The sequence below is a fragment of the Salvia miltiorrhiza genome, chromosome 4, assembly GCF_028751815.1.
Source record: "Salvia miltiorrhiza cultivar Shanhuang (shh) chromosome 4, IMPLAD_Smil_shh, whole genome shotgun sequence".
NCBI classification, from domain to species: domain Eukaryota; kingdom Viridiplantae; phylum Streptophyta; class Magnoliopsida; order Lamiales; family Lamiaceae; genus Salvia; species Salvia miltiorrhiza.
The window spans coordinates 10592770-10664858 of record NC_080390.1 but is presented as its reverse complement, the minus strand read 5'-3'; the positions used below and the strand labels follow the sequence as shown (position 1 = coordinate 10664858).

The 72089-nt window shown below is 40.5% G+C and overlaps 4 protein-coding genes, 2 long non-coding RNA genes and 1 pseudogene across 6 annotated transcripts; 3 read left to right on the top strand and 4 right to left on the bottom strand.

The window, feature by feature from the left end:
• Positions 1 to 3149: 3149 nt before the first annotated feature.
• Positions 3150 to 6629, bottom strand: LOC131022985 (uncharacterized). Its single transcript, XM_057952524.1, has one exon. The coding sequence runs from the start codon at positions 6627 to 6629 to the stop codon at positions 3150 to 3152; it is 3480 nt and encodes a 1159-aa protein (XP_057808507.1).
• Positions 6630 to 31639: 25010 nt separating this feature from the next.
• LOC131022983 (receptor-like protein 6) lies at positions 31640 to 37559 on the bottom strand. Its single transcript, XM_057952523.1, has 2 exons — positions 35249 to 37559; positions 31640 to 31923 (listed from the first exon to the last, which is right to left on the bottom strand). The coding sequence occupies exons 1-2, from the start codon at positions 37557 to 37559 to the stop codon at positions 31640 to 31642; spliced, it is 2595 nt and encodes an 864-aa protein (XP_057808506.1).
• A 422-nt stretch (positions 37560 to 37981) lies between these two features.
• On the bottom strand, positions 37982 to 46614 carry LOC131022678 (receptor-like protein 7; annotated as a pseudogene).
• A 357-nt stretch (positions 46615 to 46971) lies between these two features.
• Positions 46972 to 49936, bottom strand: LOC131022982 (receptor-like protein 6). Its single transcript, XM_057952522.1, has 2 exons — positions 47081 to 49936; positions 46972 to 46986 (listed from the first exon to the last, which is right to left on the bottom strand). The coding sequence occupies exons 1-2, from the start codon at positions 49934 to 49936 to the stop codon at positions 46972 to 46974; spliced, it is 2871 nt and encodes a 956-aa protein (XP_057808505.1).
• Positions 49937 to 51692: 1756 nt separating this feature from the next.
• LOC131022677 (uncharacterized) lies at positions 51693 to 52237 on the top strand. Its single transcript, XM_057952193.1, has 2 exons — positions 51693 to 51861; positions 51953 to 52237. Exons 1-2 carry the CDS (start codon positions 51804 to 51806, stop codon positions 52204 to 52206), a joined length of 312 nt encoding a protein of 103 aa, XP_057808176.1. The 5' UTR covers positions 51693 to 51803; the 3' UTR covers positions 52207 to 52237.
• A 9367-nt stretch (positions 52238 to 61604) lies between these two features.
• On the top strand, positions 61605 to 65295 carry LOC131022676 (uncharacterized). The gene is made up of 3 exons (XR_009101384.1): positions 61605 to 62191; positions 64392 to 64454; positions 65075 to 65295. It is a non-coding gene; the product is annotated as an uncharacterized LOC131022676 (long non-coding RNA).
• A 2281-nt stretch (positions 65296 to 67576) lies between these two features.
• Positions 67577 to 71268, top strand: LOC131022675 (uncharacterized). Its single transcript, XR_009101383.1, has 3 exons — positions 67577 to 68164; positions 70365 to 70427; positions 71048 to 71268. It is a non-coding gene; the product is annotated as an uncharacterized LOC131022675 (long non-coding RNA).
• The last annotated feature ends 821 nt before the right edge of the window (positions 71269 to 72089 follow it).

Here is a 72089-nt window from a genome sequence, read left to right as displayed (position 1 = left end):
GAACATTCGGATCTTTTTACCCATAGCAGCTCACTTAAACCATCAAGGTTACGTGAGGGAGGGAGAGAAACATCTCGTGTCAATCGCTCTCGTGTCATCGGTGATGTGGTTAATCTTGCATTTTATGTAAACAATATCCTCCTAATTGGCGACAATATGGAGCTATTGTTAAGACATAAAGTAATGGTTATCCGAACAATCTCATATGAAAGACTAAGGAGGTACAGTATACATCTTTGTGATCAAAGTAATAAGGGATCACTAGAAAAGGATGTTGGGCTTATCTCGAGTGTCTTACATTGATACTGAGAATACTCGTTTTAGTATGAATACCGCCAAGAAGGGATTGCTACCTTTTAGATATGGCGTTCCTTAATCTAAAGACTATGTCTTAAGATGCCTTTTAAGGTTGAGGAAATGAAGGCAGTATTCTACGTTTCCGCAGTAGATAGCTTCATGTATGGATTACTATGTACGAGATCTTATATTTGCTATGCAGTTAGCATGATTGTAAGATATCTGTATATTCCTAGTTAAGGATTGTATGATTTCGGATTTCCAGGCTGACCGGAACAAAGAATAATTACCTCGAGCTATGTGTTTTCCTTGGGAGGTAAAACCTTTTGGTTTGACCACTACCTCCAGGGTCTAAGAGTGATTCCTAGTTTGCGTGAGAGCATCACCTTCGTGGTACCTCAAGTGCAGTTGCAAACTCTAAGGAATTCAAGAACCACAAGGGGTCAAACACATGGAGAGTAAGTACCAAGTTATACGATTATTCGTAAATCGAGGTTATGTGCTCAAAGAATAAATTCTCACATTTTGGAGAAACCTACTGATCTTTTCACAAAAGGCTTATCGCAAATGGTCATTGAAAGATGGGAATGCGATTGATGCCAGATTGATGCCACCCACTTAGGAAACTTTAAGTATAAGTGGGAGAAGTGTTAGGTGATTGGTAAATAGACGCATTGTATACTAAAAGTTTGCTTTAGTATAAGTGGGAGATTGTTGGATTTGTATACTGAAAGCAAGAACGTTTTATGCTTGTATACAATGTTTCCTAAGTTCACTATCTAATCTCCTATCTGATTGTGTTCATGATTGCATATGTATGTTCTTTATCTCTATATAAGTAGATTATATGGTGTGTTGTAGATCACAGAAGACCATATAATTGGAATAACCTTAAGAGATATAATATGATCACAGCCGAAATAACTCTAGGACAAGTTATTGGTTTAGGCTGCAGTATAAATGGAAGTAGTTTGTCTTGGCTACTTGTCTATACTGGTACGTCATTACGTATTGATAGGACCACAGTTGAGATGTATTCTTCTATCTGACTTAAGTGAAGAATCAAGATCTCGGTGACTTATAAGATCTTAATACTAATAAGTATTCAGATATATACGTTAATTCGTATATCACTTTGACTTACTATGGGTGAAAGTTATATACTAACTCGAGTACTCTGTATCTTGGGTGATAGCGGTTAATATATGATATTTGATTATCTGTATTAGTACCCGTATCCGGTATAGGATAATGACATCCCCTTAAGGAGCTCAATAAGGTTTATTACGCTAAACCCTGCAGGTTGATTGAGTTCAGGCGTAATAATAAAGTTTGAGTGGTACTGCTTAAGGATTTATAAAGAGATTAATTAATTTAAGCTGTCAGAGCTCTAATTAATTAATGGATGTCGGATATTTTAAATACGGAGATTTAATAAGTCTAAATACAAGCCCCCGACTCATCACCGGCAATAAAGGGGTAAGTCAGTATCGGTTCTCTAGTGGAATGAACTGATATTTATAAATTAATTATGGTCTGGGCTGACCATAGATAAATTAATTTATTTGAGGCCCATCTTTATTCCTTGTATCTGGTCCCTGGACTGGCCCAAAGACTCCTAGCCCTAGTATAGAGAGAACACGCCTCCTACATTATTTCTGGCGCCTCCTACGTATTTAATTCTATTAAATACAGCTGTCAGCTCTCAGGAAAACACACTGATAAAATATTAGGGTTTTGAGAACTGTGGGGCGCAGGGAAGAAAAACGTGTGGGGCTTATTTCTCTCTTGGGACTTTCATAGATCGTTGTCCATCCAACGGTGAAAGCTGAGCGGGATACAGTCGAGAAGATCAGAGCTGGAGTCAGATTTTCGCAGGAAACCAAGTTCTGGCAGTCTCCGTAACACGGCCATAACTTCCTCCACAGAACTCCGATTCAGACGAAGCAGGCGGCCACGGAAAGCTCTTTCGAAGACGAAGAAGTCGTATTTCTGCACAAAATACGATTGGAGGTCGTTTGAGGGGTCAAACGGAGCGTTGAAGTTGGCTGACCTGTTCAGCGACAGATTGACGAATTCTTCTGAATTCTTCAGGTATTTCTGAACTCCAACGTGCAACTGTTAAATTCATATGAGCATATTAGGATTTAATCGTTGTATGGTAAATTAATAATAACCAAGAAACGATCATCGGGCAAACGGAACGTTAATTCAATTTAATATTCCTTCACGGTAGGCCCAAAGGAAAGTGTCCAACTCCTCAACCCACTTCCCTCTGCTCTGATTCAGCCGTTTTTTGATCCCCTCACAGATTGATCTGTTTGCTAGCTCCACTTGCCCATTTGCTTGAGGATGAGCCACGGACACGAAATGCTGAGTGATATCCATTCGGTCACAAAAGTCAACAATTCTCTGCCCTGTGAATTGGGTTCCATTGTCTGATACAATGATCCTAGGGACACCAAATCTGCAGCATATGTTTCGCCAGATGAACCGCTCCACTGTTACTTCATCGATCTTTGCAACCGCTTTGGCTTCGACCCATTTGGAGAAGTAGTCCACCGCCACAATGAGAAAGCACTTGCCTCCTGGTGCGGTAGGCAATTTCCCGATGATATCTATACCCCACTTATCAATGGGCATGCGGCATACATGACTCCCATGGTTTCCCCCGGGACGTTGATTCTTCCCGCATGTCTCTGGCAAGCCTCGCATTTGCGGACGAATTCCCTGGCGTCCTTGTTGACGTTAGGCCAATAAAACCCTGCACGAATTATTTTCCGTACGAGATCCCTGAATCCCGTATGCCCACCACAGCAACCTGCATGAATTTCTTTTAAAGCAAAGTTAGCTTATTCAGGGGATAAGCATTTTAATAAGGGCTGGGTAAAAGATCGCTTGTACAGTTGATCGTTAATCAAACAATAATTCTCGTATCGAGCCCTCTGATTAGATTCTTTGCTCAGCTGTTCCCCTGTCTTAAGAAAGTGTATAATTGGGGCCCGCCAATCATCCCGAATTTCCACTGAGAAAACTTGTGAAGTCCCCATTTCTCTGGTATCACAGAGTAGCGTGATCTCGTCATTCCAAGTCTGTTCCACGGCGCTGGCCATTCGTATTAGTAAATCTGCCTTTGTATTCTCTTCTCTGGAAATCTGTTCGATTTTAAACTCCATAAACTTTTGCTTCATTTCATTGATCTTGCAGCGATATGCTTTCATCTTGTGGTCCTTAATGTGATAACTCCCTGAAAATTGCTGAGCTACCAACTGAGAGTCGGTTCTGATTATAACACATTCAGCCTGTAATTCTAACAAGATATGTGCTCCTCTGACCACGGCCTCATACTCGGCCTCATTGTTGGACATCCTGCAAGTGAATTTGATGGCGAATTGATATACTTCCGAGCTTGGAGAGATGATGTATACTCCAATTCCGCACCCTTCCTTGGTGACTGATCCATCCACAAAAGCGATCCAGAACTCCTGCACGGGGCGATGAGTAGTCTCCTGGATAAAGTCTGCCAGAGCTTGTGCCTTGATAGCCGTTCTTGGCTCGTACTCCACGTCATATTCCCCCAATTCCACGGCCCACTTGACCATTCTCCCAGATAGATCCGGTCTCCCTAGCACCTGTCTAAAGGGCAAAGCAGTGCGCACCACAACCCGATGTGATAAAAAGTATGGCCTCAATTTCCGCGCTGTGACCATGACCGCCAGAGCAGCCTTTTCGATTTCCGTGTAATTTAATTCGGGGCCCTGGATGATCCTGCTGACAAAGTAGATTGGCCTTTGGTGATTCCCCTCTTCTCTGATGAGCACAGAGCTGACAGATTCCTCCCCCACTGCTATGTACAAGTATAATACCTCCCCCGGGACTAGCTTAGTCAGAGTCGGGAGTTCCGCTAGGTAAACCTTGAGATCCTCAAATACCATCCGGCATTCCGCTGTCCACTGAAATTTGGTTCCCTTCCTCAGAATTTTAAAGAATGGCATGCTGCGTTTCGCTGTTCGCGAGATGAACCTACTCAGAGCAGTGATTCGCCCGTTCAGAGTCTGCACTTCCTTGATTCCTCTGGGTGGGGTCATATCCATGATAGCCTTGACCTTATCTGTATTGACTTCGATTCCCGCAGGAGTAACTTTGTATCCCAAGAACCTTCCCGTGGTGACTCCAAAGGTACACTTTGCTGGGTTGAGCATGAGCCGGTGTTTTTTGATCACCGTGAAAACCTCCTCCAGGTCAGAGACATGGTCCTCCGCTCTGACGCTGCGTACAAGCATATCATCCACATAAACTGATATATTCTTTGCAAGCTGTTCTTTAAAATTTTTTTCCATCATTCGCTGGTACGTAGCCCCCGCATTTTTCAAGCCGAATGGCATACTTTTCCAACCGTAAACCCCATAGCAGACGGCGAAAGCCGTTTTAGCGATGTCCCCTCTGTTCATTTTTACTTGGTGGTATCCCTGGTATGCGTCCATCATGGACAATAGCGCGCAGACCGATGTGGAATCTACTAATTGATCAATCCTCAGCAGAGGATAATGGTCTTTGGGGCAGGCGGCATTGAGATCCCTGTAATCCACGCACATACGCCAACTATTCGTCTTTTTTGCCACCATCACAGCATTTGATATCCACTCTGGATATTGGACTTCTTCAATATGGCCCGCATCCAACAACCCCTGAACCTGCTCCCTGATCGCGGCATCTTTCTCGGCATCGAAATACCTTGTTCGCTGTTTCACTGGTTTAACCTTCGGATCCACATTAAGGCAATGTTCCGCCAATCCTCTATCTATTCCCTTCAGATCAGCCGTGCTGAAGGTAAATACATCCGTATTTCTCCGCAGGCAGCTAATTAGCTCCTCTCTGGCTTGGTTGTTCATAGAAGATCCAATCTTGGTCTGGAAACCCTCTCGCCCAGGAAATAATTCTATCATATTACATACATCGCTGGTGGAGACCAGCGCGGATTTCTCTGTACTATCCCGGTCATTTAACAATTCCGCCAACTCCTGACGCTCCTCTACTGGAGCGGTGATTTCGCCCACCTTTCCCTTTTTCCGGGTATCTGGTCCCTCTGTTATTCTTTCCCTTTTCTGCCCCGAGGAGTGTGTAAGCATCTGTACATGGCATGCTTTCGACATTTTTTGGTCACCCCATACTTCTCCCACTCTTCCCCCTCCGATGGGGAATTTCATCTTCAGGTGGAACATGGAGATGATTGCCCTGAACGTCGTCAGGGCAGGTCGGCCAAGTATCACATTGTAGGATGGTTTTGGCATATCCACTACCAGGAATTGTATTACCTTGGTCTTGCTGGCATCCGCATTGCCGAGGCTTAACGACAACTCCACAAAACCTATTGACATGACCATTTCTCTCCCGAACCCGAATAACGGGGCGTTTGTTGGTTCAATGTGGGCTTCAACTCCCATGTTCTGGAGGCACTCCAGATATAAAATATTCACTGCACTGCCCGAGTCTACGAAGACGCGATGAACAATGCAACCGGCTATGTCTGCCGTAATAACCAGCGCATCGTCATGTGGATACATAAGCGTTCGCAGGTCCTCTGCCCCGAAACTGATGATCGGCTCTTCTGCGGCGCCCGTAATCTCCATAACTTGCTTGGGATAATACTCGGAATTTACTGCACGTGAAACCTGTTTCTTGGCCCTGTTGGATGTAGGTGTCCCATTTTCCCCAAAGATCATGTGTACTTCTCTTCGGTATGGGAAGGGAGGTACCCGACCCTCTGCTCCTCCTCTGCGGTTATCCCGATTTTCCTCTTGTCTACGATCCCTGTTATTCCCCTGATCCTGTCGGGGCTCATTTCTCTGCTCTGGTCTCTGAACCTGATCCTCGTTTCTTTTGGCTATGAACTGATCTAAGTTACCCTGGCGCACCAGAAACTCCAACTGATGTTTGAGATGTCCGCAGTGCTTGGTGTAATGCCCATAAGCATTATGGTATTCACACAATTTATTATTAGGGCCCTGTTGTGGCTGCCCATCCCGATAAGTGCCGGGTGCCCGGAAAAACAGCTGATTTTTGATTAAATGAAATATCTCCTCCGGAGATTTGTTCAAGGGGGTATACTCATCAAAACGATTGACCTCATTCACAGTGCGCTGCTGGCGAGGTGGTCCTTCTGACTGGTGAGGAGGCACCCTCGGGGGCAACCCTCTGAAAGGGGCCCGATCCTGGTTTCTGTTGTACCGCTCTGTTGTATCCTCGGCCTTCTTAGCCTTGTGTTTGTCGTTTTCTGCCTTCCTTGCTATCCTGGCATCCTCCAATTGTAAATACCCTGGCAGCCTAGCCATGATATCATCGAAGTCCCTGGCCGGTCTAATTTGCAGCTCCCCGACCTGAGCCCTCTGACGTAGGCGCAATTCTTGATCTGAGATTCCACCTCCGGCACCTCCAGGGCGGCGAGGTTAAACCTAGCAGTATACTCCCGCAGTGTTTCATTCTGATCTTGCTTAATATCCATCAGGGAAAGGGCTGACTTTCCCACCCTTCGCGAGCTCGCGAACTGTCTTAGAAAACGTGTTTGTAAGTCTTCAAATGAATGAATAGAGTTTGGGGCAAGCGTCCCAAACCACAACTGGGCAGGTCCAGTTAGCGTGGTAGAAAATATCTGGCACTTGATGCCCTCAGTGTACATGTGGAGTGTGACTAATCCCTCAATCCGGTTGAGGTGTACCTCCGGGTCGGTGGTACCATCATAGTCCAGAGAAATAGGCTTGTAGCTTCGTGGCAGAGTATCCGCTAAAATGTCCGCAGAAAAGGGGCTCCGGCTGGCAGTGGTGGGGACCCTTGAAATTCTGGCCCGCTTATCTTCCTTATATTTCCCATGCTCCCTTCTTTCTTTCGGTGCGTCGTGGGCATGATGACACTTGTGGGCCCTGTGTTCCTGCCTCCCAGAGGAGTACTCCTGGTCCCGTCCTTCTGACCCTCAAAACTGATGCAATTTCTCTGACCGGTGTGATTTCTCTGCCCGGTATGACCTCTCTGACCTGTGAGATCTCTCTGATCTCTGCACCCTCTCGTCCCTCTGAGATTTCTCCCTCAGACTGTCCTCCAGATCTTTGAGTTGATTTTTTAATTGCGACACTTGGTTTTTGAGCTTTGCAGTTTCCCTTGGCCTTTTCTCTTCAAACATAGGAGTGATAGAGTGGCTGTCGGATTCGTCCATCCCCTCCCTTCTGACAATGCTCCCTAGACGGGCGCGACTCCCTTCTGGGCGTCTCTCCAGTTCCCTCTCAGCAGGGAACCTCTGTGTCTCCTTAGGCAGCGGGGCTTGTTTAGCGGCGAGTTGATTGTTCACCTCCAGAGCAGCGGGAGGTGGGGCTTCAGTGCCCTGGGGGTTGAGCCCTCCCAGCAGGGGAGTCATGGCGGGGACGGTGGACAACAGGGGAGTTCCCATTGCCTGTCGCACAGCGGCGTAATTGAGCAGAGCCATCATCTGCTCTAACAGCATAAAATTCAGCGGTACACCACCAGATGTGGGGACCAAGCTTGGCATATCGGAGCCCGGGGTCACCAGAGCATATCTCTGGGTGTTAGCGTTCAGACCCGTCAGCGGGGTGGCAGAGATGGTGTGAAAGCCCGGTGGTGCAGTGAAGACGGTGCTAGCCGGCAGACCGTTAATCAGTGAAGCGGGAACCTCAGTGGTGTGGGCAACAGAGCTGAGCCCTGCGTTGTCAAACTCCTTCTCAAGAGTACGGCGAGCATCGGAAGAGTCCATAGTACCTACACAGAAAAAATGTGAGAAAGTATTTCAAGCAAAAAATAGGTCGAAGCGTCCGCTTATCAGAGAAATACGAAATGTAGAACATCCCGCACAGTGGCACGAAAGCCATTAAGAGATCCCAAGAGAAATACCCCCGTGCACTGGGAAATAAACCCAGGACACGGTTTAAAACGTGAGCAGAGAGAACGATGGATATTTCCCATAGATTCGGAGTCAAACTCGTGAGAGAGAGCGTTTTATCCGGTAAAATAACCGTGAAAACCCAAAAAACACAAAAACAGAGCACCAATCAACAGATCGTTAGTGAAATACGTTAGATTCATGAGAAAAATGTAAATTATGCGAGAGGACATTACAACCACACACAATTATCATGATTACGTAAAAATAAACACAGATTAACACCCGATTCTCCGCGCCTATCACCTTCCCAACATGCACATGCAGGGAAAAATGTAAAAAGTCACAGATCTCAAAGGCTCGTAGCTAGATTAGAAGAAACAACATGAATATTGGTCCAGATTCGCTTGGGTAATCAGATCATCGGCTCAATCGGTGCCTGCGCACGCAAATCCGACCGTAATTACGGATTTGCATGTGCCGACGATTAAAACTCACGTCCTAGCCCAGATTTCCCACAGACGGCGCCAGCTGGTGAAGTATGATTGAACGGGTATAGATTTAATCGGTGTATTATCATTGAATTTCAAATTATACCTAGTGTTGCTTGGGAAACAAGAGAGAAAAGTAAGGTTGAAAGCACAAAAATCCGATTGCTGCTGTATTGCAAGTGAAGATAGCGTGTCAATACAAGGTACAAGCTCATGGCTATTTATAGATTACACGTTAAGGGTAAAAAGGTAATTTCATTGCTGGAGCATGCGTCTTGCGTGGTCGGGGGCAAAATAGTAAATTTACCCTCAAGCGGGAGACTTTCCCGCTCTTTTGGTGATTCCTCTGGCGAAGACCATTTCTCTGGCAAGAATGGCTTCTCTTGTGCAGACCGTTTCTCTGACAAGGCCCATCCCTCTGACTTCTCTGCGGAAGCCCGTTTCTCTGATGAAGCTCGTTCATCTGGCTTATACCACTTCTCTGCTCTGCATCTATTACTCCTCATCACAATCATCTCAGAAATTTCAAAATTACACTCTATCTATTTCTATTGAGCTACACAATTTGAAAATATTTAGAACAACGTGTTCTCAAGTAAAAAATGAAGCTAGCCTTATTAAATTCATCACTCCCAAGCTTAGCAAGCCTGCAATTTATAGCACTTTCATTCTTCCTAGGGCTGCAAATATGTTGAGAACTGTCATCAAAGCTATTAAAATGGTTGTTTCGCTGCTCTCTATCCAGCCGATGAATAGTGTTACGGGCTTGTAGTTGCGAGTTCAACAATCGCCCACTAAAGCTTCAATTAACTCATGTTGAAGTTGAATTTCTCCCTAACTTGCACATCACTTTCTTTCCCTTCCTTCTTCACTCTTTCTCATTTTTGTTTACCTGCAAATCAACCACAATACTTATCAACAAAACATATAAACTCAAACTTAGCTTGCAAGGTTTCTAATTAACAATTTAGAACAATGATAATCTTATAATCCACAACTATTCACGAATTCATCACTTTACTAAGTGGGTCCAGAGAGACTTTTGATTTGATATATAAGCTGACAAAACCATTTATATGAGAATAGAAAATTGATTCGAAACTAGACATATACCATTTATACGAGAATAGAAAATTGATTCAAAACTAGATATATACATATGACCTCTAATTGATCACCTAATATATGATCTCCCATCAAAGACTTCAGCAAAATGTCCATTACCTAATAAATAGGCTGATGTCATGTCTAGCAATCCAATCTGGGAAGAATGAAGAAAATTCTCCTACTGCGGCCTGAAGAAAATTGATAAAGGCAGATAATAACCTGTTATTACTCATTATCCCATTTACATTTTTATAGGTAAGTGAAAAAATTTAGTGCCCCAAATTACCACAAGTAAAAACTGTGAATTCGTAAGAGTAATGTTAGCAGGAATGTTGATAACAGAATGTTAATAACATTCAAGCTAACATGCAGCGGAAATTAAAGAACACACAGGAATACTTTTTCACGGATTATAAATAACCCGTGAGTGCCTCAAGGCTAAATTCACTACGTTGAACCAACAATAGAAAGTCCAGATTTGGATCTCTAGGAGATCTATCTTTACAGTTTTCCTGCCTAAGATAAACCAAACTATCTACTTTATGTACTACGATGTTGATACAACACAAAACCCAAAATAGCCGAATAACAAAAGTTAATCGGACAAAGCAAACAACCTGCTACGCTCCAATGGCCTTGCACTTCAAATCTTGCCCTTGACGTCCCGTCGATACAAAGATAGACTTTACAGATTGGCTGCCTAAGTCTACTTCGTCAAAGCAATCCTTGAAGAATCGGTGTCACGTTTGCAGCAGGAAAATGACGAGTTAGTTGTGAGTGAATGTTAAGTCGCTGATTTTGCACTACCAAAAACGTAAGGATGATTGAAGCTTCTTGCTGCATTTATAGGCCTTCATGTCGTGGTTGGTTTCATCCACTTCCCACTTCCAGAACCTTCCTATAACTGCTGCAATCCGTCTTCAATAACTGCTAGTTGACCAGCCTTGGAATGTTGGTTACGAGATCATGGTCCCTGAAAAATAGCAACAACCTGCCCACTACTTTGAACCATGCATAACCGCCTATCCACTTATTAGAAACATGGTCAACGAGCATAGAACTGTTATTTCACAACCAAAGAATAAGAAAACGTGAAAGGAAGGTAAAGATTAAATATATACAATTACCAATGGAGAGTCAAAGTATGGAGTCAAGGCAGACTCCGGAATGTTGGTTGCAGCCCAGAAATGTTGACACCAACATTCCACCCAACATTGAAAACACGTATGTTATCAACATTGGTCCCCACATTGACTCTAACAATCTCCCCCTTAATCTTTTCCTTCTTGCAACAAAAACACAAACAAAGAAAAAAACCATATACAGAAAAGAATTCTATGTTACAGGATTTCAGATCAAGAGATAGTTAGAAAAACTCCCCCTTAATCAACCAAGAGGTGAACCTCAAAAGTGGTCCAGAAGAGATGTCGGAACAACACTCCCCCCTGAAACAAACAAGAGGTAAAAACCTCAACACAGTCCAGAGAGAATGTTGGAACAACAATCCCTTTGAAACAAATTACGAGATATTTTGGAACTATCCCTAAATTCAGCTACACTGAAACCTGCAAAACAAATGTCAGTGAAACACAATAAGTATTGAACTTCGAATCTCCCCCTCAACCTTATGAAGGTCGGCCGAAGACTAAGACCTTTATTTGCGATGTTGGGATCTGGGAATTCAGAAGCTCAACACAAAACACAATATACTAATAGTATATCAAAAACAAGGAAATGTTGGAACGACAACATAACCAAAAAACAAGATAACATTTAACAATGTTACCAAAAAGGTGCTCATGCACCACAAACATCCAAGGGTGTGAAAACACCAGAAAAATAGATAACTATGCATCAAAAACACCACCAAAGAAACATTGTTTTGAAACAAAGACTGCCAACAATCTCAGTCAACACCACACCCAGCAATCTACTCCCCCTTTTTTGTTGAAGAATGAAAAGGTAGGAGTTTGGAAAAGACATTTTCGCAGCAATCAATCCTCGCGAACATAGCCTGCCCCATCTTGATCGTCCGATCCACCATTGATTGCACTTGGCTTTTGAGCTTGTGAAGATCCTCCATTGCCTTAATGAGCTCCGATTCTCCAACTGGCTCATTGCCTTTACGAGATGTTGATATTTTTTTAGTGAAATGGGCTTTGACAGAGCGGATGTTGGCAACATCAGGAACAGTTGTCCGTTCAACAGCATCGTCCCCACCATACTTGTCGATCTCAGCTTCATAGCCAAAAATATTTATAACAGTACCCCACATACCCCTATCTTGTAATAAGATATCAAGCTTAAACTTTGAAAAGAAATCCTCATCTGCACATTTATCATTATGAAACTTCCTGGCAGCCAACACTTTATGCACATTCTTTGCTTCACGAGTGTAAAAACGAGTAGAATATGACTAACTAACCTCAACCTCTGATTCAGAGGAGCTTCCAGAATAGCTTATACGAGGAGAGGTAGTGTGAGAGGCCGAAGAAACCTTCCCGCTCTTCGAGGTGGGAGAGTGTTCAACCTTTGGCTTGAGCACTGTTGGCTTTGATGTTGGACCAACATCATTGTCTTCTCGGCTAGGAAGGTTGAGAGTTGATGGAATCACCCATGTGGATTTGGATCTTGAGGATCACCTAAGAGAAGCTATACCAGCTTTTCGTTTTTGGCTTTTCTTGTCAGGGACTAAAGTTTCAACATCAATCACATTTGTGCTCTCTTCTGGATCAACATCCTGATCAACATCAGGAATCCTTTCAGTTTCATCAACATCCATGGATGTGGGTTTGTTGCCAACATCTGCAAAATCTTCTTCAGCAACAACAAATGCTTTATCAACATCTGATCCAGGTTGTGAGGCAAGATCAAGAAGAGCCTCTTTGGCAATTTTCCCAATTCTCTCCAAGGAAATATCTTGAGATGCATGCACTGATTCCTCTTTGGAAGAAGAAATTGACTCTTAGCTTGGAGTGGTAAGGGGAGTTTGATGTTGATCCGCAGCAAGAGATGAAGGCACTGTGGATTTTTCTGGGGCCGCTCGAACAGTAGGGTTTTTGAGAAGAGATTTCCCCTTTTTGAGTTCTTCGTCAACCTTAAGAGTAGAACTAGGTTGAGACGCCATCATTGGTGAGTGGAAAATCTCAAGTGGAGTAACAGTGGAGATCGGCTCAGGATTGATGGGAGTCTCCACCATTTGTAGAGAAATATGAGCAACATCAGTCCCAACAGAGGACTCGGTAGTACTCCTCTTCGGAGAACCTTTTGGAGATGGAGCCGGAGGAATGGTTTCACCTGGGACTTCCGCCGGTGCTTGGGAAGACGAGGGTTTTTTGGTGGTTTCGGCCATCTGTGGGAGAGCGGAGAGATGTTTGACAGCACTTTCCGGTGATCCGAAGTGTTGGATCAAACTCTTGATAAGTGAAGAGAGATCTGTGTTTTAGTCCATGACTTTTGAGCTTCAAATGGAAACACTGCACAAAGCTCGATTGGGGGTTTGTGAAAAGAAAGGTAATAATGATGAACAAGAACAACCCCCTTAAATAATAAAGAAGACTCCGGCCAACATCAACCACTAAGCCATGAGATAAAATCAAATCCCATAAAAATCTCCCTCACAAAAGCAAATCAAAATTCAAAAAACCATATCATAAGAGACAAGGAAAGGCGGACCAAGTATTAGAAGAACAAACCCTAGAAACACAATCAAACTGATAAGATCACCAAGGAAAAGATAAAGAGAGAGAAACAGAAAACAAGAAGGGTATGCCAAACGAAACAGAACAGTAGAGCCAAAGTTACTTCAAATGTTAGTCCAACATTAGATATTAATGTTATTCAACATCCGGAAAAACAGACTATGTTTCTTTTAGCAGAAGAAGGATTTTTTTTAAACAAAATGAGATCTTAAGAACTCAACATCCATTTTCCCTGAGTGCATCGTCGTAGCGAACGCCGTGCCCCGAGTACTTAGATGAGAGAATAGATGATCTCATTTATTTGAAGATGTTTTATGACCATCAAGCCTCACTCTTGTGCTACCGGCCTTATAACATCAAAAACATTTTTATTTTATCAACATCTACTAAAATAACACAGCATGTACCAGATAGTACGAACAACATCAGAAACCCAACATAAAAACTGCACTGTCAGTAACATAGGCTCCAACATGCATATGCCTAAACAAAAAGGAAAAACAAACACAAGAAACAGAAATAGATGTTAGGATCCAAACAAAACAACCTAAGTCCTAACATCTCACATGCAAGAAAACTTAAATGCAGCACAAACCGAGAGACTTCCTAAGATGGGAGAATCTCTCAAAATCTAAATCCTTGGTAAAAATATCAGCAAGTTGTTTTTCAGTAGGAATGTATTCTAACACAATGAGTTTTTTCTCAACAAGATCTCTTATGAAGTGGTGACGAATATCAATGTGCTTTGTGCGAGAGTGTTGAACAGGATTCTTAGAAATCTCTATGGCACTAGTGTTGTCACACATAACAGTCAAGATATCACTTTCCATACCATAATCATCCAACATTTGTCTGAGCCAAAGAAGTTGAGCACAACAACTACCAGCAGCAATGTATTCGACTTCAGCAGTAGAAAGAGAAACACAATTTTGTTTCTTGCTTGACCATAACACAACATGGTTTTCCAAAAGATAGCATCCTCCACTCGTGCATTTTCTATCGTCAGCATCACCTGCCCAATCAGCATCTAAATCCAACAATGTTAGAGTTAGTATCTTTGGAATCCCATATTCCAAGTTCGGATGTTCCAGCAACATAACGTATGATGCGCTTAACAGCCTTCAAGTGTGACTCTTTTGGCTGAGCTTGGTACCTAGCACATACTCCCACATTATACAAAATATCAGGTCTACTCGCAGTTAAATAAAGTAGGCTGCCAATCATTCCTCGGTATAATGTTGGATCAACATCACGTCTAACATCGTACCTGCATAATCTGTCAGTGGAGCCCATGGGAGTTCTCATGTGTTTAGCAGATTCAAGACCAAACCTCTGGACAAGACCTTTGGAGTACTTGCTTTGTGAAAAGAAAATGCCTTCAGGAGTTTGTGTTACTTGTAAACCTAGGAAAAAATTCAATTGCCCCACCATACTCATCTCAAATGTGGTGGACATAGCCTGAACAAACTCCTTAACAAGCTTATCATTAGTAGCACCAAACACAATGTCATCAACATATATCTGTGCAATGATAGTGTTGCCAGCATGTTTTTTGATGAACATAGTTTTATCAACTTGACCACGAGAAAAACCATAATCAAGGAGAAATACAGTTAACCTTTCATACCACGCACGTGGTGCTTGTTTCAAACCATACAAAGCCTTTTTTAGTTTAAACACATGATCAGGTTTACTCACATTCTCAAAACCCTTAGGTTGTTCAACATAGGCTTCTTCAGACAAAACTCCATTTAAAAACGCACTCTTAACATCCATTTGTAACAAAGAGATTCCAAACTGACAAGCAATGACAAACAATAGCCTAATCGACTCAATTCTAGCAACAGGAGCAAATGTTTCATCAAAATCAATCTCCTCAACTTGAGTGTATCCCTGTGCAACCAATCTAACCTTGTTTCTTACAATGTTGCTTCATCAGTTTTGTTTTTAAAAATCCACTTAGTACCAATAACATTCTTGTTATGTGGTCTAGGGACAAGATCCCACACATCATTTCTAACAAACTGATTTAATTCCTCATGCATAGCATTAACCCACATGATATCCTTAAGAGCATCAACAACATTTTTTGGTTCAACATGAGACAGATAACATTTAAACTCTACAAGATCACAAACAGAAGTCATGCATGCAATTCTTACCATCTCCTTGTAGTTGACATCTTTCTTCTGTCGAGTGACAACTTTCCCAGCAACATCTCCAATGATTTGAGAGCTTGGATGATCCCTCCTAACATGACACGGAGGATCACGTCTGACATAATCATGAAGAAATTGAGCTTCCAGTTCTTCTTCAGAATCTGACACATAATCACCAGTTTCTCCTTCTGATGTTGATTCAGCATACGTAACTTCAGATGTTGATACGGATGTTGTACCCACATTGTCACTCCTCTGTTGATCATATGCTTGACTTGTATTGTTAGGCTCCTCAAGTAGCTCAGTAACATCTTCATCCTCTGTTCTATCAACAAGGCTAAGAGAGTCATCAAACACAACATTAACAGTCTCTTGAATAGTCTTTGTTCTTAGGTTATATACCCGATAAGCATGACTATTCACAGAATACCCAAGAAAAGTCTCTTGTCACTTTTGGAATCAAGTTTGCTAAGTTGATCACGATCATTCAAGATGTAGCAAACGCAACCAAAAATGTGAAAGTACTTGAGGTTAGGTCTCTTACCTTTGAGTATCTCATACGGTGTTAACATAGTACCTGGTCTCATGTACACCCTATTGATGATGTGACATACTGTACTAACTGCCTCAACCCACAATCGTTTGGAAAGACCTTTTGCTTGCAACATTGCTCTCACCATTTCCTGTATGGTTCTATTATTTCTTTCTGCAACACCATTTTGCTAAGGGGTTTTGGGTGCAGAAAACTCATGGAAAATTCCATTGTTAGTACAGAAATCATCAAAAGAAAAATTCTCAAACTCCCTGCCATGATCAGTCCTAATTCTGCCAACATTCTTACCATATTGCACTCTGAATCTTTTGTAGAGTTTTTTGAATTGAGCAAATGTTTTAGATTTAGTTTTCAAGAATTTAACCCAAGTGTATCTTGAGAAATCATCGACACACACAAGAACATACCATTTACCTCCTAAACTCTCAACTTCAATGGGTCCCATTAGATCCACGTGCAGAAGCTCAAAACATCTTGAGGTACAGCATGTTGATAACATTGGATGAGCCGTCTTGTGTTGCTTCCCCTTCTGGCATGGTTGACAAACAACATCTTTCTTGAAATTCAGATTAGAAAGCCCACGAACAACTTCATGTGTGAGCAGCTTTTGAAGATTCTTGAAGTTGACATGTCCAAGTCGTTGATGCCATAGCTCAACATCATCAAGTTTGGCCGTATTACAGCTGGTTTCTTCTTGAGACTTGTAACAGTTGTCAGACGACCTTTTTCCCATCATTACACACTTATTGGTGTCATCAAACACTTCACAAAGATGTTTGTCAAACTTCACAGTCATTCCTGCATCACACAACTGACTAATACTAATCAGATTAGCTTTAAGCCCTTCAACAAGATACATATGTTTCAATTTAGGGAAATTAGTAACATTGAGAACTCATTTCCCCAAAATTATTCATTTTGCACCTCCTCCGAAAGTGACTTTTCCTCCTGATGTTGGAACGAAGTCAGAGAGTAAAGTCTTTGTTCCTGTCATATGCCTAGAACACCCACTGTCAAAATACCAATTTTCAGAAATATTAGCATTCAAAGAGGTGTAGACAACAACATTGCAAGTTTCATTTTTTTCTCTCTTGTTCAATAATCTGCTGAAGTCAAATTTGCCAGTGTTACCAACATTCTTCTGGTAGCAATCAAACATCTGTGTTGCAGACTTTAAAGCACAATCACTTATATATTTAACACAATGAGGTTTGATATGACCAGGAGCAGAACAATAATGACACACATAAGATTTTTTCTTTTTGATTTTCTTATGAGAATCCTTAATGTTGTCAACATTCACACTGACATTTCTTTCTTTAACAAAGACAGTAGTATCACGAAGTTCCTTACCTTATTTCTCAGGACAAAAACCAATACCAAAGTTACTACGTTGACCTTGAGACATGACTTCATTTAAGCATGAGGTGCATTTGTTAAAACGTTCAAACACCCTTTCAGAATCACAAACTTTACCTCTGAGCATACCTAGTTCAACATCACGTTGAGAAAGCAGTCTTTCAAGTCTTGAAATTTGGCCTTTGAGATTCTGGTTTTCATCAACCAACATACAGATGTCACTTCTCATCTCCCGACATTGTGAATCAACAATCTCATAAAGATTCTTAAAATTCTCCATCTCTTTTAGTGGATCACTCTCCTGTTCTTCCAAAGCTGCAACACCACAAAAATTTGGTACACTAGAATTGAAATCATCAAGAATAGTCATTTCATACCAGTTAGTCGTGTTAATGGGAATTTTCATCCCATCAATATCAATCTCCTGAACATTAGTATCCATGTCAAAAACATTATTATCAATAATCAAATCAAACTGATCATATTCAGAAGAGATGTTCACATCAGTGTTAGTAACATCAACATCAACGTTCATGTTTTCAGACTCATTAATCAGATCAACATCACTGTCAATCCTAGAAATATTGTCATCAACACTCAGAGTTTCAGATTCAGATAGAATATCTGAAAAACTGATCTCATCATCAAGATTTTCAAGGGCTCCAATCATGTCTTCTTCCTGCATATCCTCTTCATCAATCGTAGCAATAAGAAGAACCTTTTCTTCCTCAGAATCTGAGTCATCACTCAGAGTTGCAGTAAGACCAGAATGTCTTTTCCTTGCAACTGTGGGATACTCATTTGCATAGTGACTCATCCCTTGACAGCCCCTTCATTGAATGTGATCAATACTTCTTACCTCTGATGTTATTCCAACATTCTTCTTAACATTGGTGATGTTGGATGAGGATCCAGCAGACATCCCAGAAGGTTTTCTGTAACCACTTTTGAACTTTCCTTTCTTAAAAGATTTCAACATGTTATTAAAAATTTTAACCAACATGGCAAGATAAGCATCATCTTCTTCCTCGGGATCAACATCTGTACACTCAGACATGTTAGTAACATCAGTATTTTCAGAGGTCTTTTCAACACGAAAAGCCACACTTTTGGAAACATGATCAGCCTTTTGTTGTTCAAGATTCATCTCAAAAGTTACCAACTTGCTGACCAGATCACCAACTCGCATGGTAGCAACATCAACAGTTTCTTCAATGGAAGAAATCTTCATGTTATACCTTTCTGGAAGTGATCTCAACATTTTACTTACGAGTCTCTCGTTGCTGATTGGTTCTCCAAGACCAACTGCCTCATTTGAGATCTCACACAACTTCTCATAATATGCTGGAATAGTCTCATCTTCACGCATACTCAATATTTCAAACTTTGTAGTCAACATTCGCAATTTTGTTGCTCTAACACTTGCTGATCCTTCACATTGTTCCTGTAAAATAAACCAAGCATCGTGAGCTTCAACACAATTAGAGATCAGGCGAAAACAAGGAACATCAACTGAAATGAAAATAGCCTTTAAAGCTCTGGAGTTGTGACTAGAAATAAGTCATTCATCTGCACTCCATTGACTTTCTGGTTTAGGAGTAATGTTTCCAACATCATCAGTAACACGCGGTGGAGTCCATCCATCCAACACAGCAACCCAGGCACGTTCATCAATGGATTTGATATAGATTTCCATCCTTGTTTTCCACAAGTTGTAGTTCTTTCCACTACTATCAAGAGTAGGAGGCCGAACCGACACACTTGACAAATCCATTGGTGGTAATTTTGCACACAGGAATCGATTCTTAGTTCGTCAAGAACCCGCTCTTGATGCCAATTGAAAGAATTTAGTGCCCCAAATTACCACAAGTAAAAACTGTGAATTCGTAAGAGTAATGTTAGCAGGAATGTTGATAACAGGATGTTAATAACATTCAAGCTAACATGCTGTGGAAATTAAAGAACACACAGGAATACTTTTATACGGATTATAAATAACCCGTGAGTGCCTCAAGCTAAATTCACTACGTTGAACCAACAATACAAAGTCCAGATTTGGATCTCTAGGAGATCTATCTTTACAGTTTTCCTGCCTAAGATAAACCAAACTATCTACTTTATGTACTACGATGTTGATACAACACAGAACCCAAAATAGCCGAATAACAAAAGTTAATCGGACAAAGCAAACAACCTGCTACGCTCCAATGGCCTTGCACTTCAAATCTTTCCCTTGACGTCCTGTCGATACAAAGCAATCCTTGAAGAACCGGTGTCACGTTTGCAGCAGGAAAATGATAAGTTGGCTGTGAGTGAATGTTAAGTCGCTGATTTTGCACTACAAAAAATGTAAGAATGATTGAAGCTTCTTGCTGCATTTATAGGCCTTCATGTCGTGGTTGGTTTAATCCACTTCCCACTTCCAGAACCTTCCTATAACTGCTGCAATCCGTCTTCAATAACTGCTAGTTGACCAGCCTTGGAATGTTGGTTACGAGATCATGGTCCCTGAAAAATAGCAACAACCTGCCCACTACTTTGAACCATGCATAACCGCCTATCCACTTATTAGAAACGTGGTCAACGAGCATAGAACTGTTATTTCACAACCAAAGAATAAGAAAACGTGAAAGGAAGGTAAAGATTAAATATATACAATTACCAATGGAGAGTCAAAGTATGGAGTCAAGGCAGACTCCGGAATGTTGGTTGCAACCCAGAAATATTGACACAATGAATGTTATCAACATTCCACCCAATATTGAAAACACGTATGTTATCAACATTGGTCCCAACATAGTCGGAGTCAACATTGGCTCTAACAGTAAGTGTGTAATACAAAGAAAATAAAAGAAACACGACAAGATGTTCAACCACTTACTTCAGGATATACCCTATTGCAAGAAATACCAAAAAGAGATCCTCGCAACCAAGTATGCCACAAACAAGCTCCAATCCTAAGAAATAAGAGTCATATATAAAAAATGTAAATAACCACAAAGTTATGATTCAAATATTTACCATGTAAGCTACAAAATGCACATGATTGGCAGATATTGACACACCCAAGATACAAATACAAAAAAACAAATGAATGAACAAACGTATTTGTATGTGAAGGTTAATAAAAGCTACCCCAGGAAGCTAGCCAGCAAGAATACCAAAAATCCAATTGTGCGAACTGCAATAAAGAGAAAAGTTGCCAGCATCCCTAAACAGAATCAACTCAATCATCCCAAGTTTTGAAACATAAACATCATAAGTAGTTATACTGCAAGAAACAGAAATAGACTTAAGTTCCACTGAACCTTACATGACATGAAATATTTCCTAGCTTACCTTTTACTTCCCGTGCATTCCATCTGCAATCTCCATGTATTGAAATGAGTCACGAAGAAGCTTCTCATCACTCAAAAACCAACTATATAAATTTTACATGTGTTAGCTAATAAGAAAATTACTAAGAATATATATTTAGCAGATGGATTCAAAAGAAAGTGGTTTAGAAAGTGCAATGCATGCATTAAAAAATAAACTTAATCTTTTCCATTGAAAGAGACATAAGATACACATAACCAATTCCTAGATTTAAAAGCCCAAACCTTAGAGTGTGTTCTTTAAACAGTGAAGTCTTCTCATTAAAGATGTCTAACAATTGCAGTAATTGAGTAATTTTAGAAGTCATTTCCTCAAATTAGTAACCCCATGATAAATATATACTTTCATTTTAATTATGAAATAGCTTCGTAGTTAAGTATGAAACTAGACAAACACCTCTAATTGTATATGTATAACACCTCTAAAGAACATGAGCACTAAAATCAGAGTATAAAATGCCATGAGAACGAAAAATAAGAACATGAGAACTCATTGAAAATCTTTAATTTATCTAGACTATAAATTCACAAAATTGAATAACTAAAATAATCAAATTCTAATAGAAAAAGATATGTTACAAGGTGCATAGGAAAAACTTGAAACTCGAAATAAATTACAAGTAATATTAGAAGCCAAAATAAAGATTCAACCCTACAAAAACTCTCTATGACTACCTGGTGCAGATGCAGATATTTACAAAGAGATTCGGTGGATGGGTCGGCTGCTAAGAACAATAAAGACGTCGGGCTGAACTAACATCGACTCCTCGTCGTTGTCGATGTCAAGATCCAAGGTCGTCTTTGATTTTCCCTGTCACCAACTGAAATCGAAATCAATTTTCAGAGGGAATTATAGGATGGGAAGGAAATTCAAGCAGTTTTTCTCCTTCTCATTCTCTTCACAGGTGAGGATAGGGTATGAGAATGAAAATTTCCCTTTCTTTACTTGCTTTGCTTTTTTTATAAAAAAAAATAGAATAAAAGATTTCGCTATTTAGTGAAAAATTGGAGAAATTTACCGCTTTCAAATTTTAGAACTTAAAATTTTATTTAATTAGTGGGAAGCTTGCCGCCAGTTAATTGCACGAGTATTTAAGTGTTTGACCTTTCCTTTAATTACATCTTTGATTAATTTAAAAAGATAAAAAAATATATCTTTGTTTGAGATTGCAGTGTGGCACTTGATAGTGTTGTAATTGACGCACTATTACGACCCCAATAATTCTATGTCTTAATAGTGTCTAGCAGTTTTGTATTAATGAATATATAAACATAACATGTCGTAATAGAGGTACTATATAGACATAAACATTATGGTGTCGTAAAAGTTATATGGTAATAGGCCTTTTTTTTGTAGTGTCAAAGCCATTCCAAAGTTTGAATCGAAGAAGAGAATCACAAAGCCAAAAATCAGTCATTGCTGATTACATACATTCTCTTAGAACTTAGGCAAATATTGTATATCCAAAGCCTATGTATAACTGATTACAGAGAACCTATTCTTTGTAATCTAGTTGGCAAGTTTTTGAACCACTTTTCAACCGACCGAATCGAGAGTTTGAGCCAAGAGGAGTTCAGACCAGTGTTATGACTCCAAGAGATCTTAGCCTTTGCGGAAAGACATAGTTTTGTCTCAGTGAAGCTAAGAGTGAGAAATCCAACCCAGTGTGTTGGTACTGAAGATTGGATCTTCGGTTGTTTAGGTTTAACAATATCGAAATATCCCTCTCAACTGTTATTATTATTATTGTTATTGTTATTATTATTATTATTATTATTATTATTATTATTATTATTATTATTATTATTATTATTATTATTATTATTATTATTATTATTTAAGTAAAGCTAACCAGCGCAGGTTTGATTGAAGATTTGGGATAATAAAATGAATCTGAAGCATCTGCGCAGCCTAGGGAATACGAAACACCTGCGCAGTCAAGGGAACCTGAAGTGCTCGAGAAATAATAGAGCTTATGACGCAGCCAAGCCAGCACAGGCGACTCAGACCAAGGTCAATGTAAGGGGCTTAAGCCCAATTATCTTAGTGAATGGGCTTGAGGCCCTAGGGCTTATTTGCATGCCTATAAATAGAAGCTTAGTAGTAAGTTAAGGGGGGATTGATTATTAGTTCACTTGTAATATGAAAATACTCTCGATATAGTGAAAACACTCGAAGATCTCCTATGGACGTAGGTCTTAATGACCGAACCACGTAAATTTTGTTGTCTCGTTTATCGTTTTATAATTAGGGTAAAGTTTCTTGTTTCAGTGTTTTTCAAACCACGTAAAAATCCCTTAGTTGTTTCTCGCTTTCAGTATTTACTTTCCTTATCTGTGCACAAACGTTTTATCAACTGAAACTGATTAATAGCAAAGTGAAACACAAACCTTGACAGCTTGCTTAATCACAAAGGTCATTTTGAAAGAAAAGCTTTCCACTGACAGTAATATTAATCTAACTGATAAATCTCCGAATAGTCAGTAAGATTCATATTACTCCTTTGTTTTACAAACTCGATTGAAGCCTAACGTGGATCAGTTAAAGTCTTTAACTTAACTGATATCTCTTTACTGAAGAGTGTTCAGTATCAGTCGCCAACCAAAGTTTCACTAATCTCTTTTAACTGAAAAAGGTTGTGTCAGTTTGTTTTAGTTTGAAAAATAGCATATAGGTGTATTTCTCCCTCCTCCATACACCTATTCGAGACCCCAATGGACCTAACAGATGTGATCGACCCAATGGCCCAGATGAGCCATATTGCAGAACTTGTGATGAGTCTCTTTACTCCCCGCAATCTTGTTGCACCAAAGTGTTTGCCTTTTCTTTTCAAAGGCATTCTCGGCAAAGCTTGTAGTTGTTCCTGTCATGGTGTTCAACAAGAATGATCCAAGTCCTGAATTATGAGAGAACTTGAACCTATACTTGACTTTGTCCATCTCCGTGAGACAGACCCATAATCCCCATGCACGCCTTGTGGAGATCTGATCCTCCGGGAAAGTGGCGACAATAGAGACTTGATGATCGGGTGCCTTGATCCGGTTTAAGGCCTCCGTGTCGGGTCTCCGAAGCTTAATGAAATGAAAAGCTTTGTAGTTACTCTTTCCTGCTGGTTTCGGTGCCGCTGAGAAAATACAGTTCCAGAACGTCTCCCCTGTTAAGGGACGGGTTATTTGACCAGGCATCATAAACGGTCTCTTGGATCCACCTTGGTAGACCCTTGATTTCGCTGAAGGTTGGCGACATAGTATAAACTGAGGCTAGCGCCCCAAATTCATACCACTCTTTGACCTCCTAAGGATTGGCTCCGATGGTCATCCAAACACAAGGATATTTTCCTCCAATATCAATTCGGCTGTATCCCGGATTAATGCCCCTCCTGGTATTGAGTTTCTCCCATCTGGACCGGTATATCTGCCAAACAGGAGATATTTCCATAACGTTAGTATCAATCTTAGATTTGCCTGTCAGTGGCCTAAGATTGACCTCTCCCTCTTTTATCCTAGAGGTGGAGGGTTGACATGTTGGTTCGGGCGGTGAAGCCTTAGCAACATCATTTTCTTGATGATCCGATTTTGACACCTTAACCTCAGAACTTGTGCTAGGGGTACTTGAATCCCCTGCTACCGGTAATCCCGCCGGTACGACAAAGCTTGCTTCGATCAGGGGAGCCCTGATCCCGCGCAAGAGTGGCTTGTGGATTGCTTCATGAAGATTTGGCATCTCCTTAAAACATACTTGTATTCGGTTAAACACTTTGGCCTCATCAGCCATTTGTATCCGACCAGCTTGTTTGGCATGGAGTAAACACTCATGCCATTCCTGAAGTAGCAATTCCATATTATCAGAGAGTTCCTTCTGGTACTTGATGATGGCGTCAACTTCAGTTGGCTTCATCCCTTGTTAAGAAATCTGCAAGAACATTGTCATCAGATTTCAGAATGACAATATCAAAATCATAATATTGGCATTCAGCTTGCCATCTTAACAATCTAGCCTTTTCAGGTTTATATTCAATTTTCTTGGTTAAGAAAGCCTTAACATTAGTGTTATCGACTTTTAAAGTTAATTTCTTGGCAAGTAAGAATAACGGCCATTTTTTAAAAACCTTTCTGGCTGCATAAAATTCTTTCTCGTTGATGTGCCACCGCACAGCTTCACTGTCAGAGAAGAGGCCACTACAGTATCTGCATGGTTCCTCTCCATATGTGGTGATCTTAGTAAGCACGGCTGCCCACCAAAATTCACTTGCATCCATGTAGAGGACTAGATCATCCTCATCCTATGGTATTGAAAGCTTTGGGAGATTCTTGCAAATCTCTTTTAGTTTCTTCATACCCTCACAATGTTCCTCCTTCCAGATGAATGGAACATCTTTATTCAGTAACGGACTGAAGATTTTCCTATGTTCTGCATGGTTCTTGATGAACATCCCTGCAAAGTTAACAACTCCAAGGAAACTTTGAAGCTGCTTCTTTTCCTTGAGATCCTCTGGGAAATTTTGGACCTTTTTCACAATACGATATTGCAGAATTATTCCAGTCTCATCTATCTCGATTCCCAGAAACTCCATCTTCTAGGTAGCTATGACTGCCTTTTTTTCAGACAGCACTAGTCCTTCTTGTTGACAAACATCTGCGAAGATCTCCAGATGCCTGACATGTTCGTGAATATTTTTTGATGCAATTAGAATATCATCAATATAAACAAACATGAATGAAGAATAATCTTTGAAAAGATTATCCATTTTCCTTTGGAATATCTGCGGCACGTTGGCTAGCCCCATCGGCATGATATTCCAGACATAATGTCCTTGTGGAGTTGAGAAAGCTATGAACTTTTCACTCCCTTCCTCCATGTGAATCTGGTAAAACCCTAATTTGCAATCAAATTTTGAGAATACATTTGTACTTCTAATGCAGTTGATAAGGTGTTCTCTACTCGGGATGAAATATCCATCGAACTCAAGAATGTCATTAATTCCTTTGTAATTAATGACTAATCTTGGTTTTTCTCGTTTGATCTCCCCATGATTTCTCACCAGAATTCCAGGACTGTTGTAGGGTGAATTCCCTAGTTCGATCAACTTTAAATCAAGGTATTCCTTGATTATGCTCCTCATATCCTGCTGATCTTTAATATTTATCATGATAGGTCTGAACCTCACGAACTCATGCTCTTTTTCAGTTTTAACTTTTAAGGTAGCTTTGAGCTAGTTCTTATCCCACCATGCCAAAGGATCCTCGTGATAACACTTCTGGATTCTCCTCTTGACGTCGGCTATGGATACATGTTCTTCTTCCTTAATATCTTTGTGTGATATCAAGGAAACTTTGAGGATTTGATTTTCTTCCTCGGAGAGATCTGGAAATGCCTCAGCTCTGCATTTCAGCAAAACAACTCTGAACCTCCGTTGATCCTTCATTTGTGGTCGTCGGAGTCTACCATCATCACCACGCTTGCTGCGAAAGTTGACTGGCATCGAGCGATTAAAAGCCCCTTCGAGCCTTTGCACAATGATTTTATGATCACAATTGGTTGTGAATACTAGCTTTCTGGCTTTATTGTCCTGAGTGTACCTCTTGAAGGTTTGCAGAAAATTGTTCCCGAACAATATATCCACTCCCGTATCGAGAAAATAGATTGGTGGAGTTTTGACCTTGTACCAAGGTGTTTGGCCTGCTCCGCCGATTAGAATCTCCGTATATTTTACTCATTTTGATAAGAGTAAAATCTTTTTTGAGAAATCTCATCCTGCAATTCGAGGCAGTTCTTCTTCAACTTCTGTTGGAAAGACTCCTCTTTTTGCTGTGCAGATTCCTGACTCAACCTAAAACACCTCTAGATTGACTTGCAATAGGACAAGGACACTCTAGCAATGGTAAGTTGGCCCAAAGTCATCTCTCAAGGAAGATTGAACAGAGCTTTTAATTGCATCACACGAAAACAGTAAAGTAAAGTTTGATTATTCTAATTTAACTAAAGCTTGTAAATAAAAACTTAACTTAAAACTAAACTTAGAATTAACTAGGCAGAAAAGAACAAAACATAAGAACGTATGCATAAAGAAATCATTAAACCCTAGGCAAAAATAAACAATTAAAGTAAAGCTACTAAGAATTAAACGCTACTAAGCTAACAATTTAAATACTTGTAAATAAAAGGTTCTAATCTAATTGACATAAAAGAAATCGCAAATTGAAAGCTTAACATAATTCATAATGATGCAAAGAAATTAAAGTAAATACGAAATACCATAAAACATCGCGAGGATGAAATCACTGTCACTTGATTACAACTCGAAACAGAAAACTAAATTCAAACCAAAATTAAAACTAACTAGAACAAACTCTCAAAAACTCAAAGAACTAGAAAGCTAGAAAAACCCTAAGTGTTTTGGTTGCCTGAACGGAAGATCAATAATTCCCAAAGGCAAAAGACGTTGTCATTACATAGAACAGTTGAGCCCTTTTTATAGACTACCGATCAACCCTAAAAACCATCAAGAACGGCCCAGCTAAACTGCGCCTAAAAGATAAACATCAAAGCAGGCGTGCGCGCACAGGAAAGTGCAAGGGATAACGTGTTCGGCAAGTCTTGGCAGCGTTGAAAAGTCATGGCAGCTCTGGCAGAGTAGACATCTCTGGCTCAGTAGACAGCTCTGGCGATTTAGGTGGCTCTGGCGGAGTAGTCAGCTCTGAATGCTGTGAGCTTTGGAATATTCAGCTCTGGATGCTGTGAGCTCTGGAATATTCAGCTCTGTAGAATTGTAGTCTGCTCTGTAGATGTAGTTTGCTCTGAAGATGTTTTCTGCTTTGGAGATGTAGTCTGCTCTGGAAAGTTTTGGTCAGCTCTGGAATTCAGCTCTGTCGACTCAGGAGTTCGGCTCTGTCGCGTTTGGTCAGTTCTGGAACTCAGCTCTGTCGACTCTGGAATTCGGCTCTGGCTGCCTCGACTGCTCTGGGAAGTGTTGTCAGCTCTGGCGAGTGATTGCCAGCGCTGGACACCACCTTGAGCCCAAAAACAAGCATTTTCTAATCCAAAAACTCGAACAAAGCATTCTTCCTCCTATTATATCTAAATCTCCTACAAAGCATTAAACAAACCCATAAACGCACCAACTTCCAGAATATTTAACTCAAATTTAGCACACTCAAACCCCCAAATTAAGAATAATTAGGCATAAATCAATTCCTGCTCATGAATCGATCTCATATAACATCCCCACAGAGATGTAGATCGAGAATGGACTCGTTATTTGATCAGCAACCTCTTCTCGCCGATTGTGATCTCCATCCCACTTGTTTTCCTTAACCATGGTTGATAATTGTCAAGGAAATTTCGCCCTAAGATCAGGACGCCAGCTTCTTGTCCGGCTTTGCCCTCGATCTAGATCTCAAAGCCTCCAATCTCCAGAAATCCGATGTATCGATTGCTTTCTGGATTTGCCAAATAGTACAACGTGTTGCAAGGAAACTGATTTTTCCTTTCGATTGTATCAAACTTTGTGGAAACACTTCTCCATCCTTCGGGGCATTTGAGTTTCACTCTTATGCCTTGAGCTGGTGCTTCATGGATCGCCTTTCTCTCGTAGGAATGAGAGAAAATTCTTTCTAAAGGTCTTGAGATTAGCCTGCGAGAAACTTCTTTCTAAAGTCCTTGATATTAGCATTTCTCCTTGGAATGATAGCCTCGGTGCTCCCAATTTGAGACTTTGATTACATTTCAGCACCCACTTGTCTCCGACTTATATGTCAATTTCCCTTATCTGTGGGATTTCGACTCGGTCAGGGCTAATTGCCTTGGCCACCTCCTTGAATATATTTGGGAATTCAATAAAATTCTTTCCCATAAATAAATTCGTGTGGTGAAAATTTGATAGGGCATATGATACTTGATATGTAATTGAGTATGGCTTATTTCCTCCCGTCAATAGATCATTCTTCTTGTAGTCCTGATAGAGTGTCAGGGCTCGGTTGAAGGCTGAATCTTGAAGATTATAAGCGATCTGTGAGTACAACTCGGTTATAATCTGCTTGGCATAGAGATTGCCTGAGAAAGCTCCCAGGACTGCATATCTTGGATTTGTAATCCTTTTGTCACAAATTGCAATATCAATTGGTGTATCTGTCCCTGGTAAAAGGGAGGACTTGATCACCAGCTGGATTGCTCCAATATGAATCCATTTCATCGCATTAGCGACTTCTGGCTTCATTTTTATGAGATCCCTCCACACATCTTCGGCTGGAATTAATTGGATCTCTACTTGGTTGTTCGTCAATTCTATTGGAAGCGATAACTCCCGACTGGTTGTGCCGAAGAAGACATGATGCTTCCTTTTGAATGGACTCAAGCTTTGTAGAACTTGATTTAATCTTCCTCTTGAAAACCCTTGGAATGCTTGTATATCCATGGTTTTGTTCTTGATTTTATCCACGAGTTTTTCCACCACCTTTTGCTGCAGGATCAGAGAATGGCTGGTATATCCATCCTAATCGTCCTTCTGAAAGTGGATAACAGCCTCGTCTTCTTTAGTTTGACTCGTATCCAGATGATCCATCAGTCATGTCTGAATCTTCAGAACTAAAGACTTCTTCTTGCTCGTATATACTCTCATCAGAGGATATATCCTCGAACTGATACACGGGTATCAGTTCTTGGTTGTAGAGGGCGTCTTCGATATCCGGTGTGGATTCGAATTTCTGTATCCCTCTTTTCTCGTTGTCAGGGCAATTGGTAGAAATATGCCCTTTTGCACCGCACGTCCAGCAATTGCAATCTTTAAAACTTTTATTTGTTTTGACTTGTGTTCGCCTGAAAGTTTTTCTTGCCGGAGTTCTCTTTTGAGAAAAGAATCGGCTCCTTGATGGTCCGCTCCGTTTGCCTGATTTGTAGGAGCGTGCCTTCTGTCTAGTCCACATAGTTCTTGGCTTCCAAGAACTTCGCCTTGTTCTATGCTCTCTTTCACAGGGTTGATACCTATGTTTCTTCTTTCTCCTCCGTTGATACAACAACCTCTCCTGGACGACTCTTCTTGTGGGTGCTCTGCTTTGGGCACCTCACCTCCATGGTTCATCTTCAGATCAACCATATTTAGGTTAGCAAATGATTCTGCTAACTCTTGTAGATCTTCTAATTCGATTCGATCAGGGTTGTTCATGGTTTTTCCCTTTCACGATTCGAATTATGTCCTCCGGCTGCAACTCCTTGGGCGCTGCATTAAGTGGTAGGGGATACGTTGGGTCTTTAAACCATGTATTCCGAATTTTTTCGGAGCATGGTTTTCGCCTTTAGATGTCCTCCACCTTTTTTTGAATATCACGCAAGAGTTTTAAGATTTCCTCTTGTTTGAGTGATATTTGGCTCATCTCCATCGATAGATCATATAGCTTGTTGCCATAATATTCCACCGTTATTTGATTCTCCCGCAGGTTGACATTGTCGAAAGAGTTTGGCTCGATTTTTTGATAAGCTGGATAAGTTGTTCCAGCTTTATCCTTATGCTCCATGGGCATCGTCTCTTGCTCTTTCAATCGCCGTTATGATCTCAGCGATTCCTATCAGTCGTTCTTGGTAGAACTGAATACTCGTGATAATATTACGAATAATTTCTCCATCTTCTCCTCGATGAATATTCGTTACGAGGGCTCGATTGTTCCAGTTGAGGTCGTCTAGTAGACGAGTAGTTTCTCTCTCTAAATTTTGAAGAAAATTCCTATATACAATACATCTCGGACACTCGTCCGGATCCATAAATTTTTAATGGAGTCTCCTCCCACATAGGTTAATTAGAAAATAAATTAAATATAATATAATTCCTCAATAAAGACCCGCTCTGATACCATTTTAGGCGAGGCGCGATTATGCATGTTTTATAATTAGGGAATTTTTGATAAAAAGTTCAAAAGGTGGGGTTTTTGTGTAATTTATTTTGTGATGGGATCAATTCTTAATATTCAAGATTAAATGGGGTATGTTTTAAAATAATCAAGAATTAAATCATGGGCAATTTGAACACACATAAAAGTATTTGATATAATTTGGATTTTCTAAAGTTCATGGGGAAAATAGATTCTGAACAAAGTTCGTGATATTATATGCAATTAACCCAAAAAATACTGTGTAATAGTATAAAATATATTATTACACGATTAACACAAAATCGTGTAACAATTACAAAAATTTTGTAAATATATTTTATACTATTATATATATCCCATCCGTCCCATTTATTTTGGCACACTTTTCTTTTAGTTTGTCTCATTTATAATAGGGCAAAATGCATGAAAATACCCCACTTTATACCAGATTCCGGTTTTTTTACAAACCTTTTAATTGTAGCAAAAAATTGAACGACCTTTCAATTTATTGCAATTGACTTCCCTGGTGTTTTTCCGGCCAAATCAAATCTGAGTTGGCAGCCGGAATGCCAACGTGGCATCATAAATGCCTAATCACCCACCCATGTCATCCCCACGTAACCCCCACATCACCCTCTCTCTCTCTCTCTCTCTCTCTCTCTCTATTCCCTTCCACCTCTTCACCGCCGCGCGACCCTTCACCCTCTGTCGATCGCATCCGACGGCGGGGCACCACTTTCTTCTTCGGCTCGATTCGATGTAGGAGCGGCGGAGATGTCTGTTGTACTCTTTGATTTCGGCTTCCGATGAGAGGCTCTCGACCATGTCTAGGGTTACGGCCGCTCTGCATTAGGGATCGGGCAGCGTCAGGCAGGCGGCGCCGTAGTTGAGCGCCGTCGCGATGTATTTTCTCCAGCACTCTGCGCAGAAGAGATGGTCGCAGGAGGCGGAGGCCATCTTCTCAGGGCGGGTCTCGTCGTAGCAAATCCTGCAGATCGAGGCCGGATCGGGGTTTCTCTCTCCAATTCCATCATCATCGGCAGCGGCATCGGCGGCGGCGGCGGTGAAGCTCCAGTTATTTGTGACGAGAAGGGAGCAGGCTACGCCTCTTGGAACGGAGAGAACGTCGCAAACTGGGTTTACGATTAACCAAGTTTCATCAAAAAACCTCTTCCTCAAAATCTAGATAGCAATCATCTTCCTCGAAATCCATGAAAATTGGGTTTACGATTAACCAAGTTTCATCATCTGCCATGTCGTTGCCGCTCTCCATATTGTAATTCTCTTCCTCGAAATCCCCTTGCTGCTGTCTGAATAGTGTTGTAGTTTCGTTCGCCGCCTCTACACACAATCCCCGGCGAGACCGAGGTGTCTGAGTCTCTTAACTACCGCTGGCAACTCCGAGAACCGGTGAAGACGTTGCGGAAAACTGAGAGAGGGGGAAGGGGGATGGGGGGAAGAGAGAGAGAGAGGGGTGACGTGGGGATGACGTGGGTGGGTGATTTGGCATTTATGATGCCACGTTGGCATTCCGGCTGCCAACTCAGATTTGATTTGGCCGGAAAAACACCGGGGAAGCCAATTGCAATAAATTGAAAGGTCGTTTAATTTTTTGCTACAATTAAAAGGTTTGTCAAAAAACCGGAATTTGGTATAAAGTGAGGTATTTTCATGCAATTTACCCTTTATAATATACTCCCTCCGTACATGAAAGAACTTCCTATCTTTTCTTTTTGGGACGTCCACAAAAGAACTGTCTACCTATTTTTGGACTGTACCCCACCACTTATAATCCTCTTACTTTTCACTTTTCACAACTCCCAATATTAATTATAACATTTTTTCATCACTCTCAATACACTCAACTACCTTTTATCCACTCTCAATACACTCAACAATATTTTTTCTTAAAACCCGTGCCACTCCCTCCTAGGAAGTTCTTTCATGGACGGAGGGAGTAACATTTTTAAAAAATAATATGTGATCTCTACCTTTTCTACATACATTAAATAAGTGGACCATTTTCATTTTATATTCTTAACACTTTATTCTTAATATTTGTGCTCAAAATAAATGTGCCAAGTTGTGGGACGAAGGGAGTATTTTTTTTTTGTAAAATTGTGCAACACACTTTTTACGATCATTACATAATTTTATAAAATTATGTAAATAAAAAGAAATATACTATTATATGTTATATAATACAATATAAAAATATTTTGATCACAATAAGTAACTTTTTACAATCGGCTAGCCGCCTCATTTAAAAAATTGTATAAAAGGCACCGAAATGGCAAACGTAGCACACACAAACAAAGGGGAAACAAGTTGGGCACAAGTTTTGTACTCCTTTCCATTTATGAGAACGTAATAAGTGCTCGTTTGGTTCAAGTAGAGGAATGGAAAGAGAATGTAATCAAATAAGGAGTGGAATGATAACAATAACCATTACTTTTATTGAGTGTTTGGTTTAACAATGGAAATGAATTATTAGTAAGAGATTTCCTTTCTTTTGTTTCCCCTCTATTTTGAGGGATAACAAATTGGGTGATTGTGTTACCTTCAAGTAAGGGTAATGGTTAAGTCATTATCCAAACCAAGCAACAAGTAATGGATTCAATTAATTGAATTCCTTTCTAACCTCTAAAACCACTCAACCAAACATGGGCTAAATTGTAACACGACTTCTATTTGGGCCCTCCAAACATCTAAATCTAGTGCTTAGAGATATAACTGACAAGACCTTATATATTTTCTTTAAAATACAATATTCTAATAGTGAAAAGAATTGAACATCTTGAAAAGTCCAAAATCAAGAAACTGCATCACTAGTTCTAAGTTCTATAACTTCTTCTCAGCCGCATTTTATTACTCAATTTACAAACATAGGAGAAACATGACTTTCTTAAAAATGAGATATTAATTAAATTCCAACAACATGGTTTAGATTTATTTGTAGGAGCAATGCATGATTCTGTAATCTCATTACCCATCTTAATCATTTAGCAATTAGCAATTAGCAATTCCAACAACATGAGCAATGCATGATTCGGTAATGTTCATTATCCATCTTAATCATTTAGCAATTCCAACAACATGCTCATAGTGATCCATGATTCAGATTTATTTGAAATTCGTTTCGCCCCTAGAGCATACACACTAGAGAGGTCATGTTTTCTTTTAAATATGATCTCCACAATCTAAGATTCCTTTCAACACGGGGACTCTCTGCATCCGAGCTATTATTTTTTTTTTACATTTTATCTTTATTTTTAATATTATTTTCAATTAATTTTAACATTAAATTTAATAACACAAATTTCATTAACATAAAATTTAACACTAGATTGATTAAAAATTAAAATTACATTAACATTAAATTAAATGCCCAAATTAATTCAAATTAAAAGCCTCAAGATTTGTTGTATGCACGGCGTTTGATTCTTGAGCGAACGACGAGAAGGCTCCGTAGGACGAATTTGGATTGGCCGGAGACGGATTTAGGGGTGGTTGTTCCACCAATTTCTTCAATTATCCTCCATTTTTTTCTATCACAATAAAATAAAAGGAAGAATAAATTGAAATAGCATGAAAACGATGAAGAGGAAGAAGAAAATAGTTGTAATGAAAATTGAATTGAGAGATGATAATATTTATAAAAGAAAAAAGAAATAAAAATAAAATAAAAGAGCCTTTGCAACGGCTCTATCAAATAAAATAAAAAAAGAAACATTCCATTTTCAAAACCAAAAGAGCCGTTCTAGATATATATATTTTTAATGCATGCTATTTTCTGATTAGGCAGTACATTGCACGCGCTCAATTCTCTCTCCTCTTGAGCCCGATACACAGATGAAAGCCGAGAGCACACCCCTTGGGTGCGGCATTGGCATGAGGTTCGTGCAAGTCAGGCGCGAGCCCTCTCCTCTTGAACTCGATACGCGGATGGAAGTCGGGAGCACAACCCCTGGGCGCGGCATTGGCATGAGGTTCGCGCGAGTCAGGCGCGTGCCCACTCCGCAAGCCCTCTCCTCTTGAGCCCGATACGTGGATGGAAGCCGGGAGCTAGCACACCCTGTGGGTGCGGCATTGGCATGAGGTTCGCATGAGTCAGGCGCGCGCCCGCTCCGCGAGCCCCCACCATGGATGCTAGCTTAACACTTCTGCTCACTCTTATATTGCCAAGTGATATACGTTTATAAACAGTGAAAGTATTTAATTACTCGAATGCAGAAGCAGTAAATATCATTGATAGGAAATAAATTTTTTTATTTATGATCAGTAAAAATATGTACATTGCACACTTACACATCCACATATTTATTCAGCAGCTCAGATAACATTGAAAATGATCAGTTTTCAATTTCTCCAATGCCGCTCAGACAATACCAAACTCACAAATCCACTTCTTACAAAACACAATGTGTTCGAAGAAAGAATCCTAGTCCAACAAAGCACCTCCACTTGCATATATCTCTCTCTCCACATTCCCCATCTCCCTCTCATGGCAAGTTCTGTTGAGAGGCGGCCCGCAGAGCCCGTCGTTCCCGATGAAAGAACTTTCCGGAAACTTCTGAAGCGGTATTCTGCCCACCAGATGATTGTACGAAAGATTCAAGAATGAAAGGAATTTGAGCCCCGCCAGCTCCACCGGAATCTTCCCATCCAGAGCATTGAACGAGAGGTCCAGCGATCCGAGCCTCGACAGCTTCCCCAACGTGGCTGGGATGTGGCCGGAGAGAGCGTTGCGTGACAGGTTCAGCGCCTGAAGCCCGGTGGCGTTGCTGAACGAGGGCGGGATGGCTCCGGTGATCCTATTGTCTGCTGCAGAGAAAGTCATGACTCTTTTAAGGATGTTGCCGATTTCTGGAAGGATGGAGGTAAAGTTGTTGCTCGAGAAATCGACGTAGAAGGCTGAGGGCGGCGGAGTTGGAATCTCTCCGACAAGGATGTTGGAATGCAGGTCGAGGGAATCTAGGCCTCGCATTGCATAAGGTTGCTGGAGGTGACTGAATCCGTTGTGGGAGAGATTCAAGAATCTAAAGAGGAATCCATCGTCACCAACTCTCCATAGCCAGTTGGGAATCTCACCTTCTAGAAGATTCCGTGAGAGATCAAGCATCATCAGAGATGACTGGTTTCTCAAGTTAGGAAGCTTCTGCAGATTGCAGGATGCCAGCATGAGAGTTCCTAGCCGCGGAAACAGCTTCGACAGCTGAGCTTCTTCCTCAGCGCGTAGAGACAGCTTGTTGTAGGAGAGGTCTAAACTGACAAGATTTTTCAGCTTGCTGAAATCCGTGAGCTTCAGGGAGCCGCTGAACTTGTTGGATGAAAGGGACAGGCTGGAAAGATTCCGGAGCTCAAAGAAGATCCGAGGTACGGAACCTTCTAGACTGTTGAGGCTGAGGTCAACAACTTCTAAGGGAGAGGATGAAGTGTTTGTTGAGACTTTGATGAAACCAGAGAAACTGTTATTGGACATGCCTAGTGATTTGAGAAGTGGCAGAGCAAATAAAGATGGTGGGATTTCACCTTGTAATGAATTCTCACTCAAATCAAGAAATCCCAGATTCTCAAGGCCTTTCCATAGAGAATCAGGAATCTGTCCAGTTAATCTATTTCTATAAAGATTCAACACTTGAAGATTCTTCAAGAAGGCAAAGGAGGGAACAGAGCCAGAAAACTGGTTTACAGAGAGATCCAAATAGACAAGTAGATTAAGGTTTTTGATTGTACTAGGAATCTGCCCAGAAAAACTGCAACTTCTAACATCAAGATTTGACAGCATTCTCAGATTGCCTATAGACTCTGGTACATTTCCTGAGAATCTTGTGTAACTAAGCACCAAGTTTTCAAGAGATCCGTTCACAGGAAAGTCAGGCAACGAGCCCTCGAGAGCCCGATTGTTGCTCAAGTCGATCTCCTGAAGGCTCTTTATTTGGAAAAGTTTTCTCGGAACCACACCGAATAAACCACACGAGCTCATAGAGAGCACTCTCAGATTTGGGAGATCTGCTAAAAACGACGGGAAGGGAGACGAGAACGTGTTCCCATCGAGACGTATGACTGAGAGGGATGAGAGTTTTAGCAAGGAGGGATCAGGAGGGCCAGTGAGATGTGCATCAGACAAGCTCAGAACTCTCAAATTTGGAAGATATGATGATAAAGCACTGCTCCATTCACTCCCATTTGCTGAGATTTTCACATTAGCAAGATAGAGTTCTCTCAAGCTATTAAGGTTTCGAACCAGTCTCCCAAGATCATCATTCTCAAGCGTAAGCGATGAGTAAAACTTGTTGGAGAGATCGAGAACGACTAACCTCGTCAAGTTTGAGAGACTCAACGGAATCTGCCCGGAGAAGCCGGAGCTGCTGAGGTTGAGATACCTCAACTCGATGAGGTGTCCGAACTCGGAGGGCAAGTTGACAGAATCAAGGGTGTTTTGAGCTAAGCTCAAGCTCTGCAGATGTGAGAGCTTGAACAAGGTGCTGCTGCCATTGATCCCAGCGGAGATTGATTCTCCGCTGAGGTCGAGGCCTGAAACTCGGCTGCTGGAGTCGCATTCCACTCCCTCCCAACGGCAGAAGTCGGCGGATTCGTTCCAGTGCACCAGCTTGGCTGAGGCTGAGGAATCATATGTTAGGCTGCTTCTGAACTGGAGCAGCAGCTCTTTCTCAGACTGGCCTGAGACAAATCCAAATCCAAGATCCGAGTTTGAGAAAAACAGTAGAATCAAGAAAGCAGATTCAAACATGATTCGGAATCTCATGTTTCTATTTCTAGGCAGTTCAGAAATATGGGACTGCACCAAATGAACTCGAGAAATCAAGATCTTGTTGTGGTCGGCAGTTCTACATGTCGCCCCCCATATTAATATACTATATACTATTGAACTATTTAAGTAAAAGACAATAAAAAACACGCGGATGTGGATGTCCAATATTAAGTGGAAGTGGATGAAGTGCGATGTGATATACAAAGTGATAATTATAAGACTTCTATCTTTGGCAAGGTTTCACACTGGCTTAGCACTATTATTCACATAGAGGAAAACTTTCAAGCTACTTCTGTTTTCTGTGCTTTAAATGTGTGGGTGCAGATCAAGGAACGTGAAAATACATACTGATCGTGTATTTCTGCAGATCAGTTAATATTTCAGAATCAAAGCAAATGCTAAATATCACCAAACTGCAAAAAGTAGAAATGAAATTAACACTTCAGAATCAACACAAATACTAATATCAGCAAACTGCAAAAAGTAGAAAGGAAATTAAATTGGACAAACAGAGTCAAAGCTAATAAAACATGACGGTATACAACCACAAATTATGATCCTGATTTGATCTATGATCTTCTTCGATGCCTTTGAGGAAACAGTCTTTCAAACAAACGATCAACATGTTCGAAGTATATCTTACTCCATCTCCTGCAAAACAAAAGTATCCAAGCAGTGCAACCTAATCCCACGACATATCCAAGTGCAGCAGATACGTAGCCCCATTCGATCTTTTCCATTAGACTCAGTTGCTCGTTTTGAGGCATTGGAGGTGACACACCACCAACTTTGTTATCGCAGCTTGCTTCAAGTGGAAAGCCACACAAACCGGTATTTCCTTCGAAGGAAGCTGCTGAAAACGTTTGAAACTGAGAACCTTCAGGGATCATGCCAGACAGTTTGTTCCGAGACAGGTTTAAGAATGAGAGGAAGTTTAGACCAGTAAGCTCCACCGGGATCTTTCCAGTTAGGCGGTTCACTGACAGGTCCAAGGAACCGAGCTGTCTCAATTTCCCAATTGATTCAGGAATAGTTCCTGTCAGGGCATTATGGGACACATTAAGAAGATACAGAGATTTGAGGTCTCCGATTGAAGATGGTAGCTCCCCGCTGAAATTATTGCTCGAGAAATCAATGGAAGTGAAGATAATCAGAATCTTTGTCAGTTCCAGCTCCAGGCCTTTCATGGTTACTGTGACTGCATCTTGATAGTAGTAACCACTGAGTTTCAAGAACTCGAAGTGAAGATGGTCGTAAGGTGACTGGTCACATTACCATCGACATTGATCATTCCCCTCAAGTTAGGGAAAGATATAAGTGAGATATTGCCACTGAAGTTGTTGGTAGATATGTCAATAATTTGAAGACCAGACCAGCCATGGATGGCTCCAAGACATTGAACATCTCCATAGAATTTGTTGGATCTCAGAATCAGGACGCGCAATCTTGTCTCCATCAGCATGCAAGGAAATGAGTCCTCAATCATATTGTTTCCAATGTCCAAAACTTCTAGATATCGGCAATTGACTAGAGATCGAGGAACTCTCCCTACTAAAGCATTTTCGCTGAGGTCCAATGTTCTAAGGTAGCATTTGTCTGAAAATTTATCCAGGATGTAACCAGTGAGATTGTTCTTGCCAAGATTCAGAACTCCCAAGGCCCAAACATTGTTCAGTAGACAGGGAGGTATGGTACCAGTCAATGCATTACTAGACAAATCAAGAACTGAAAGAGAGGCCCCATTGCAGATGGATGCAGGGATTTTTCCAGTGAGTTTATTATTTGAAACAGAAAAAAAGGCAGCATAGAAAATGAAATGGCCAATATTATGTGGTATAGTGTTGCTGAAAGAGTTGAAAGAGTAGTCCACATAGACAGATGTATAAGGTGGAATGGGCAATTGACCCTGGAGCTGGTTGGAATGCAGGTCTAGGACAAGGAGAGAATCAGGAAACTTGTAAGGCTTCTGGAACCCATGAAGTTGATTGAGAGAAAGATTCAAGTCTGTAAGTGATCCATTACCAATTTCCCATATCCAATTGGGTATATCACCCTTCAATTGATTGGATGAAAGGTCTAAGTTGGTTAATCTTGATTGCCCGTGCTGTAGCTCTGGAAAATTTTGCAACTTGCAAGAAGCTAATTTCAAGACTCTGATACCAGGAAGCACAGGCAAGCTGGAATGTATAAACAAATCATTGAACGACATCTCAAGTCGAGCTAAATTAAGGTTGTCAAAATTTTCCAGCTGCACGGTACCATTGAAAGCATTTGAAGAAAGTGATAGCACTACCAACATCTCAAGCTCAGAGAAAAATTTGGGAATTGGTCCTTCTAGACGATTAGAGCTTAAATCAAGAACTGTCAATAAAGAGGATGAAGAGTTGGAAACCTCTTTGACTTGGCCATGAAACTTGTTGTTGGAAAGCAGAAGCGTTCGCAAGGATGGGAGAGCAAACAAAGAGGATGGAATGTTTCCAGTAAGTAAATTATGTTCCAAATTAATATAAACAAGATTAGAAAGGCCTTGAAAATGTGATAGTGGAACGCAGAGTGGTGGCATAAAAGTTTATACTAGACGCAAGTCTAGGGCTCCTGCAGTCTAGCTGGAAGATTTGAACAATAATTATCTTTTTATTTATTGTTTATTATGTTTTCTTGTTGGTTAAGTTTTGCGGGCCTCTGTCTTCTACATGGGCCTTAGTAGGAGTTAGTATTTATTAGGCCTTTCCTGCAGAATTAGGGCAGAAAATATATTTTGTGATTAGCGGCTTTATGCTGTGACAGAACCTCTCGTTCTGGGGACTTCATTAAAAAGTATTCGTCTTTCCATTAACTTCCTGTTGATTCGCTTTCTTCACTCTACCAATTTGGTCCGACCTGCCGGATCCCACCATGTCCACACAGAAGGAACGTCTCGAAGAGGTAGAGAAGACAGCGAAAGATTTGCAGTCCGCTGTTGGCTTGCTTGCGGGCAAAGTCGATGGATTGGAGAGTTCTTTGGGAACTGTTGAGACTACTCTCGCTACTCACTCCAAACAGTTTGCGGCAATCCTTGCTAAACTCGACGCCATGGGAGGCCGAAGTGAAGGTTTTCTCGAGGGAAAGAAAGGTTCGACCGATTCGACGGGGGAAACGTCGGATGGGCAGACAGGGATTTTACCCCGCATGGACCTTCCTCCGTTTGATGGAACCGACCCCATTGCATGGCTTGCACAGGCTGAGCAGTACTTCTTGGTTCACCGCACTGCTATGGCAAATCGCGTGCAGCTGGCACTTATCGCCATGTCCGGCAAGGCGATGTTCTGGGCGCAGTGGGTTCTCCGACGTGCCGCCTCCATTCCTTGGGATCAATTCTCAAAGGAACTCGTAGAACGTTTTGGAGATAGTTCTGCTATCAATGCCTACGAAGCCATGCATCTAACTCGACAAACAGGATCCCTGGAGGACTACTTATCGTTGTTTGAGGAACGAGTAGCCCAGTTGCCGTCTCTGCCCCCAGAGCAATATTTGGGGATGTTTCTAGGAGGGTTACAAACTTCCATCCGAGATCGGCTACCCGACTCGGAGATGACAGATGTCTTTGCTGCCATCCGTGCAGCGCGCCGCATAGCGCGTTCTAGCAAATCGCCTGCTGCTCTCCCGCCACGATCAAATTTTCCACTGGGAAATTCTTCCAGACCTACTTCGACCTTTCAGAGGTCGTTCGCAAATAACGGGCAGGCTGCTGTTTCATCTCCAGCCCGACTTCCGCACTCGACAACGGGACCCACTAACTCACCCATATTTCAGAATTCTCGGCGTCTATCCCCAGCGCAACAGGAGGAATACCGTGCTAAAGGCAAGTGTTATCGTTGTGCTCTTCCGTACAGCCCGCTTCATAAGTGTCCTGCCAAATCCTTAGCGGTCCTTCTGGAGGCCGAAGAGGATGAACCGGTGGCCGAAGGGGATGATAGGGAACAAGAACTAAAAGAGGAAACTGACGGGGCAGAGACCATCACGGCGTTGCAACACTTACAACTCTCCAAAATGTCTTCCAATGGGTTTGATGGTGCACAGACTCTTAAGTTGTTTAGCCAAATCGAAGGACGTCGCCTCCTAACGATGGTCGACAGTGGGGCGAGCCACTGCTTTATCTCCGATCAGGCTGCTCGTGCCCTGCAACTTCCTGTTGACCCGGCAGCCGAGTTTGCAGTCGTATTGGGAGATGGTACCAGGGTGACCTCTCAAGGAGTATGTAAGGCAATACCCTTCATCATCGCGGATCAACTGTTTCATATCACTTGCTATGTTTTCCCATTGCGCAGTGTCGATGTTATTTTGGGCGTATCTTGGCTGGCTCAACTAGGTGATGTGACTGCCAACTGGGCAAAACTATCGATGGAGTTTGTGGTAAATGGGCAACAAATTTGTGTGCGTGGGGATCCCTCACTAACGAGGCGGGCGTGTGAGCGGTCAGAATTGTGCTCCCTCGAGCTTGGCGACGATGCATGGCTACTCTGGGCCATGGAGGGTGAAGGTGCTATGTCCTTTCTGACTTCACCATCCCTAACCGCAGCCCAGTAAGATGACTTGGGAAAATTGATTTCGGAATTTCCAACTGTGACGCAGAGTCCGACGGGTTTACCACCATCACGACAGAGTGACCATCGAATTGTGCTGCAGGAGGGTGTTTCTCCCATTTCTGTTCGTCCTTACCGTTACAATCACTCTCAAAAGGACGAGATGGAAAAGCTAGTAGCAGAGATGTTAGCAGCCGGCATTATTCAGCCAAGTTGCAGCCCCTACTCAAGCCCGGTTTTGCTTGTACGTAAAAAGGACGGGTCCTGGCATTTTTGTGTAGACTATCGCGCTTTGAATAAGGTCACAGTGCCTGACAAATACCCTATCCCAGTCATTCAGGAACTGCTTGATGAGCTTCACGGCGCCAGATGGTTCAGTAAGCTCGATCTACGCGCCGGCTACCACCAGATCAGAATTGCACCTGAAGACGTTTCTAAAACAGCATTTCGGACTCATTCAGGCCACTATGAATTCCTTGTCATGCCATTTGGACTTACTAATGCCCCGGCTACATTCCAGTGCCTCATGAATGACATATTCCGACCTCTTCTCCGGAAGTTCGTGCTCGTATTTTTTGATGACATCCTTATCTATAGCACCTCATGGTCGGACCATCTGCGACATTTGCAACTAGTACTCGCTATTCTTAGTAATTAACCCGAAGAAGTGTGTGATTGGGCATTCGCAAGTCGAGTATTTGGGTCATATTGTGTCCAGCAAGGGCGTGCAAATGGATCCTTCTAAAGTTGGAGCAGTTTTGAAGTGGCCAACACCCACATCCCTCCGAGGGTTACGTGGTTTTCTCGGTCTCACGGGTTACTATCGTCGCTTTATTCGCGATTATGGCAAAATTGCAGCCCCCTTGACAACATTGTTGAAAAAGGATGGTCAGAAATCGTGGCACTGGCCTTCTGAGGCCGAGGCTGCCTTTCAAACCCTCAAACAAGCATTGACTACTGCTCCTGTTCTGCGCATGCCAGATTTTTCTCGACCTTTTGAGATCGAATGTGATGCATCAGGGCGAGGGATCGGAGCCGTATTGATGCAAGAGCGACAGCCCATTGCATATTTTAGCAAAAGTTTATCTGGAAGATTACTATCCAAGTCAGCATATGAAAAGGAACTCATGGCGCTAGTCCTCGCAGTCCAACACTGGCGGCCTTATTTGTTGGGGCAGAGATTTGTGGTTCGTACAGATCAAAGGAGCCTTAGACAATTGTTATCGCAAACTCTCACGACCCCAGCTCAGCAGAACTGGGCAGCCAAGCTGTTGGGATTCGATTTTGAAATAACCTATAAGGAAGGGCGACTGAATAAAGCAGCGGATGCCCTTTCTCGGCGAGATGAGGAAGTGGAGCTAGCGGCGGTCACAGCACCACATTGGCTAGATTGGAGCTCACTTCAAGATGCCGTGAAGGCTGATCCGCGGCTGTCTCGGATCATCGAGGCACTTGAAGCAGGCCAGGAGGCGCCAAAACATTATAGTTACTCGCAGGGTACGTTGTTTTATAAAGGCCGAGTTGTGCTGGCCGCTGACTCGCCTTGGATTTCAAAACTCTTTACTGAATTCCACGCAACCCCTTCCGATGGTCATTCGGGAGCTTTCAGGACTTATCGCCGGTTGGCTGCAAATCTTTATTGGACTGGAATGATGAAGTCAATCACTTCAGTAGTGGCAGCTTGTGATGTTTGCCAGCGGAATAAGTATGAGACGAAGAGCCCTGCGGGTCTGCTAAATCCACTTCCTATTCCAGATCGAGTGTGGGAGGATATTAGCATGGATTTCATTACAGGACTCCCTCGTTTTGGTGGATTTGACTGCATTCTTGTCGTAGTTGATCGTCTTTCCAAATATTGCCATTTTATGGGGCTGCGTCACCCATTTACAGCAAGGACTGTGGCAGAACTCTTCGCTCAAGAGGTGGTGCGATTACATGGAATGCCGGGATCTATCGTGTCTGACCGCGATCCTATATTTTTAAGTTCATTTTGGAGAGAGCTGTTTAAGACAGCGGGTACTACCTTACGCATGAGCTCGGCCTACCATCCAGAGACAGATGGGCAGACGGAGGTTCTGAATCGTTGTTTGGAAACTTATTTGCGTTGTTTTGCATCGGAGAGACCAAAAAGCTGGGGAAAATGGTTGGCTTGGGCAGAGTTTTGTTTTAATACTGGATTTCAGTCAAGTGTCGGAATGACTCCATTTGAAGCTGTCTACGGTAGACCACCACCAGCTCTCATTCCGTTTTTACCAGGAGAAATTCGTGTGCAGGCCTTAGCAGATTCTCTTCGAGAGAGGGATGACGTATTGGCTCAATTGCGGGTACATTTAGAGCGAGCACAACAACGCATGCTTCGCGAGGCTAACAAGCATCGCCGTCCTATAGAGTTTCAAGTGGGGGACAAGGTCTACCTCAAATTCCGTCCTTATAGGCAGCGGAGTTTATTTTCACCCGCACATGCTAAGTTGGCGCCGCGTTTCTTTGGGCCATTTGAAGTGGATGCACGGATTGGGGCAGTGGCGTATCGATTGAAACTTCCTGTGGGGTCCAAGGTGCACCCGGTCTTCCATGTTTCCTTGCTAAAACCTATTGTCGGTCAGGTGACTGCCTCCCCGACCCTACCAGAAGAGCTGCTGGCAGTGGATCCTCCATATCTTCCAGATGCTATAACACAACGCCGTTTCTTACAGCGTAACGGGGCTGAGGTGGAGCAGGTCCTGGTTCAGTGGCAAGGGTTAGGTCCAGAAGAGTGTTCGTGGGTGGATGTTGCAGAGATGAAAGGGCAGTTTCCGAATTTCAGCCTTGCCTTGAGGACAAGGCTGTTTCGCCGAAGAGGGCAATTGATAGTGGAACGCAGAGTGGTGGCATAAAAGTTTATACTAGACGCAAGTCTAGGGCTCCTGCAGTCTAGCTGGAAGATTTGAAGCTTCTTGTTGGTTAAGTTTTGCGGGCCTCTGTCTTCTACATGGGCCTTAGTAGGAGTTAGTATTTATTAGGCCTTTCCTGCAGAATTAGGGCAGAAAATATATTTTGTGATTAGCGGCTTTACGCTGTGACAGAACCTCTCGTTCTGGGGACTTCATTAAGAAGTATTCGTCTTTCCATTAACTTCCTGTTGATTCGCTTTCTTCACTCTACCAAAATGCCCAGAGGAAAGGGGCCCTGTTAGACGGTTACTAGAAACATCTAGGTAAGTGAGTTTCTTGGACAAGTGAAACGAAGGGACTGAACCAGTGAGGTTGTTATGAGAGATGTCCAGAAAATCCAGTTGAGTAAGGTGTGTTATTGCATGTGGAATTGGTCCAGTGAAGCTGCAATTAGATAAGTCAAAACTGGATAACAAGGCGAGGTTGCTAATGGTTTTTGGTATTGAGCCTGAAAATCCAGTGTAGCTAAGAAGTATAGTCCTTAAAGATCCATTTGGAGGAAAATGGGGTAGAACTCCACCGAGTAGCAGGTTGTTCGAAAGATCAAGATTTTGTAAAGTAGGTACCTTAAAAATCTTCTCAGGAAAGGATCCTAGTAAAGAGCAGGCGCCTAGTGTAAGAGTTGTCAATTTGGAGAAATTTGCTAGGAAGTAAGGAACTGATGAGGCCAGATCATTGCCATCTAGGCGGAGAACTGAAAGAGATCGAAGCTCAGCAATGGAAGAATCTATAGGCCCCGATAGATAGGACCTGCGCAAGCTCAAACTTCTTAAATCAGGTAAAGAGGAAGATAGAACCTGGCACCATTCACTCCCTCGAGTTGAAATATTTACAGAGTCGAGATGAAGTTCCCTCAGCCTTGTAAGATTCTGAACAAGCATTCCGAGATCTGGATTCTCTAGTTTCAGTCCGAATAATGGAGAAACCGTAGAAAGATCAAGACTGACCAAGTTTGTCAATCTCAAAATTTCACTCGGAACCTGTCCTGCAAAGCCAGCATATGACAAATTCAGGTGTGTCAAATTTGTAAGATTTTTCAGCTCCTTGGGAATCTCAGTATTAGTAAAATAGTTGAAAGCCAAATTAAGCTTCTCAAGGTAACCAAGACTGAAGAGATCATCCCGGTTTTGAATTCCACCGGAGATGGTCTCTTCTTCTAACTGCAAGCCGATCACATGACCAGCACCATCACATTCTACCCCATCCCAACTGCAGCAATCACTAGTCCGATTCCACCGGACCAGTTTTCTTGAAGCAGAAGAATCGAATATTAAGCCGCTCTTCAGCCGGAGCAACAGATTTTTCTGATCCTCCAGGCACTTACCAGATACTGGAACACTAGTAGTTATGCTATATACTGTAGTGAAACAAAATAGGAGGAGCAATGTTTTCATTTTGGAGATAATGTAAAGGAATGCCACACAAATTTGAGTATATACGAAGATACCAGAATTAAGCAGAGCATTTAAGCTGCCACTGGAAAGACTTCAACCATTGACTGACTAATTTTTTTGTTTTTGAGGGAAACCATTGACTGAATTAATTCACTCACTCAGAAGTCAGAAATGTGGAAAATTCCTTAGGTCCCATTGTATTCAAAATTAGCGATGATTAATGATACATTAATGATGAACAAGTCAATGGGACAATCAACGAATGCAAGAAATTGTGCATGAATTTAGTATATTGAAATTTGAAGTAGACTTAAGTTTCTTTTAGATATTGATTTTAAAATGGAAACAGATGTTTCAGCGGCATTTCATCAAACAACATGAGTGTCATAAACAGGAATCTAGAAAAACTATAACGATTAAAAGACAATTAAAAAGAAGATAATTACCTAATTTGAAGTTTTTCAATAGATGTCACCGAATTAAGAGCCACAAAACTACAAACAGAGAGCCTCAATTTGTTCTACCACAGCAAAACCTAACAAAAAAAAGGAAGGAAGTTTAAAAGCGTTTTATGACCACCACAGCAGTCCTCATTTTTTCAGTGTATTTTGATTCGGCCAACGTAGTACCAAAAACGCAATTCTAGTGAGATGCTTATCGTAATAGCTTCTCCATCTCTTACACAACAAAAGCGGCGCACCAATGAATCCTAATCCCACACCAAATCCCAAAACCAAACTCACATATAGCTCTCTCTCCGAAAATCCCTCCTCTCCTTGCAGAAATGCAGGCGGCGGCGGCGCTCCCTCATCAGCGCAAGCTACGTCGAGAGGGAAGCCGCAGAGCCCCGCGTTCCCCGCGAAGGAGCTCTCCTCAAACGTCTGAAACTGGCTGCCCGCAGGAATCCTTCCAACCAGATCATTATACGACAAGTTCAACACCGCGAGGAACGTCAGATCAGCCAACTCACTCGGGATCTCCCCATCGAGGCCGTTGAACGACAAGTCCAGCGACTGCAGTTTCACCGCACGCGCCGCCGATGATGGAATATGGCCGGAAAAGGAATTACGTGACAAGTTGAGGAGATACAGAGATTTCAATTCTCCAATTGAATTAGGTATCGCTCCTTGCAGATTGTTGTCTGAGAAATCGATCGAGGTGAAGATCGTCTGAATCTTCTCCAGCTCATACGTCTGCCCCTTCATGCTAACCGTCACCGAATCTTGATAGTAAAGGCCAACAACTGTCTCCATACTAAAATGCAGGTGATCAGGCCGGTTTTCCTCATCGATTAACGCCTGCAGGTTTTCAAACAATTTCGCGGGTATCACGCCGGTTATGTTGTTGGACGCCAAATCGATGATTTGAAGATTCCGCCATGAATATGTCTCCGTCTCTCTTAAGCAGCTCATGTTTCCATGCAACATATTGTTGCGCAGCACAAGCACACGAAGCTTCGAGAAGGTTCTGAGCCAGCAAGGGAAGGAGTCATCGAACGCGTTGTTTGCGAGGTCCAACACCTCGAGCTCGCTGCATCTCGCCAAAGATTCTGGAAGCTTCCCTTCTAGAACATTCCTGCTGAGATCAACAGTTTCCAAGGAGCAATTCACAGGAAACGCATCCGGCACGCCTCCGTCGAGCTCGTTTCTTCTCAGATTCAAGACTCTGATCGTGTTGTTGAGCAGACACGAAGGGATTCCGCCACGGAATCCATTGTTCGACAGGTCCAGCACGTCGAGGCCGGTCGCATTGCAGAAGGATTGCGGGATCTCTCCCGCGATCTGATTATCCGCGGCGGAGAAGAACATGGCGCGCCGCAGGGAATCTCCGACGTCGGGGGAGATGGAGGAGAAGTTATTGCCGGAGAAATCCAAAACGACGGCAGATGACAAAGGAGACGGGATTCTGCCAACGAGGCTGTTCGCGTGGAGATTAAGGTAATCCAGCTTTCGGAGATTATAAGGTTCTTGAAAATGGCTAAACCGGTTTTGTGAAATGTTCAAGAAACGCAGGAAGCCTTCCCACATCCAGTTAGGAATCTCACCTTCGAGCTCGTTGTCTGAGAGATCAAGCATTGCTAGAACTGTGTAATTCGCGAAATTGGGCAGCTTCCGCAGCTTGCAAGAAGCCAGCTTCAAGGTCCAGACATTAGGAAGCAAGGAAGCAAACGACGCCGTTTCATCGACGCGTACAGACACATTGTTGTAGGAGAGAACGAGTCCGGAGAGGCTCGTCAGCTTCTGGAAATCGGCTAGCTCAACCGAGCCATTAAACTTGTTGGAAGAGAGATCGAGAGTCGAAAGGTTTCGGAGCTCGAACAAGAAAGAAGGGATGGTGCCTTCCAATCTGTTGAAGCTGAGATCAAGAGCTCGAATCGGAGACACGACATTCGTTGAGGCTCCGATGAAACCAGAAAAGCTGTTGTTGAAAAGAAGTAACTCTTCAAGAAGTGGAAGACGAAACAGAGATGGTGGGATTTCACCTTCTAACAAATTCCCACTCAAATCTAGAGAATTTAGATTGTCAAGGCCTTCCCAAAGGGAGTCTGGGATTCTGCCTGTCAATCTATTCCCTTTAAGGTCTATTCTTGTAAGATTCTTCAACAAAGCAAAAGATGGAACCGGACCGGAAAACCGGTTCATCGCGAGGTTCAGCACGACCAGCCGTCTAAGGTTCTTGATTGTACTAGGAATTTGCCCTGAGATATTACTACCTGCAACATTGAGCTCCGTTAACAGAGATCCACCAGAAGGAAATTCAGGGAAGGAGCCTCCGAGAGCCTCGTTGCCGCCTAAATGGAGCCTCTGCAGACTGTTTATCCGGAGCAGTTCCGCGGGAACCACGCCGGATAAGCTGCAGGAGGTGAGGGAGAGCACCTCCAGATTAGGCAGAGAAGATGATATACCGCTGCCCCATGCATTCCCATTTGCAGAGATATTGACTCCATCGAGATGAAGCTGTGTGAGGCTAGTGAAGTTTTGGATCAATCTCCGCAGATTAGGGAGATTGAGTGATGAGGTGAAGTCTTGTGATAGATCAAGAGCAACTAACCTCGTTAAGTTTGATAAATCCGATGGAATCTGCCCCGAAAAACCGGAACTGCTTAGGCTGAGATACCTTAACTCTGCCAGCTGTCCGAATCCAGATGGGAACTCAATGGAAGCAAAGGAGTTTTGGGATAAGCTCAAACTCTGCAGAGCTGTGAGCCTGAAGAGAGGGCTGTGGGCGCCGTTGATCCCATCGGAGATCGATTCTTGGCTGAGATCAAGGCCGGAAACTCTTCCGTTGCTGTTGCATTCCACCCCGGCCCACCGGCAGAAGCTGATAGATTCATTCCAATGCACCAGCTTGCTTGAAAGAGAAGGATCATAGGTGAGGTTGTTTCTCAACTCGAGCAGCAACTCTTTGTCAGATTGGCTTGAAACATATGTGGGATTTGAGTTTGAGAAGAAGAGTAGGATCAAGAAAGCTGTGGGAAGGAACATTTTTTTTTTTTTGGATTATAGACTGGAGATTCTTGAAATTTACATACAGATTTATTGGGAGATTCTTGAGATCTACCCACTGCAAGTTACCTAACGTTGTGGATTAAAATAGTGGAACTCGTTTCCACATGCGTTCAAATTAAAGATCAGTCCAAAATGTGCATATAGTTATCCAATATAATATGGGGAAGGTTGAAGAACATACCAGTATAATATTAAAAACTCTAGTTAGACTATATCGGATAAGTTTTTTTTTTTTTTGAATAAACTATATGGGATAAGTTAATTCTATATGCTTTGACACATGTAAGTAACCATCATTTGCAAGAGGAAACTTCATAAGCTGCTTCTGTTTTCTGTTCTTTTATAGTGTGTGTGAGCGCGCGTGCAATATGTGTACAAGGTGGTGTGGAAAGAGTGTCCGGGAAGGGATGGTCGGCAGGTTTTGTTAAGATTGGATAAATAAATCCACTTCAAAAAACAAAAAGAAATGGATAAATAAATATTTAAAAATAGCGTGACAATGAACTTGAACTTAAAATTTTTAGTGAGGTTAGAGAGAACTCGAACTTAAAATATTTAGCGGGATTATCATCAAGTAAGGCTAGGGAGTGTTTCGGTCTCTAGGACTTCTCTTGTTTGTCACGAACTCGAACTTGAAACTTTTGTTCGAAACTTTTAGCAGGTTTATTAGCAATGCGATCTCTTGACTTCCTCTTGTGTTGCAGATGCTCAAAATTCACTCTTGGGTTGGGCTAGGGTGAAAACACTCTTAAGTGTTTAAAATAGGAATACATTTTAACCATATATTTTTTTGATCGTGCGGGCCAAATTAATCTTTTACTTATGGATCGGTTATAATTAAATCAATGTGTGATTCATACTAAAAAATCGCAGAAGGCTATTTTTGTAAAAAAAAAAAATTGGCTGTTTATCTTCACCAACCTTCCCCCGAAAATAGTGCCCCATTTATTTGGAAATTTAATTGCCTGCGAAGTGAAGGGATTAGATTAGTTGAACTGTATCTTTGGTAATTATTAACATATCTAATCTAATTTTTTGTAGAAATTCTAAACTATTACTATTATGTATTGTATGAATTATAATTCTTAGGGTTTATTCTCACTTCATCACTTCCGCCTCTGCCAGCGGACGATTCATACCAACGAGAAAAAAAAATTATACTGGGCAATTAGCTATAATGCCGATTACGAAATCAAAGAGAACCGGTATGTAGATGACGATGTAGTGTTTTTTTCTATTTATTTTAATTTAATTTTGTTTGCTGCTTTGGTTGAAAAAACGGCAAAATGGGTTGAATGTTCGATTCGTCCATGGGGTTCGATTGAATTTTGTTGTCTTTGCTGAAAAAACGGCGTCTTGGTCGAATCAGTAGTGATTGTGTTCGGGATGAACCACAATAAATATGTAATGAACCATTGACTTATATTATGCATCATAATCAGGTATGAAATGAATCAGTTATAATACTTGCATTAGTAAGTACAATTTTTTATGATGGATTCAAACAAGTTGTTGTATGATCCAGTAAGAATTGATGTATGAATAATGGAATTAGTAAATAAACAAATTAAATGTGTGAATCAGCGATGACATTATATGAACCATACAAATTTTTAGTATGGACTGTTTAAATGAATCAATGAGTTAAGTGAGTTTATAATTATGTAACGTTATGTAATGTCATGTGAAGCGCAGCTTACATTGCACAGAAGAAGGGGAAAGAAACGTTGATGCTGAGGAAATTAGAAGGAAAGAAGGTTTGAATCAAATTATATTGTATTAGTTTTTTAAAAGTGTGGGACGAAATATAAATGTCCGTCTTGATGCAGCACGGACAAAGCATATGAATGATGAATTCATGAAGGATATGAAACGTGCTATGATGGAGAGTATGTTAGAAGGTATGTGATCACCTATTTTTTTTTTTTTTTTGCAAAGTTCATAGTATAATAGCATTGCTGGAAGTTTTAATTTGAGTTCCTTATGAATTAGGGGTCTTGAATAAGAGGAAGAAAATGGATGTTGTGGACAATGTTGAGCAGGAGACGTTGGAAGATTCGTCAGAGGAGAGTGGGTCTCCAGTGGAAGTCGTCAAAAAGACTAGGCATGAGAAACGCAAGGAGGGGATGGTGAACTACAAAGAATGGGTTGTGAGACCGTATGAGGATTATCCGACAATGTTCACGAGGACCACTTCTTGTGTGTTTGTGAAAGCCGTGGAACAGATGAACGAGCAACAAAAGTAAGCAGTGGCGACTTTGGGCTTTGACCATTTACTGGATCTTCCTATTAGGGACCTACCTGGGAAGTTAACTTATTGGTTGATGCACAGCTACAATGCTCATACGTCAAATCTTCTTCTTCCATCTGGTAAGACAATTCGTGTTATTGAGGAAGATGTGTATCGAGTGTTGGGGTTTCCAAGAGGCTATATGAATATTGTTCTAGTCGATAATAATGATAGGACACCTTTGTTTGATGATTGGAAAGCTCGGTTTCCAGGAAGAAATCCAAGAAGAATAAAGATCAATGAGGTCAGGGATGATATGCTGGCACCAAGTCAATTTGATGTTTGAATGTTTCTCAAATGAGTCAATTAACATGATAAATGAATGAATTAGCATAATGTCAGAATGAATTTTCGTAGTAACTGTACGAATCATCAGTATTTTGTATGCATCTAAGTAATAAGTTTTTTTGTAATCATAGTTAGCATAATGGAATAACGGAATGAATTAACAGGATAAATGAATGAATTATCATAATGTCAGAATGAATTTTCTTCGTAACTGTACGAATCATCAATATTTTTTGTTGACCTTTGCAGAATGTAGATGCATAACATTTAATTAAAATTGAAAAACATTGAATAACATGAGGTCCAATGGACAATTAGTTTTAAAAACAAGTGGAAGAAGCAATAAGTCAAAAACTGTAAAGATAGAAATATGATTAAAAAATCAAAGAGAATGGTTCAATTCACTCTTTGTCGCTATCTTCGTCGTCAACCTTCCCACAGTTGCACGAATCATGTTTCACTAAACGACGACATTTCCTGCATCTTCTCCTTGGTTTTCTCGCCTTTTCAGCTTCTATCTCATAAGTTTACTTCAATCTCTTGCTGCTTCCCTTAGTCTTGACGGCATCGGGTGGATGAACAGTGACAATTGTAGGGAGCTTCGAACCATAAAACATCTCAAACATTTTTTCCTTGCCGTTTGCCGTGGACAAGCATTGTGCGCTGTTAGAATGAATGTCTGCCCAACGTTTCAGTTCTGCTAAAAGTGATTCAGCTAGCTCTTCATTCCCTTATGCAATGCCAATACAGCGGAAAGCCTCTGCCATAAGTAACTTGTTGTGTGACTTCATGTTATCAGGCGATATAACAGCTGAACTAGCACGTCATAGCGTATGAACTAAATAATCCGATAGTTCCAGTGCTCTGTGAAATGATAAAGCATGTTCTTCAAGTAAAACTAACTCATGCGCTGAATCTACTAACCGTGTGTATGATTTAATAACATCCAGTCGTAAATAATCGAAACAAAATCAGCCATCGAATTGCATTCCAAGATAATAACAATTATACAAATTAGATTGATATGAACATATTAATTATATATACATACCAGGCGACTCCATCTGGTTTTTCTGTCACAGCCCGCAATCCCTAAGGATGGTTTAACCGGGGTTATGACTCGGGAAGGGGATTAAGAAGCGGGGAAAGAAAGGGGCATTTACTTAACAATCAAACATTTTACGAAAAGAGACATTTATTATATAACACTAGGATCATAACTGATCACTTGGACAAAATCAAGACATTCGTTCGGGAAGGCCCGTCGAAGTGGATTACTCAACAAAAGAGTATCATACTTAAAATAAAACATTATCATAATCAGAGTATCTTTCAGCGGAAATACGTGTGAATTATACATATGAAGATGTATACTCAAGGTTACATTATTATTTTATGTCAAAAGGGTACATCCGCTCAACTCCACTCCATTCCATCACCCGCTCAACCTGCACATTAGGGAAAACAACATGCAGGGCTGAGTAAAAATACTCAGTGAACATATGCCGGAAACATAACATTTTATATCATTTATTGTACTGCCAACAGTAACACACAGGGTTTTACTTGAAGGACCTGTGCTTACTAAACATTTTCTTTCATTTCATAAAGTTGGATGCGCATCCCATTTTCAGTCTATATGATCCATATCTGTTCCTTTTACACGCCGGGAAGGAGGCCTCCTTCCACGGACGCTAAGACCGGTCGCAAGCGACACACAGTCTCCATGGGTGTACACGTTAACCCTTACTAGCAAACCTTCGTCTAGCGTAGGGTCCGAATTCGATTTCCTTTATAGTTGGCGAACCAACACAGATAGGATACATACATAAAACATAAACATTTTTGGCAGACAATCATTTCATAAACATTTCCTTTCCTTTCATAAGAACCATTCATCATTTAATCATTTCCATAAACATTTCATTTCATAAGAACCATTTACCATTTAAAATATCACAGTTATATCATGTCATTCATTTTATTTCGTATAAGAGGCCTGTATGCAGGGGATCTCTATATACGTGTTTTAAGAAAGCCCACCTCATTCCGTTCCCATTAGGGGCGTAGAGTTACCTCCTTCTTTAGCTTTCACTTCCCGTCTGGACCTTTATTGACGAAGAGTCGATAAGTTCGAGAAGAAAGTTGTGTAAGAAAGGAAGATAGGTCTCTAAACTAAACTATCTCCTTTAATGATTTTAGGGTTCTAGCATCTATATTAATCTTGTCTCGTTCAAAACCTTAAACTCAAAACATCTATCACATAACTAACATTTAGGTTCGAAACCGTTTATTTGAACATCATCATGCGCATCAATCATAACTCGTTCTACTCACGCCATCAAGTTAAATATTCCGTCATTTAAAAATAAATCATAGGATATCACATAGACAAATTATATCATCATAGATCATGCTTTCTCATACTTAAAACAATTTAATCCTTTTCAAATAATCCATATTAATAAGCCATTTGAAAAGAATTCATTAAATAAGAGTTTAACTCAAAATATTTTATTTTAAAAGTCCACTTATAAAAATACTTGAAATAAATGAACTCCATTTAAATAATTAATTTAAAGGTTCATATGTAATTAAATTAATCAAGCTCAATTTAAATTAAATAAATAAGAGCTCAAATGATTTAAATGGATATAAGCCCAAATTAATTAGATAAACTAAGTCCATCATATTTTTCTTTGAATAAGGCCCAAACAATTAAATTAAAAGATCCATAAGATTTTATTTAAAAGGGCCGAGCCCATATAGATAAAAGCCCATCAGATTTTAATATCTCAGGCCCATAGTTAATAAAACACCCAAATAAAAATGGCCCAACAGATTTTGAAGCCCAAGGCCCATCTCAATTCTTAACCTAAACACACACACACATCAAAACACCTTCAATCACACACACATCAGCTGCGCCTATCCTCCTTTCTCTCTCTATGGCTCCCTCTCTCGTCTCTCCCTCTCTGTTCGGCTGAGGGCGGCGCCGCCTCCGGCGCGCCGCCTCGCCGTCGCCTCCGCTCTCTCTCTCACAAGACTGCCGGAACAAGGTACAGCAGACGCACGCCGCTGTCAAAGCGGTGCGCCGCCGCCGCTGCCTCCGTCGTCCTTGCAGCAGATCCGCTGCCGCGTCAAGACCACGGCCACCGCCTTTCCTCCCTCTCTAACTCTCACCCTCGTCTCGATCTCTCTCTGGGCCGACGAACGACGTAAAACGCCGCCGCCTCCCCCTCTTTCGGTCGATCCAGCAGCCCTAATGGCTACCGCCGCCGTCGTCCTTGTCTTCCTCCGATTTCCGGCGAAGCAATCCCCGCGGTGCCGCGCCGTTCAGCAGGTAAACCCTAACTCCCTCTCTACTTTCCTCATCTTCTTCCCCTTTCAAATTAAAACTGAAAACCCCTCTCTCCTTTCCGATTTGGCTGAAACAAAGCAACGGCGACGTCGCTGCTATCACGTTACCGCCGCCGCCGACGTCGACGAGCCACCATAGCTCCGCCGCCGGCCGCCGTCTGAAACCAGGTAACCCTAATTTCCCTTCTCTTTCCCTTTCTTGGCAGAACAGAACCAAGGCTCCGCCGCCTCTCGTCGACCACCGGCAGCCACCGCGGCTGCCGTCCTCCTAACCTCGACTCACACATACAAAAACAGGGACTCAAGCCTCACATTCAGTTCATAAAATAGCAAATAGGATTTGTGCAATTTCAGTTCACATGTAACATATCTTGTATTTGTAAATTATGAATTTGCTACTCATTTTCTTCATTTATCAAAGCATATGTAAATCTGAGTTAATGAGCATGTGTTGGTGTTCTGGAGTTGATGTATACAATTGAAGGATATCATAATATATAAATTAGAATATAAACCTTGAATGATGAAAGATGTGGTGTCGTTTCTTGGCTGCGAGAGAGATGGTAGATGAATGTGAGAGGTGGGAATTGGCTGAAAAATGGTGTAGGTTATAAAAGAAAAATGGGGTGGCTTGGATGGATGAGGATCGTGGACTTCTTCAGCATGCTTAGCATGACTGTGGAATTTCTTCAGCATGCTTAGCATGATTGTGGAAATTCTTCAGCATGCTTAGTATGAATGTGGAATTTTTTTCCAGTCTACTATGTATGACTGTGGACTTTTTGTCTTGCATAATTATGAAGTCTGAAACTCATATACATACGTTAATACATATAAGCCAAATTCCTCATTGAAGCATAAAATCCATTTGAGCTTGCTTCTAACATAAATTAAATTACTCATGGGCTTAAGTAAACAATCGATAAAAGATTCATATTTAACACTTCAGTGTTAAATTCTCCACAATAAATTAATGGACTCAAAATATATTTTGAGTGCATCATCTATTGAAAATAAAAAAATAAATCATCACATATATAAATTATCAAATTCATATAAGTTCGTATTTTATTAATGGATGCTGAAACCTAATTACCATAATCAATCCTTAAATCAGTAATTAAAAGTATATAATCCTTAATAAAAAGTCGGGTCATTACATTTTCAATCCACGAAAAAATTGAAGGAACTTGAGATTTTGTGAGTTTTCATTCTGAAAAAATGAACGCAACTTTTCTGAATTTTTATGAAGAAATTGATGTGCTGCAGATACTAATTGACTTAGTGAGATAAATCGTGAAAATGGATTAGGTTAATTGGTAGGGAAAAAAAGATTTGGTTTGATATGGTAAGATTAAGATAATAATTATCCAAATCGGCTGTAACAACTTAATGAATATATAAATTACATCAATGTCCTCAGCCATAAAAAACGTGTAGAAATAGGCTGAAATTTGGGATGAAATCTAGCCATCAGATTTATAATAATCAAGGGTTGATATGTGTTCCTATTTTCTACAAAAAAAAACTATTTTTATTATAGCCCAACTCATTCACTCTTTTAGTTGTGGAGTTAATAGCATAATGAACATTAATGAAACTGTACGTGAAAGTTGTTGCTTCCATGAAACCAAGTATGTTGGATTAATTGTTTGAACAATAAATTCAATAACTACTTATGAGAAATAGTATAGCAGTGCAAAAATAAAGTACACATTATGAAATAACTTTTTACTACAATTTTAATTAATTGCAGTTGTGAATCCATTATAAAAATTCATTTTACAATGAATTTATACGATCTAATTAATAAGAATATCTCTTACTAAGTAAATCCGATAAGAAAATAAATCACTTCTAGTCATATCGTATATGCTAGCAGCAAACTAGACTTACTAAAGCTAATATTCATGTCACTGACAAACAAGCACTTCAACTAGTCATAAACTCACGAGTCTCTCACTCAATATAAGCTAACACTAGATGTTGATTTGTATATGTCAGAATAATACAATTTAACAGTCATGTTCTTCTATACTCGTAGAATGGCTAATGGAAGACAAATCTGTTCGAGCCTCGCTTGTGTGGTTTGTTTTAGGCGATACTTACCGTGTTTTTTTCAAATTATATTTGAATAATGTACACTAACTGAAAACAAGTTTGTTGAAATTTGTCTAATAAAACTAAGAATAGGAGAGCCAATGATGAATTGTGAAAACTCAATAATTTGTAGGTCATTTTCGTCTTATAGTGATTTTCTTTTACTATGTGATTAATGAACATAGTTTTATTTGGTTGATTCTATAGTTCTTTGTTACAATAGTTATCGAGATTCATGGATCTCAGTTAGGGGTGGATTCAGGATTTAACATTAGCGGGGTTGAACATTTTGAACTACGGTGTTTGAAAATATTTTCACAGGGAATTCGGGGCAGGAGCCTCCGGAGCAAATTTTTTTGAGCATTTCGTACAGTTCATTTTCATGCATCTTTTTAAGTCACTTAATATAATAAATAGTTGTTCGCAATTCAATTAATTCAACAATAAATACATTGAAAACATATAAAGACATATTTTTATGCATTTAAAAAAAATGTTTCATCTTCTAAACAATGAAACTAATTTTCATTGTTAATAGTTCGTATTTTTACTTTAACTTGAGAATTGACTCAAATTCAACATCAAAAATTAACTAAGAAAAGGAAAATAGGATAAAAATGACATAAATTTAACAAATCCATATAAAATATTAAGCAATTAACATGGATATTATAGTTATTAAAATAATGTATTACATTTTTTCTATGTTTCTTATTTATATACACATATATATAAATATAAATAAAATAAATTTTAGAAAGAAAAAAAAAAACCACTGAAAAATTGGGAGCCCCCCAGCCCCTGGATTCGCCAACGATCTCTTTTTGGTTGAAGCCCAACTATTCTCTCATAACATTAGCTTGATATATCAATGTTAAGATTACCGGCGAATCAACACAAGAAACAATAAGCAACACAAGATTTAACGTGGTTCGGCAAATTTATCTACATCCACGAGACAAAGAGATCGGATCACTTTTATTCACAATCGAACTTTAAATACAAGGAAATCAGAGAATATATGTGCACTCAATCTTCCTACCAACTCAGAAAACAAAGAACTCTCACAAACTCTTCTCTTGATTTCACTCTGCAGAAACTGAATTGGGCTTTAGCTCAATGAAGAAGACGATGGCCGTTATAACAGACTCCCTCTGAGTTTTAAACCTCGACCCTTAGGTCAAATCGACGGCCACGATTAAAAAAAAACATTAAAAGAAGCTTTTGCAACTAAGCCCTTCCGCATTCTTCAATTTGCTGAAAAACCCCTCCGCACAATACACGCCTATGTCTTAAACTGAAATGCGATTTCTAGCTAACACAATAACAATCAATATATGTAAGCATTAAGCAACACAAACCACGACTCTCTCCCAAGCAAGCAATATAGACGTCACTCTTTTATTTTCTAAAATTTCTCTTTTCTTTTCGGTGATTTTCAATTCTAGAGATAAAAGCAAGGTAATTTCTTTAAAAACTTTACTTTATATTTTATAGCTTTCAATTTTTTTTTATTTTTTATTAATTATCATTAAAAAATTTAATTAATGAAATTCTAATTTTATATTTAGGTAGTATGTATTGATCATGGACATACTAAGTTCATCATATTCATATAAAGATTACTGGTGCGATCTTTTCTTTCTAAATTCTTATACTCCCCCCGTCCACAAAAAATAGTCTTAATAAGGGACGACCGAGTTTTAATAAAAATAATTATTGTATTGTGAATGGAAAAATGTTCCTATTTAAAAAGTAGTGTTTATAATTATAATTAATTGTATTGTTAGTGGAGAATAGCGCCCGCGATTTGATAGATAGTTTCCAAAAGTGGAAATAGACTAATTTTTGTGAACATCCCAAAGTGGCAAAAAGAGACTATTTTTTGTGGTCGGGTGGACTATTATTTTGTTACTCCATCCGTCCACAATTTAAAGCTTCACTTTGGTGTGGGCACGGAGATTAAGAAAGCTGAAAAATGTGATGTGGATGAAATATAAGGGTAGTTGACTAAAGTGATAAAGTAGTTGACTAAAGTGATAAAGGTGTTGTGAGTGGGTCCACTAGTGATAAAGTGTAGTAAATATAGAATATAAAAATGATAAAGGTGTTTTAAGGTAGGTCTATTAGTGGTAAAGGATAGTAAATATAGGAAAAGAAGAAAAGTAAAAAAGTACAAAAAGCAGAATAGAGCTTTAATTTGTGGACAAAAAATTAAGAGCAAGTATGGCTTTAAATTGTGGTCGGAGGGAGTATTATTTTATATCTTTACTTTGTTTAGTTGTGCACTTGACACTTGTGCTTTAATATGATTAGAAAATACTCTCACTCTGGATATGAAACACGCACTAAAAAGAAAAAAGTTGAATAATTAATCCAATTTCAGAAGGGAATTCTAAACTACCCACCTTTCCAAGAGTGGATTTTTGAAATATGCACTTTTTCGAATTGCTACACTCCATATCCATTCTATTTTTTTAATATTTTCTTGGCAGGAAAAAGCTGTGTTTGTACTGCACACTGACGACAATGATTGGGTGCCTGAAATGTAATTTGGAATTTCGTGTAATGCTCCCTTATTTGACAACCCAATTTGCCGCATAGATGTATTATATGCGCATTAACTATGCACAAAATTAGTGTTTGCGCACATAGTTAGATTTGCCGCATTTTGTTGTTTGTATGCGCAAGAAATGTGATGAAAGATACTCATTTTGCGTAGAAAATGGAATATGCGCATCTGTAGTATATTTGGGCAATTTTGATTTTTTTTTTGTGTGAAAGAAATAAATTAGTATTGTACTCATAATTTTAATTTTGCCCACTTGCTATTCATAAAGTAATCTTTTCCGCATTTTTGTTTGTTTCTTGTAATCATAAATTATTCATGTAATTTTAAATTCAATGCGCATTGGATTTAATTCAACTGTATGTTAAAGTTAAATTATTGTAATCATAATAATTGTATTTGGTAATTGTAATCATAATAATTTACTTTGGTAATTGTATTTAGTTCAATGCGCACTTGTAATCAGAAATTATTGTATTCAATAAATCTATGCAGCCACATTGTGGGCACCCACAAACTACTATAATAAGAAAAATATTGATTTATTTAATTCATTTTTTTAAAATAAAAATAGGATTTAGTTATTTTATTATACTCCATCCGTCCCAGCTTTTAGTATCCAATTTTCCTTTTTTGGCCGTCCCATATTTTAGTATCCATTTCTATTTTTGGTAAAAGTAGGTGAGATCCTTACTCCACTTTAATTACTTTAACTCTCACATAAAATGTGGGACCCTTATTCCACTCACAACACATCAATCACTTTATTAAAATCCGTGCCGTTCTCAACTGGATACCAAAAGCCGGGACGGAGGGAGTATTCTTGTAGTAGCCCGCTCTTTTATTTATGATTAAAACTAGTAAATGCAAATTTTTTTTAAATGAATCCAGTTTATGGTCCTGATTTTTTTTTATCAGAACGGAGTTATTATTTTAGCTTTATATTTTTTTTTACGTATGAGAAAAACGCGATGAGGATTATTGAGCAATCAATAATTATTATTTCAGATTATAACTGACTTAGCAAAGTCATGTTATTTATTAAGTGCAATAGAAATATTATTTCTATTATTTACTTGAAGTCGTGATTAATTTTCGACTTATAAAACGAGTTATATAATATGTAATTCGTAGAGAGTTATAACGAAGCTTCGTTATATGGGAACCCGAAATTAGTATTACAAATACAGAATGAGGATTTTATAATAATTACATCACAACTTTACAACTTATTATTCCCTACATCCCTATTTCATACCTACTTCATCAAGAAGGCAAACCAAACGTGTACTAGGTGTGTGCAGAATAGCTTTACAGCAATTTTACCACCTAGAGAGTTTTTTTTTAAGCCACCCTACGACAGCACCATCCACTCCACCAAACTTCCCACCACTCTTTGCTCCCCACCATCTTCAATTCTTTAAGACTACTAGTTCCTTCAACCACCAAAGGGAGGAGAATTCAATTACTGCTGCCAAACTTCGAACAGGTAAGGTTTGGTTTAAGTTTTTCCACCAGTCCATTCTTGATTCCTCTGCATATGTCAATAAGCATCTGAAAATTTCAGCTATCTCCTCATTAAATTCAATAGCAACAAACAGCCACCAACAACAAGCAATTACAGGTATATACTAAGCTCCCTTCATTCGAATTCCATTTGCAATTCATCCACCAAGCATGATTAAGTAGAAATATTGAATGTATAAATGAGTATAGGTTATGGACTTAGCAAAGTCACAAGCACAGAAATCAGTTCATATGTAATTACATTTCTTCACATGAGTCAGACGATGAGAATTCTTATAACATTAGCAAACCACAGTTCCTAGTTAATCTCTAACTTTATCAAAATAGGAACACAGAACAGACCCCTTTAACTTCAAACCACAAACCATTGTTTATATAAAGATTTATACAAAGAAGAAGAGGAAGATAGAACAAAGACTTAGCTTTAAGATGTAGTGCCGGCTGCCGGTTCGGACGAACCAAGGAAACGGCGAACCCCTGCTGCCGTGACGAACACCGATAACAAAAACGGCGAACTCTCGATTATCTCGTCTGCATCAGAGCAACGGCAGCAGGTGAGACCGGTGGCCGACGGCGTCTGACTCGCCGGAGATGGAGGAAGGCAGAGGCGGGCTGAAGTTTCAGAACAGGAAGCTTGAGAATCTTTCCCCTTAACAACTAGAAACTAGAGAAGAAGAGGAAAGTGGAACTTAGCTTTTAAAAGGAGGAGGGCCGATTGCCTCGTTCGGTGGAGACTTAGACGGCGATAACTGTGACAGGGACGAACACACACGACCTCTTTGAGACCCAGGAATGACAGCTACGGCGTTACCGAACCGGAGGGGACGAAGTCCGACCGGTACCAGGGCCGGAGCGGCGGTCGCTTCACCGTGGCGATTTTCCCTTCTCTGAAATCTAGGGCTCGACGTCAGAGAGGGATTTATGAGGATGGAAGACGAACGGCGCTGCTTCCAGGAGGCGACCGCTCGCCGGATTCCGATGAAGATGCAGCGGCGACCTGGTAATTAAAGACTTGGGCTCGCCTATTTTTTCCCCTTGGGCGTATTCAGCAGAAGTACAGGGAAGAAGGCCGACGCCGGGGTAAGACTCGTCGCCGGTCGAAGCTGACTGGAGCAGTGATGGCTGAACGGCTGAGGAAGAAGAAGCCGGCCGATTTTTGGGAGGGCCGATCGAACGCAGAGTTCGAAAAGGGGCGAGCAGCTCCTTGAGAGAGAGAAAAGAGAGAGAAAGGCGTGAATTGTTTTGAGAGAGAGAGAGTCCGATAGTTTGTGAGAGAAAGAGAGAGAGATGGGCTTTAAAATTTTAATTGTTTGGGCTTTCCTCTACTTTTATGTGGGCCGAATTTTGGGCTTGTTTTTTTTAAATTGGGCTTCCAATTTTAATTATTTTGGGCCTCACAATTTTAAGTATTGCAAGCCAAGATTTGGGCTTCCCTATGTTAAATTCGAACTGGGCCAGTCTTTTTATTTATTTGGGCCTTTTTCCTTTAATTACTGATTGGGCTCGAATTATTTTAAAGTTTTGGGCCGATTTATTTAACTATTGGGCTGAGATATAGTTGTTGATGGACTTCTATTTCCAAATCCTATACATATATTGTTGGGCCGAGTTCATTTCAGGAATTGGGCTTTGTCTTTTAATTCTTTGGGCTGCTGTACCATATCAGCTGGGCCGAGTTTTATTTAATTTTAAGCTCAGAATAATTCATTCTATTCTTGGGCTAATTTTAAATTATGGACTGAAATTTTATTTAGTTGGGCCTTACATGATTTATTTATTTGAGCCCAATTATTTATTAGTGGGTGAGCCGATTCTTATTCAACAAATGAGCCGCCTAGTTTATTAAATATTGTTTGTGGACTTCAGAATTTAAAGCAAGCCATTACTGTTTATTTCATTAGCCACTGTTTTATTTAATTAATTGGCTACTCTCTTTTGAGCCTATTAATTATTTGAGGCTACATTAGTAATGATATTTCTATCGAAAAGCCCGATAATTTCTACAAGGTCACACCTCGATTGAAGCCGAGTTAGTTCTTTTATTTTGATCAAATACAAGGCGGGATTTATTTTACAATGAGAATTTTCCGATGGGAAAAGAAGGATCACAACTTTATTCGAACACGCTAGACGAGAATTAGCTAAATCTATTAACGAGGATTAATAGTAGAATTTCCGACTATCGCTCAGAAGATTAGTTCATGCATACAAGATTCATGCATAGTTACAATTACGCTTTCCCATTAATTAAGAATTTTCCTCGAGGCAATGTCTTATTTTATATTCTCGTGATTAAGGTCAAGCACGAGAGTAAGAACTATTCAAGGAGTCACAGTACCTTAGCAAAACTTTGCTATCAGGTGGGCAATTTCTTACGCGTAAATAAAATGCTATGCATGTGTTATGCTTTAAAATGCAAATTGGATCTTCAAGTGTGGTATGCTTTATTATGCTTTACGCTAAATGATTTACGCTTGATTACGCTTATTTACGCTTGAATGCTTTACGCTGATAAGTTTATGCTTATGTTTGATGCTTGCGTCTGTTGGGGGAGGCCTCCCTCAACAGTACGATGCCGTGTCCGCTGAGGAGGGCCTTCCTCACGGCGCGATGCCCGTGTCCGCTGAGAGAGGCCTCTCTAGCGGCGCGATGCCAGTATGCCAGTGTTACAACGTCTATTGGGGGAGGCCTCCCTCAATAGTACGATGCCGTGACCGCTGAGGGAGGCTCCCCCTCACGGCGCGATGCCCGTGTTCGTTGGGGAAGGCCTTCTCCACGACACGATGTTTGTTTATGATTGTTAAAGAATGCCCTTATGCTATTTATGAATTTGGAAATGTTTAATGAGCAAAGGATATGAAAGAAACTTATGCCTCTTATGCGATGTTGTGTTATGTTATTAATGATGTTATGTTATATGCTTGGCAACTGCCCACTAAGTACTCTTGTACTTAGCCTACGTATGTTTATGTTTGTGCAGGTTGAGCTGTGATGGGCGATGAAGTGTTGCTGAGTGGAGTTTTTGTCGAACTTAAAGTAGGCTCAGAAAGGATACATGTCTTCATACATGTATCTCAGTTATGCATTCCGCTGTAAACACTGATTATTTCAGTTACACCTTCCGTTGCAAACTCTGATAATGTTTTAGCCAAGCCCCTAAAAATGCCTTTTTCCTTTTTAAGGAATATAACGCGTATACAAGTTCTTTGAGTACCATTTTTATGCGAACTATGCCTTTTTCCTTTTTAAGGAATATTTCACGCGTATTCAAGCTCTTTGAGTATTCTTTTATACACCCCTTTCTAAACCCGCTTCTTAATTTCCCTTCCCCAGTCATGGTTTTCCCGGATTAATTATCCTTAATTAAGGTCGGTCGTGACAGAGTGGTATCAGAGCAGTTCGTTTGCTCTGAGCCTAAGAGTTTATTTAAGCCAAACTTAGAATGGATCACTAAAGTGTCTAGAGTTCAATCGACAAAGCTCAGCACTTCATCGCATCACACTCAACGAAGCAGAATGGTAAGCTATTCCAAGTTTTGAGTTAATGTTTACAAAAAGTGAGAACTATCGTAATAACAAAGTGAGTAACTGTTAATAACTATGTTATGTTGTTATTGAATGAAATGATTTACGCAAGCGCGATTAAGTATGCCTATGGAATGAATCCCTATGAACATAGAGCTATTAAGATATGAGATCACCACTACGACAGAACATAGAAGCAAACATAGAAAAAAATTAGATTGTATCTTTTGGTGGCTATAGTGAAGGAAGCAAGATAAGTGATACGTATAGAAAAAAAATTTTCTTAAGCTGATGATATTATAGCCACTATAAATCTCCATGACTTATGCTTAAGTATCCAATTTAGATGATGTGATAATATATGCTTAAGGATTGTTATGACTCATAGATTTGAGATGCTAAGGACCCTTAAAGCTTACTACATCAATGATCAATGATGTCATTGGAGTCATGACTTGTTTACAAGTTATATTAAGTTGACATTTACAAGAATTCTTTTGAGGTTTGTATTAGATTATGCTAGGGTGTACTAATTGGCACATCTTTGCTACTAGAATGTCGCCTAAGAGAGGACACCCTGTGAGAAACAATAACAATCGCAGAAACCATAACGCTGTACCAGAAGAACCACAAGATGCTCGAGGACATAACCCATTCCCTCCGCCCCAACTAGGAGAGTCGAAGAACTCTTTTTAAGGCAAAATCCACCTACGTTTGACGGAACGAGTGAACCGGCTGAAGCTGAGATTTGGGTGCGTGCAATTGAACGCATTTTCAACTTTCTACGTTGTACCGATGAGGAGCGCCTATCTTGCGTCTCATTCCAGCTAACAGGATCAGCTGACTTCTGGTGGGAAGCACGTCGAAAAATTTTGACACCTGAACAATGGGCAAGTTATACTTGGGAAGATTTTAAGACAGGATTATATGATAAATATATTCCGAAAAGCTATAGGAAGAAGAAAGAAGCTGAGTTCTACGAGTTGAAGCAAGGAAAGAAAAATGTGGTTGAATACGACAAGGAATTCTGCAACCTGTCGAGGTTTGCTCCACAACAAGTGGACACAGAGGAGAAGATGGCAGAGAAATTTTGTGCCGGACTGCGCTACGAAATTAAGATGGCTCTAGCAAGCCACGGAGGACTCTCATACACGGAGTCTCTGAACAGGGCACTTGACGTTGAAGCTGCAATGCCGTCGGACAAGTCAGCCCCATCGTTGATCTCAACGCCAAATGATCCACCAGTAGCCTCACATACGCTCAAAGGGAAACGCAAGTGGGACAACAATGAAGACAATATCAATCAGACTAATAAGACAATGTCGCAAGAAAATAAACGGATTGAACAGTATGTTCAACAAAGGCACGAGGCAACCTCGAGCCAACTGGAGGTAACCAAGGTCAGAGAGGAATTTCACCTTGCCCAAATTGCGGTAAGATGCATAGGAGTGTCTGTCGGGCTGGAACTAACGGTTGTTACAATTGTGGCCAAAAAGGTCACTACTCCACGCAATGCCCCAACAGACAACGAGGTTCAGCAATTGGGAACACCCACACCCCCTTGCCAGCAATACGTGGACACTTACGAAATCAGTCTCAATCACATCAGTGAAAATCTTATGGAGACACCGCAAACAAGAGAAGCTACGTGGGAACTTGAAGACAAGATGAAGGAAAAATACCCCGAATTGTTTTAGCAGAGATATGCAAATTTCGGGACGAAATTTTTGTTAAGAGGGGTAGTATGTAGTAGCCCGCTCTTTTATTTATGATTAAAACTAGTAAATGCAAATTTTTTTTAAATGAATCCAGTTTATGGTCCTGATTTTTTTTTATCAGAACGGAGTTATTATTTTAGCTTTATATTTTTTTTTTACGTATGAGAAAAACGCGATGAGGATTATTGAGCAATCAATAATTATTATTTCAGATTATAACTGACTTAGCAAAGTCATGTTATTTATTAAGTGCAATAGAAATATTATTTCTATTATTTACTTGAAGTCGTGATTAATTTTCGACTTATAAAACGAGTTATATAATATGTAATTCGTAGAGAGTTATAACGAAGCTTCGTTATATGGGAACCCGAAATTAGTATTACAAATACAGAATGAGGATTTTATAATAATTACATCACAACTTTACAACTTATTATTCCCTACATCCCTATTTCATACCTACTTCATCAAGAAGGCAAACCAAACGTGTACTAGGTGTGTGCAGAATAGCTTTACAGCAATTTTACCACCTAGAGAGTTTTTTTTTAAGCCACCCTACGACAGCACCATCCACTCCACCAAACTTCCCACCACTCTTTGCTCCCCACCATCTTCAATTCTTTAAGACTACTAGTTCCTTCAACCACCAAAGGGAGGAGAATTCAATTACTGCTGCCAAACTTCGAACAGGTAAGGTTTGGTTTAAGTTTTTCCACCAGTCCATTCTTGATTCCTCTGCATATGTCAATAAGCATCTGAAAATTTCAGCTATCTCCTCATTAAATTCAATAGCAACAAACAGCCACCAACAACAAGCAATTACAGGTATATACTAAGCTCCCTTCATTCGAATTCCATTTGCAATTCATCCACCAAGCATGATTAAGTAGAAATATTGAATGTATAAATGAGTATAGGTTATGGACTTAGCAAAGTCACAAGCACAGAAATCAGTTCATATGTAATTACATTTCTTCACATGAGTCAGACGATGAGAATTCTTATAACATTAGCAAACCACAGTTCCTAGTTAATCTCTAACTTTATCAAAATAGGAACACAGAACAGACCCCTTTAACTTCAAACCACAAACCATTGTTTATATAAAGATTTATACAAAGAAGAAGAGGAAGATAGAACAAAGACTTAGCTTTAAGATGTAGTGCCGGCTGCCGGTTCGGACGAACCAAGGAAACGGCGAACCCCTGCTGCCGTGACGAACACCGATAACAAAAACGGCGAACTCTCGATTATCTCGTCTGCATCAGAGCAACGGCAGCAGGTGAGACCGGTGGCCGACGGCGTCTGACTCGCCGGAGATGGAGGAAGGCAGAGGCGGGCTGAAGTTTCAGAACAGGAAGCTTGAGAATCTTTCCCCTTAACAACTAGAAACTAGAGAAGAAGAGGAAAGTGGAACTTAGCTTTTAAAAGGAGGAGGGCCGATTGCCTCGTTCGGTGGAGACTTAGACGGCGATAACTGTGACAGGGACGAACACACACGACCTCTTTGAGACCCAGGAATGACAGCTACGGCGTTACCGAACCGGAGGGGACGAAGTCCGACCGGTACCAGGGCCGGAGCGGCGGTCGCTTCACCGTGGCGATTTTCCCTTCTCTGAAATCTAGGGCTCGACGTCAGAGAGGGATTTATGAGGATGGAAGACGAACGGCGCTGCTTCCAGGAGGCGACCGCTCGCCGGATTCCGATGAAGATGCAGCGGCGACCTGGTAATTAAAGATTTGGGCTCGCCTATTTTTTCCCCTTGGGCGTATTCAGCAGAAGTACAGGGAAGAAGGCCGACGCCGGGGTAAGACTCGTCGCCGGTCGAAGCTGACTGGAGCAGTGATGGCTGAACGGCTGAGGAAGAAGAAGCCGGCCGATTTTTGGGAGGGCCGATCGAACGCAGAGTTCGAAAAGGGGCGAGCAGCTCCTTGAGAGAGAGAAAAGAGAGAGAAAGGCGTGAATTGTTTTGAGAGAGAGAGAGTCCGATAGTTTGTGAGAGAAAGAGAGAGAGATGGGCTTTAAAATTTTAATTGTTTGGGCTTTCCTCTACTTTTATGTGGGCCGAATTTTGGGCTTGTTTTTTTTAAATTGGGCTTCCAATTTTAATTATTTTGGGCCTCACAATTTTAAGTATTGCAAGCCAAGATTTGGGCTTCCCTATGTTAAATTCGAACTGGGCCAGTCTTTTTATTTATTTGGGCCTTTTTCCTTTAATTACTGATTGGGCTCGAATTATTTTAAAGTTTTGGGCCGATTTATTTAACTATTGGGCTGAGATATAGTTGTTGATGGACTTCTATTTCCAAATCCTATACATATATTGTTGGGCCGAGTTCATTTCAGGAATTGGGCTTTGTCTTTTAATTCTTTGGGCTGCTGTACCATATCAGCTGGGCCGAGTTTTATTTAATTTTAAGCTCAGAATAATTCATTCTATTCTTGGGCTAATTTTAAATTATGGACTGAAATTTTATTTAGTTGGGCCTTACATGATTTATTTATTTGAGCCCAATTATTTATTAGTGGGTGAGCCGATTCTTATTCAACAAATGAGCCGCCTAGTTTATTAAATATTGTTTGTGGACTTCAGAATTTAAAGCAAGCCATTACTGTTTATTTCATTAGCCACTGTTTTATTTAATTAATTGGCTACTCTCTTTTGAGCCTATTAATTATTTGAGGCTACATTAGTAATGATATTTCTATCGAAAAGCCCGATAATTTCTACAAGGTCACACCTCGATTGAAGCCGAGTTAGTTCTTTTATTTTGATCAAATACAAGGCGGGATTTATTTTACAATGAGAATTTTCCGATGGGAAAAGAAGGATCACAACTTTATTCGAACACGCTAGACGAGAATTAGCTAAATCTATTAACGAGGATTAATAGTAGAATTTCCGACTATCGCTCAGAAGATTAGTTCATGCATACAAGATTCATGCATAGTTACAATTACGCTTTCCCATTAATTAAGAATTTTCCTCGAGGCAATGTCTTATTTTATATTCTCGTGATTAAGGTCAAGCACGAGAGTAAGAACTATTCAAGGAGTCACAGTACCTTAGCAAAACTTTGCTATCAGGTGGGCAATTTCTTACGCGTAAATAAAATGCTATGCATGTGTTATGCTTTAAAATGCAAATTGGATCTTCAAGTGTGGTATGCTTTATTATGCTTTACGCTAAATGATTTACGCTTGATTACGCTTATTTACGCTTGAATGCTTTACGCTGATAAGTTTATGCTTATGTTTGATGCTTGCGTCTGTTGGGGGAGGCCTCCCTCAACAGTACGATGCCGTGTCCGCTGAGGAGGGCCTTCCTCACGGCGCGATGCCCGTGTCCGCTGAGAGAGGCCTCTCTAGCGGCGCGATGCCAGTATGCCAGTGTTACAGCGTCTATTGGGGGAGGCCTCCCTCAATAGTACGATGCCGTGACCGCTGAGGGAGGCTCCCCCTCACGGCGCGATGCCCGTGTTCGTTGGGGAAGGCCTTCTCCACGACACGATGTTTGTTTATGATTGTTAAAGAATGCCCTTATGCTATTTATGAATTTGGAAATGTTTAATGAGCAAAGGATATGAAAGAAACTTATGCCTCTTATGCGATGTTGTGTTATGTTATTAATGATGTTATGTTATATGCTTGGCAACTGCCCACTAAGTACTCTTGTACTTAGCCTACGTATGTTTATGTTTGTGCAGGTTGAGCTGTGATGGGCGATGAAGTGTTGCTGAGTGGAGTTTTTGTCGAACTTAAAGTAGGCTCAGAAAGGATACATGTCTTCATACATGTATCTCAGTTATGCATTCCGCTGTAAACACTGATTATTTCAGTTACACCTTCCGTTGCAAACTCTGATAATGTTTTAGCCAAGCCCCTAAAAATGCCTTTTTCCTTTTTAAGGAATATAACGCGTATACAAGTTCTTTGAGTACCATTTTTATGCGAACTATGCCTTTTTCCTTTTTAAGGAATATTTCACGCGTATTCAAGCTCTTTGAGTATTCTTTTATACACCCCTTTCTAAACCCGCTTCTTAATTTCCCTTCCCCAGTCATGGTTTTCCCGGATTAATTATCCTTAATTAAGGTCGGTCGTGACAATTCTCTATATTGTACTTATTTTTTTAAAAAAAATTTGTATTTTGTATTTTTAATTTATTTTTTAATAAAAATAAAAAAGTTACCAAAAAATTGCAAAAAAATAACTACAATATAGAGAATATGATAAAATAATTTAATCTTATTTTTATTTTAAAAATAAATTAAATAAATTAAATTATTTTATATTTAGGTAAATTGTGGGTGGCCACATGTGGCTGTTTAACATTACTATATTCTATTTGGTAATAGCAATTCAATGCGCAATTCTTTTAATTTAAAATTCAATGCGCAATTCTTTAAGTATGCGCAATGCGCATACAATTTCAATTTGAATTACAATGTCATAAATTAATCTTTTTAGCACAATCAATTGATGCACTTAATGCAATGCGAATCATTTGATGCATTTCACGTGAAGAATTTCATGCGCAAAAAAGTTGTATTTGATGTACTATGGTTACACAATTGATTCACTTTCACGTGAAGAAATATAGCTATAGCAGCTATACTAGAATTATTGTGATTGACATGTTAAAAAAAATACAACTAATTCACGGGTATACTAAGTTAATTTGACCATATATTGGTTTGGTGAATAAGCAAAAACACAACAAATTTTTTCTCAAACCTGCGAACTCAC

Coding starts and splice junctions, on each gene's coding strand:
- LOC131022985 (XM_057952524.1), bottom strand. CDS start 6,629: ATGGCTAGGCTGCCAGGGTATTTACAATTGGAGGATGCCAGGATAGCA.
- LOC131022982 (XM_057952522.1), bottom strand. CDS start 49,936: ATGTTCCTTCCCACAGCTTTCTTGATCCTACTCTTCTTCTCAAACTCA.
- LOC131022983 (XM_057952523.1), bottom strand. CDS start 37,559: ATGAGATTCCGAATCATGTTTGAATCTGCTTTCTTGATTCTACTGTTT. Junction 31,924..35,248: donor AGAGATATATGCAAGTGGAG/GTGCTTTGTTGG, acceptor TCGTAAACCCAG/TTTGCGACGTTCTCTCCGTT.
- LOC131022677 (XM_057952193.1), top strand. CDS start 51,804: ATGAATGATGAATTCATGAAGGATATGAAACGTGCTATGATGGAGAGT. Junction 51,862..51,952: donor GATGGAGAGTATGTTAGAAG/GTATGTGATCAC, acceptor CTTATGAATTAG/GGGTCTTGAATAAGAGGAAG.